The sequence below is a fragment of the Mirounga leonina genome, unplaced genomic scaffold (assembly GCF_011800145.1).
Source record: "Mirounga leonina isolate KUSES-001 unplaced genomic scaffold, KU_Mleo_1.0 Mir_151, whole genome shotgun sequence".
In the NCBI taxonomy this organism is placed as follows: Eukaryota; Metazoa; Chordata; class Mammalia; order Carnivora; family Phocidae; genus Mirounga; species Mirounga leonina.
The window spans coordinates 57,381,234-57,453,322 of record NW_023270377.1 but is presented as its reverse complement, the minus strand read 5'-3'; the positions used below and the strand labels follow the sequence as shown (position 1 = coordinate 57,453,322).

Below are 72,089 nucleotides of genomic sequence, written 5' to 3'. Positions count from 1 at the left end.
TAATTTGTAATAAAGGAGCCAAGCGGGGGGAAGAATCTGAAGTGCAAGAGGGGACATCTAGATAATGTGCTGAGACATTGGGGGTCCAGCTTGAAGGTCCCAGGTGGAGAGAAGAGGGAGGAGCAGAGAGAAAAGGAATAGGAAAGAGGAATGGTGCAGTGCCGGAAACAAACCTGCCCAGGATTCCTGTCGGCAGCCACATTCGCAGTACTAACATAAGCATTGTTTAAGGGGTATGTTAGATTACAGCCGCCAAGTACAGTTGTGCTGGTTGTTCCCAGACAAGGGCACAAGTAGGGACTGAAACCCAGCCCAAGCGGCTCTTGCCAAGCCATGAGTCCAGGAGGGGGCTGCATCTGCCAACAGGGACGCCTTGCTGCAATTGATACAAATATTTTGCAGGGGCAGCCTTGCATCAAAATAATTTTCAAGCCTTTTTAATGGAGGGACAAGAGCGTGTTGAGACTTTCTGGTGGCCCCATCTGCTTCCACTTTGGGGAATGGGACAAAAGATCTTCTTGCCTTCCACATCAACGGGGCTCCCAAGCCACTGTCACCCAGTTACCCTCCTAATGCTCAGGCTTGTTTGGGAGGTGACAGAAGGCAGAACAGGGGCTGTAGTACCGGAAAGAACGTTGCAGCAGTTATCAAATTATTTTCAGTGACAGAGCTGCTGGAGAAGTCTGTGCCGGAAACGTTTCGTATGCGATCTAGGCTTTGGGGCGCTTAGAGGAGAGGGACAATGGTGAAAAGCTTCCCTTCTACTAGTAGCCTCAACAAAAATCAAAAATTAAACAACTTTATCCTCTTTTTTTCTTTTCCTGCCACATTTTTTACTGCAAAAAAACACTAGTCAAAGTTAGGGAAAATGCCGTGCCCTGTGGGTTCCTTCTCCCTCTTGCTTTCAGGACAGTGTTAATTCGCAGGGCTGCTTCTAATATATTTTGACAGGGAGAAAGTGGCAAATTAGCTCATTATCTCTTTAGAGCTGAGCAGAGAGGCTCAGAGAAAACCCCACCTGGCCTTAGAATATCTTTTTTTTTTTTTTAAGATTTTTATTTATTAGAGAGAGAGTGGGGGGGGCAGAGCAGACAGGAATGGAGAGAGAGAGAGACAATCTCAAATAGACTCTGTGCTGAGCACAGAGCCCAACCCAGGGCTCGATCTCACGACCCTGATATCAGGACCTGAGCCAAAACCAAGAGTCAGATGCTTCAGCAACTGAGCCACCCAGGTGCCCCTGGTCTTAGAGTATCTTTTTTTTTTTTTTTTAAGATTTTATTTGTTTATTTGACAGAGAGAGACACAGCAAAAGAGAGAGCACAAGCAGGGGGGAGCGGGAGAGGGAGAAGCAGGCTTCCCGCTGAGCAGGGAGCCCGATGCGGGGCTCGATCCCAGGACCCTGGGATCATGACCTGAGCCAAAGGCAGACGCTTAACGACTGAGCCACCCAGGCGCCCCCCAAATTTTATTTATTTATTAGAGAGAGACATAGCGAGAGAGGGAACACAAGCAGGGGGAATGGGAGAGGGAGAAGCAGGCTTCCCGCCAAGCAGGGAGCCCGACGCGGGGCTCGATCCCAGGACCCTGGGACCATGACCTGAGCCAAAGGCAGACGCTTAATGACTGAGCCACCCAGGCGCCCCAGCCTTAGAGTAACTTAGCTCATGAGGATAACCAGCAAATGCTCATTTTTGTTTTGCCCAAACTCTGCTGCTTTTTCTCTGGCCAGTAGTTGAAGCCCAAGGGTGATCTGCTGTCCCGCCAGGATTGCGGTTGCTTCTGTAGCACGTCACTCCCCTTTGGTGAGCCCATATGAGAGCCCAAGTTCCAGTTGAGGCGATCACCATTGGCATTCTCTTCCACGGTTTTTCCTTTCCATATTCCTAATCAGGACATAATGCAGATGCTGAAGATAGAGGAGGCAACCACCAAAGAGCTTTTCATCTGAGGCACCATCTGCCCTGAAGCTCTTCCTCCCAAGAGTCTGCTGCTGCCCAAAATATTTGCATCGGGCTAAGTTCGCGCTAAATGCAAGCATGTTGCATGGAGGGACAGCATGTTAATAGCCTTTCCTCGATCACAGATCCATTTTTTTACTGACTGCCTTAATCAAGTCTTCTGCTGAGCCCTGAGGAAACAGTGATGACCAAGACAGACACAGGGAGTGTCCCGTCCTATTCGCCCTTCGTATCTATCCAGCCCCTTTTCACCTCCAGCTTTTGTCACTCCGCTGGGAAACCTTCCCTAAGCCCTGATCCTGGTTTCAATGACCCCCTCCTAGTCTCCCATAACATTCTGTGCACCGTATGGCACTAACACTCAAAGGGAACTCCCAGTTCCCAGGATTTCAAATAGGGGCAAAGGTCAGTTTACATCTCAAAATCTCCTTTCATTTTCATTTCAGTTGTAAAGGAACACATAAAATAACTCTTAAAACGTCATCCCTAAGTGCTCCTCAAAGGAGGGAAAAATTGATATTCATGACCCAAAATCTGGAAAAAATAAAGTCTATATTGCTCATAACGGCAAATGTGGTTGTGGGTCATGAATCTGGTCTAAATCACTAAAATCCATAAAAATAGTTACAACTTGTTCATAAAACACCTCTTGCGAGACTTTCCAGAAGAAACTTTAGAAGTAATGAAAGATCAGGTAATGGGGAGTGCTGATTAACTCCAGCAAAGCCCTGAGAGGCTCTGCTTTGTTATCTTCATTAGGTGCACCATGAACACCTGCTCCCATGGACAAGTGCCTTCTTCATCCAAGTTTCCAAGAATCAGTGGGCAAAGAGCCAGAGTTCTTCCTGCAGGAGACTTCTAGCCTAGATTTTATTTTTGAGTTGAGCAAGGTACCTTCTCATGTCTTCCTCCACATTCCTGGGACATCAGAATGATTTTGGTAAATAGATCCTATAGTTGAGAAGACTGTTAAGGTCCCAGGTCCCACATTCAAAATTTGAAATTGAAACCAGACCTATAATTCATAGTGAAAGATGGAAAACCAAAGGAAAACTAGAGAAGAGAAAAAAATCTCAGACAAGCTAAGAAAACCTTTTAATGTCTAGTTTCTCTCATAAAATTGGGAGTCTTGGGGAAATTCACAGAATCTTGGATTCAGAAAGCCTTTTTACTCTTTCTCCTCTTTGCATTTTTTTAAATCCATGATAGTCTTGGCCCATTTCTTCAGGTTTTCCAGACCCATCAGCCATTCTGTATTACCATGGTGTTTATTATAATCCTGAGCTCTTGACAAAAGTAGAGGCAATTTTCCATCACAGTGAAACATTTGCTAAGTACTGACAAATACAATTTGCACATCTCCAAATGGAGCTAATTTTGACATGATAAAATAAAATAAGATTACTGAGTATCTAGGCTTCATAATGACCCATTTGACTTCACAAAATAATTCAAAGGGAAGTAGAGAGAATCCACCAATTACTAACTGTCAAAAACATATTAAGAGGCATTATGGCAAGTGTAAAGTTATTAGGTTCATCTATGGAAACTTCTATTCTCCCCCCAACCAGTCTTCTGTTCAATATTGACTCTTGACAGTATCCTTTAATGCCTAAGAACTGCTTTAATAATCTTGAAACAGGAAAAAATAATTAGCATATATTTGTAACAAAAGGTGTATAGACATTGATGCTGTAATTATATATCATAATAGAGGATATAATTCAATGTACTAAAAGACAGCTTGCCTGAAAACACGTAGGAGATGATTTGGGGATGTGTGCAGGGAGAGCAATTTGGTAGTTGGAAAATAATTTAGGCAGCAAGCAATGTGGTCTGCTTACCCAAACCACAGAGCAGATGTAATTAAAAGGGGGAATGGAAAATATTGTGGGTTTGCCTAAAAAAATTGGGTAGGGACTTTTTCTGACTATAATCTTCTCTTGTTACAAATGTCAGCATAAGGAAGTATTGATGCAAAGAACATGAAACAATGGCAGATCTGTCCAGGCTCTTCCTCTTAACCACCTGGTATGCAGACAAGTAGCGAGAAAGAGGTAAGTCTAGATGGTAAGGCTGGTAAATGTAGATACTTCATCCCCTTTGATTAAAACCCTGTACTAGTCCCCTTTAGTCTTTAGCTGAATTAATATGCAAGAAAAAAGAAGCAAAAAGAAGGGAAATAAAGAAACATGAGGTTAACATAAAAAGAGAAAGCCATGTTCAAACGAAACATGGCTATCCTCTCTCTTGTGCTACCACCAGGCTCCTGCAAACGTACCAGAGGGGCTCTATGAGAGAGTACCAGGGAGATCACCGTGCGCTCTATTATACTTTATCTATTTATACTTTATTCTTCTTGGAATTTCTTTCTTCAGAAAGTTCACATTTTACCTGAGACTTTCCAATAGCCCAATGTCTTGAAAAAAATAATTGGGTTAGAATAACTTGGTGGTATGTTACTATCTTCCACCAGTGCCACAGTCAAGACTAGAGGCAGGAGTTATTTTTCTTTTGTTGAAGTCAGGCTCCCCAAGGGGAGGCAGTGAGCTGGGGTGAGAGCATGCGGACCAACAGGACCCTGGTGCCAGGAGCCAGGGAGATGGGATGGGCTCCAGCTGAGGGAACCGGAGGGTGAGTTGATTACACAGATGTGCAGAGCAGTTCTTCCCTTTGAGTGCAGAATGACTACTGCCATCAATTCACTTCTCCCTGGGATGAAAATTGAGATTAATCCACTCTCCATCTTACTCAGTGGGTCCCATCTCCTCTGCAAGGCACACCCGTTCTTCCCAATGGGCATTTGATACCCTCCCATGGTGCAGCAAAGATGCAAGAGAAGCATCTCAGATGGAAGGAATAGATGCAGGGTCCACTTAATCATCAGGCGCAGTAGGCACAGTGCCTAGGTTCACAATACATCTAGGGGTCCATGCAAATGTTTTTAATTCATTTTAAAATCAGGTGAATAATGAATCCATGATTATGCTAAGTATATACCCCCCAAAATTGAAACAGGCATTCGAGTAAGGACTCATACGTGACCCTTCATAGCAGTACTAGTCACAAAATGGTTAAACCACCGGATGCCCACCAGTGGACGAATGGATAAACAAGAGGTGATATATCCATACAATGCAATATTATGCAGTCGTGAAAAGGAATGAAGTCCTGATAATGTTCCCTGGTAAACTTCCAAGACATTGTGTTAAGTGAAAGAAGCCAGACACAAGAGGAGACATACTGTACGACTCCACTTATCTGAAATATCCAGAAGAGAGAAATCCATGGAGACAGAAAGCAGATTGGTGGTTCTCAAAGGACTAGGTGAAGGGGGTTATGAAGAGTAAGTGCTTACTAGGTACAGGGTTACTTTTTCAGATAGGGTTTTGGAACTAGACAGAGGTGGTGGTTGCACAACATTGTGATTATATTAAATGTCACTGAATTGTACATTTTTAAATGGTTAATTTAAGTTATGTGAATTTTATCTCGATAGAAAAAAGAAATGAATCCAACCGGGATTATATTTATCTTTATACCAATGTTATCATAAGACATAATTTTTCAGAAAGTTTATGAAGGGGCCCATAAGGCAAAAGCGCCTAGAGCGCACCAGAGCCATCATGCGGCCTTGACAGAATCCGCAAGGCCAGAGGCAAGCCGGAAGGAGCCTGAGATATCTGAGAAAGTGAGAGAAGGCACGGCGGCTGGAGCACAGCAAATGAGGGACAGACTCACTGAGGAGGCTGGTGAAGTTGGCAGGGGACCAACCATGGCAAAGACTCAGGATGCTATTTGAAGTGCCAATAAAGAGTTTTAAGGAGACTGGTATTTTTTTAAAAAATCACTCTGGGCTACTGTTTTGGAGAGTGGACTAGTGAGGGATGCATGGCTCTGAAACACTCGAAATATCAACAGGCTCGATATGGGGGATGAGAAGGAGAGGACGGTCAAGGCTAGCTTTCACTTTTCTGGCATGAGCATTTAGATGCATATGAGGATGTCTATTCATTAAGATAGATACTGACGGTCCATAGTTAGGGGCAGACGTTCTGAAATGGAGTTTTGAACATATAAATTTTGAGGTACCTGTGAAACTTTCAACAGAGAAGACAAATGAAACTTCCAACAAAGAGTTCAATATCTTGGCAGCAATTCAAGTGAGGAACAGAGTAGCGATAGAAGACTTGGGTGCTGTCCTGTCTGGAGTAAAAGGAGATCACCAGAATGAATGAGATCATCCAGTAAGAGTGCAAAATGAGGAGAGAATTCAGCTCAGATCAGGTCTTGAGAAAACCCAACATTTAAGTGTCAGGTAGAAGAAGAAAAGCTAGCAAAGGAGAAGAGAAGTGGAAAGAGGTAGAAGGAAACTCAGGAGGGCCATGGATGTCAGGGCAAGAGACGGCTTCACAAAGGGGAGAATCACCAGCTGACCTCAACACTCTGGAGGTCAAGCAGGATGTGAATGTTTCAGTGTTATATGGTTATGACGTGGAGGTCAATATCAAGCTTTTCCAAAGCTTGTCAGTGGAGTGATGGGGCAGAAAGCAGACGAGAGTAAACCGAGAAGAGGAGGTGGAGAAAATGTTGACAGCCCTTCCAAGAAGCTGACTGCGAAGGTGTGCAGCAGTGATCGTGAGACAAGCCACACCCCGACTTCACTCACCCTCGCTGGCCATCTGGCAAGAGGGAAATGAAGGCAGCAGAGACTTTGCCCAAAACAAGGGAGTTAGCAACATGGTGCTGCTAATGTTTAGAGACCAGGGAAGAGCAGGATGAGGTCCTTCTGCAGCTGGGGGCCTGACTGTCCAGCAACTTGACAGGAGCCCCACTGCGATCCTGCTAATTTTGTGACTTGTTTGCCAAGGGACAGTGTTCTCCGCCCTTGCAGAGCAAAACCAAAGAGAAACTTAAGTTTGCAGCTTGCTTCCCAGCAGCTCTCAAGCTGTGGGGGGAAAGCCTCAAGGACACAGAAGGTATGATCACAATGGGTCGGAATCCAAAATGCCATCTTAGAATAAGATTAAGACTCTCTACAAGCAGCAAGTCATTGGCTCCTGTGAATGAGAGCAGAGGACAGCCAGTGCCAACGCTGAAGGCTGAGCCTGCCCCGCTATTCCCCTGCACACTCGTCTTCACCGTTCACCTCCTTCTTCCAAGCCTCTCCTCCCTGTGTCCTCATTCAAATTCTGGGACTGAAGAAATACCAACAACTGTCCCTTTATCCTTCGCCAACCGAAGAAGGACCAGCCCAGCAGAGAGGAGCCCAGATATTACAAGCCCCCTGGTTCTGGGTGGTGTTTACACCTACTGCTCCTGCCAATGTATGTCATCAAATAATGATTTTATGCGTAGAATATTACTTTTTCTTTCCTTCAGAACTGTGATTAGAAAGTTGTTTGCATGCATATGTTGCTGCCTTGTAGTTTCTAGCTGTTCTGTTTCAGGGTTGACTCACTGTCTCCAGTATTAGGGTAGACTTGAGGAGACTTGAGCCAGAAAAACAGACCCCGTAAGCAACTTTTCTGTTTCTTTTCCCCACCCCGAATTTGGCCTATCAAGCAAGCCTTGAGCTTAACGCTAGAGCCTGAGCAAGTAAGCCCCTATGTTCTTTCTTTGAATGTCATAAAAGGTTTATTAGGTGCCCTCATGCATATAACCCTGTGCCAAACAGACACAGGGCCTACACTCAGGCTCTTGCATACTTGGGGTACGATGTTCCAGATGTCACATCTGTGGACACTTAGCAGGGTTATGCTGGAGCTCTTGGAGGATAATGTTTGGCGGCGGAGGGGGGGCGGGGGGAAGCTAGTCCTCCACTAACTTTGAAATAAAGGGAATGTGTTGTTATAATGGAAAAAGTACAGGAAACTAGATTAATGAGAGAGAATTTTTTTAAAAGTCAGAAAGGCCACTGTAGTCAGAATGTCATCAGCCTAGTATCCTTTAGGACAGAAACTATGAATTGATCATCTTTTTTTATCCCAAGTGCCAAGCACATAGCACACGGATCAAATAAGGTTACATGTGGGAAAGAAAAGTAAATGATAGAAACAGAGCAGAGATGTCTGTTACCACCACTTCTAGTTAACAGTAAGCTATCAATGTAATGCAATATTTTTAAAAAGTAGAGGTATCAGAATTGGAAATGGAGAGACAAACCTTTTCTTATTTGAGGACAATATGACTATCTCCATAAAAAAATCTTACAGAATCCAGAGGCAAATTATTAGAACTAGCAAGAGAATTATGTAGGATTGTTAGAATCAGTTTATAAAATTCAACAGCATGTACATAGACCAGTATTGACCAATTCACATATTTAACTTAAAAAGAAAAAACCTATCCCCATAGCAACAACTAAAAAAAAAAAAAAAAGCTACAGAGAAAAAAATGTAGAAAGATGTTTAAGACCTTTCAAAGAGAAAATAGGTTATAAAAGGAGCATTAAAGTGAAGATACAGACCATCCACAGATAGGAACATAACATTCTTCCTCCAAATTAATATATACACTCAACATAATCCCAATAAAAATTCTAACATGATTTTTCAACAGTACTTGACAATTTAATCCTAAGCTCACAGGAAAAGCTAGGGCTCAAGAATAGTCAAAACTATTTTGAAGGACAGGTTAGGGGTGAGCAGAGACTTGCCCTACCAGATATGGAGATGTGAAAGGCATGGTACTGATTGTATGATCCTAGCACAGGGAAGACAGAAAGGACTGAAGGAATAGATCCACACGCAAATGGAAACTTGATAAATGACAGAAGTAGCATTACAATCAATGGGGGGAAAGTTGGGCTATTCAATAATGTGCCAAGACATTCGTAGGAAAATATTAGAGACTTCACACCATAATGAGAAATACTTTTAAATAGGATTAATAAGCTAAACTGAAACACAAAATCCTAAAACTTTTAGAGGAAAATATTTTTATGACACCAGAGAATTTCTTCAGAAACAAAAGCTGCAACCAAGAGATTACATAAAACTCTTACAAAACAACAACTTATACACAAAACACCATAAAGCTAAAAGACAAGCCCCATATTGGGAAAAGATATTATTAGCCTATGTATCTCTAAAATAATACATATCTGGAATTTATTAAAAATGTTTAAAAATCGATGCAAAAATGCAAATACCAAAAAGGCAAAAGGGTAAAGGATTCAAGTAGGTAATTCCCTTCAGAGGGAACATGGATTGTAAACTTAGTGAAAATATGCTCAACCTCACCAGAATACAGGGAAATGAGAATCAAAATCATGTTATTTCACATCCATCATGTGGGAATATACGGCAATACTGGGGGTCTGCAAGAAAGGGTTTCCCCAATTTGAAGTTGGCTTATGCACCTGACAGGCTGATCAATTAGGGGGTACTTGGGTTTGGAGTGGGGGTAGGGATGCAGGGGAAGAACTGGAGAGAACAGGGCAGACACGAGGCCTGGGGGCAGTAATAGCCTATACTCCCAGCCCCTGGACGAAGTGAACACCATGGAAGACAGCTAGTTGGGCTGGAGACTCCTTTACAGTATTCGATTCAAGAGGGTGGTCTACTGTGTAGAGGCCTCTACAGTGAGAGGCTGTGGGGAGTAGCGTACCAGGGCAGGGGCTGAATGAGAGTTGAAAAGGTGGAACCTGTAAAAAAACCACACATTGTTTCTGCTACACTTGACAAATGTCTGCTTATACCTACTGGTATCAATTTCTTTATATATATGTGGCTTAGGTTTTCCGATTCCTTTTTAACTTTACACTTACTTTTCTCCCAAAAATCATTTTGTCAAATTTCAAAATAAAATTGCATTGTTTTTCATTGGAAAAAATATCTGCCAAGGCCAATGGTTAGAGAGGGTATGGGAAAATGTGAACTCCTATACACTGCCGGTAGGACTTAATTTGGTATGTACACTGTACAGATCAACTTGGCGATACTGATAAACTTGAAGATAAGAATATTCAATTGGCCAGTAATTGAAGTTCATGATACAGACCTCAGACACACAAGTGCACAAGGAAATGTGCCAAGTATTTCATTGCATTGTTTATAATGAAAAATCTTAAATAACCGAAACGTGCATCAGCAAGAAAATGGAGAAACTGTGATACACTTATTCAATGAACTTATTCAATGAATTTTAAATGAATACTTTAGAGAAACAGGTGTTCACATGGATACATCTCAACATGAGTGAAAAAACAAGTCTCATAAGGTTAATCTACAGTATGATACCATTTATTTAAAGTTTCAAAAACATGAAGATAACCCTATATATGCATATATATAAGCATATAAAACCATTCATGGTATCATTCTGATTAACATAAAAACTGAGAGCAGCAGTTACCTCTGTGGGTAAAGGGAAGGAAATAGAATGAGAAAGGGCTGTATGGATTTCACTGTAGCTATAACTTTTTTAAAAGAAACAAGCAAATGTGTGTAAAATATTAAGACTGTAAAAGCTGGATGGTGGATACACGGGTATTCATTTATATGGTTTTCCATATTTTTTTCTCTCTGAAATGCTTCATAATAAAAAGGCACAATACAAATAATAGCAATCTTGTTAATGTTTGCTGACAGACAACTAACTAGATCAAAGTGGATAAACACATTAATACAAGACGCGGATAATTATTTCTAAGTGTAAGAAGAGTATTCATTGATTCCTCCAAGGCTTACATTTACTTAATACTTAGCTATGTGTCAGGCACTGTGAACAGTGGTTTACATGCATTAACTTACTTCATCTCCTCCATCACCCTGTGACGATAATGCTACTATTATTTTACAGATTAGAAAGCTGAGGCTGGGCGTGGAATGGTAAGAGTCCGAGGTCACGCAGCTAGGCCACAGAGCCAGGACATAAACCCAGGAATGTCTAAGTCCAAAATCTGTGCACTGTGTTACAATGTGAAAAGTTTCACCTTTATTAAATGATTCAAGATGAAAAAGCCACAGAAATTTACCAAGAGTAAAAATGGGAAAGAGGCAACTAACTCAAGATTTTTAAGGGATCAGGGTGTAAGGAAGACTCGTAACTGGGTATACACAATTAAAAGTGAGGCCTAAACCGAACCTGAATTTGTATAATGAAAATATAAAGGGAAGAACATATGGTGTGAGACATTAACAATAAAGCTGGCGTTGGCAAGAAAACCAGAATTCCTTAACCCCAGATACACAGCCCTTTCATAAGAGTCCTCAGACTGCAGGTAGACTTTCAGGCCTTTTAATCAGTTCCCTTGGGTACATTTGACTGGCCCTTCAAGGCTCACCCTTTCTGACTCACTCAGGCTCTATATTGTTCTCCCGCATCGAAACCTGACTCATCTGGCACTACGATGACTTTTTGTGGTATTTTTACAGGATCAAGTCATCAACTATTTCAGACCACTGTATTTTATGCAAGAAGGAATTTTATCGCAGATGTTTTAGTTGGGCATTTGGTAGCGAGTAACAGTCTCCCAACCTTGAGAACTAAAGGTGGAAGGGGGGGGGGGGGAGTCTCTCTGTAAGGTTTTAAGGGTATCTTATGGAACCCAGGAGCAGCAATGCAGACAGGCACAAAACATTGGGGAAAAAAGTGCAGTTATCAGCAATCAAGGCAGCTGTTTTCATCATCTTTTTCTTCTAAAGTTGTACGGTCTCTCATTTTTGCTTGATCCTCTTTTGCTTCACATCCATGTTCCAAATGCAGCTTCCCAGGACATTGGTTTTCCAATTCCAAATTCTTAGAAGAAATCACCTATTTGGCTCAAACGTCCACCCCTTGTCCAATCCTCTGAATAGCTCCTCTCTGAAAGTGGCATAAGTAATCCTCAGAAATGACACAAAAGTTGGGCAGACATCCTAAAAGTTATCTACTGTAACATTTCCTGTATTTCTGTTGTCTATTGGAGGCTTAGACTTTTCTTGGGGAGAAATAAGCTGCATTTCTCAAGGTTGGAACCACTGAATGCTAAATTCAATCAAAATGAACCAAAGATTCTTTGGCTAGCTCTTAGGAATGTTAAAACAGGGACAGAATTCTACATTAGGGTGTAATTTCCTTAAGACGACACTTTTCTGTGCTTCATTCTTTGCTTATTTCCACCCTTTCTGATGGGGCAGTCACTTGACATACTGTGCACCAACAATTTAGATTCTATAGTTTTCACTTTTTTTTTTCATTTAAAAAATGCCCTCTTTCTGAAGGAGGAAATCAATGCACGAACCATAGTCAAACAATGGAAACCCCCAAACACTGGCCCCCTTACTATAGAAAAATGAAGTCTTCAGAGTTAGTAACAGATGTGGAGGGAGAAAAAAATGAGTTGCTGCTATAAGCTAGAGACACTATGTTAAATGCTTACATTTTAATCCTCACAACAATCCTATGAAGGATACCACCGTTAGTTATCTCTTTTTTATGGATGATAAAAATTGGGTTTTAAGAACATCAAGTATGTTTTCACACATCAAGTATGCAGCTTAATATGGATTCAGAAGAGAAGCAAGGGACTTAAAAACTGGGGAGTGGGGGGGCGCCTGGGTGGCTCAGTTGGTTAAGCGACTGCCTTCGGCTCAGGTCATGATCCTGGAGTCCCGGGATCGAGTCACACATCGGCCTCCCTGCTTCTCCCTCTGACCCTCCTCCCTCTCATGCTCTCTGTCTCTCATTCTCTCTGTCTCAAATAAATAAATAAAATCTTAAAAAAAAAAACAAAAAAAACAAACTGGGGAGTGGGGAAAGGCTGAAGGAAACAGAGACCTCCCATTCAGCATTTTTAACACCAAAAAACTGCATTTAAATATACCAAAAAACTGCATTTAAAACTGCATTTAACATCAAAAAACTGCATTTAAATTTAAAAACTGACGAAATGGTAAGAATACATGACAGCATATGCAGCTCTTTAAAAATTTCAATTCCAGCTAGGGGTCACTTAAATTTTTACTCTTATTTTAATATTTATCAGTATAAAAATGTACCACTATTATGAGAAACTTGAACAATTTTCTTTCCTGACTCAGCATCTGCCCTTCTGCTCTTTTACCACCAAATTGAATATGCTATACTTGTTGTCCCCAAAGCCTCTTCTTTCTCCTATGCTCTCAACCAGTCTTTCACCCAAATACTCTCATCAACTGCTTACAAAGATCAGCAGGCAACTCCTTATTGCCAAAACCAAGAGCCTTTTCTTGCCTTTCATCCAACTTAACCTCTCCACTGTTTAATGTTCATCACCATCGTGACACTTTCTATGGTTTCTGACAGCCTCCTTGATGACTCCTCTTTCTCCCCCAGTTCCCTAAGTATTCCAAGGTTCAGACTTTAGCTCAAACATCCCCATGCAGTGTTTCAACAACCTGGATTTGAATGAGAGCTAATGTGCATTTTTCTAAGAACTACGATTCCGAAAAGTTTAGGAATCACTGGTAAAGATTAAATTCTGAACTCCTCTGCAATTTGACCACCCTCCTCCAACTCTCACAACTTCCCCTATCATGCGTAACAAACCACACTGTACCTTTGCTGATGCCATTTCCTCTGCCTGACTTTCCCAGATTTCTCCATGCAGTATTTTCCCTCCTCTATATTTCTACAGCACTTTGCATCTGCCGCTAGTATATATTTACCACAATGTATTTGATTATATACAAATCTGTCCAAAGGACCAAATCAGTATCTTTGTGTCTCCAACATGAGGAGGTATTTCACTAAAATACCAAATCTTGTTCCCAAGATATCAACCAATTTGTTTTGTGCTCATTATCAGACAACAAAGACTTCCTACTCATTTATGACAAAAAGTTTTAAACATACTATTTAGTGAAACAAGTAGTTTTTACATTGAAAGCAATTCTTACCAACTTAATTAAAACTAAAACCCAAATTGTCTGATAGGGTAGCACAACCAACACATCAACTTACATATCTTAAAACCAAATGTTATTAGTAGTAATAATCACGAAGTTCAAACAATATTGAATACAAGATTTTTAATAAAACAGGAACTTTGGGGTCATGAGAGTAGTATTAGGATTTGAACTATTAAGATACTAAGATGCTTGCTCTTTTTAAGTGATTCTAATCCAGGAGTGTTTATCAGAGCCACTTAAGGAGTGATGACAAAACACATATATTCTCCATTCCCAGAAATGTCGAGTTAGTAGGCCAAGAATGCACCAAGACCTGTGGATGTTTTTAAATGTTCCCAGCATTTTCTGATGAACAGTAATGGCTAAGCACTATTTTCTATGATGTATGTTTGACATGCCTTCAACTTACACATACATGTATTATTACTATTTAAGCATTTTCACTACTTTGAAATATCTTAAGCATTTTCACTATTTTGCCCAGTCACTTACAGGGCACCCAACTTTTTGCAATAGGTGTATTCCTTTAAAGCTTTATGTGCTTTTTGGTTAATTGAATTACCTCTCAAAGTCATTAAGTCTCAAGATAAAGAAAATTTTCTTAAGTGATATTTTCTTTAAATTAAGGTATACAGAGTACAGACATCTAGCTCATTAGATGAGTATGTTCTGATAAACAGGAATTATTTGCATGTAAATACACTGAATATACACTCTAGCCTTCATGAAAATTAAGCAACTGACGAAACACCTATTAAAGAGTATACTTGCATTAATATACTCAATACTAAGATTCTGTAACTAGAAAAAAATCAATATATTCAGCATTTTTAAATACTTCCTCGGGAAGCCTGCTTCTCCCTCTCCCACTCCCCCTGCTTGTGTCCCCTCTCACGCTCCGACTCTGTCAAATAAAATATTAAAAAAAAACAACACTCTATAAACTTACTGTAGAATTTCAATATTATTTTAAAACATCTCTACTATCACACTCTAAAAAGATTTTTAATCTCCTGACTTAATGGGTATTTTGCTCAAGTGAGCAACCCTCTCACATAATCCTCTTCACACATCCTCAATAGTGAAAAAAATTCTAAAAATTATCTGAAGGAGTTTGAAGATTCAAATTCTAATCCTTGTTAACTTCAAAATAATTGTACATTCCATTAATTTCTATAATTCAAGTAATACTTCCTATTGCACATCACAAGCTTAAGTCTCGTATTTAGGAAAACTCTGCCTGTGTTTTTATGTGTATCTAGAGTTGTCCTATGCATTCAAAGATATTACTGACAGTGTCAGATTGGGCCTGGAAAAGAGACAATGGAAATCTTAATCTTTACCCCCACTGTACACATGTGGAAAGTAATTGGACTTTTAGTTTTAAAATATCTAAAATAAAGTCACTGTTAACTTCTCCCTTCCTCTTATTCTGTTTTTATTAAACGTTAGACATACATAAACCCGAACATAACTTTCAAATAATTCTTGCCATGGTTTACCAAAACATGTTACCATTTTCAAGAATCTTCATGTAAATTCAAGTTTTTAATAAATCAAAATATTCTGCACTGCTTTAACAAGGGAAACCAGGTTTGCAAAATGACATTATTACAATTAACATGAATCAATGTGGACTTAAGAGTTAAAAGATTTTTTCAAGTTTTATTTAATAATTAGTTCATTCTCAGGTGAAAAATTAGTAATCTGTTAGTGCCCCTACTCTTCCAAGTAAATATATCTGCTCACAATAATTTTAGTGTCTGAAATCAAGAATCTATGAACAAAAGGCTAAGATGAAGAAAATAAACCACAGATTTTTCTTACCCCATACCACTGCAAATATTTTAAATGCATAGGAATACAACAAACTCAAAAGAAAAAAAATAGTGTTTTATTAACTACCACACTGTTATAATACACTTTAAACGTACAATAAGGTAGCCTTTAAATTTGAGGTGGTCTTAAGAATAACAAATGAACAGAATTCCAAATTTTTGAAATAGGTGAACTGCTGCAGTTATAGGTATACATTTAGGAAAATTGTATAGCTCTTACAAGACCAGCAATGAAACTTTATTTTGTACATTTTTTTAATAATTGAAAATATAAACAATAATTAAAAAATAAAAAGAAAATACAGCATAATAAAAAAACATACATTTCTCAATTAAATGTACTGGATACATATAAATTTAAAGGGAAGAAGCAAAAAAAGGAAAATGGTTGATATTTAAGTGCAGACTGACTACCTAGACAAAAAAAAAAAAAAAGACTTAAAAAAATATCATAAACCTCTAGTTTTCTATGACTAATATCCGTATGGTTGGAGTATCGTCACTATGGAAGTGATTTTGTTATGTTTGCATATGTTATACTTTACTGGCAATTTACATGATGGCTTTTAAGGCCCTGGCAGACATATGGTTTTTGGAAACAAGACTGGATAAAAAAATCACTGCTAAGACGCAATACACCTTATTTTTTTGGTCCTCCAATATTCAAGAAAAGGGATAATTCACTGTAACATTTTCTTACCACCCAAATGCCTCAACCTATACATTTTAAACTTTTTTTTTTTTAAACATTGGTTATATTGCCCAACTTCGTTATTGAAAGAATATTAACAAGACATTATTTTGGCAAATTAAATCTTAAACATGGCTTTTCAACAGGATTTAAAAGGTGACTATCCCTAGAGTTCCATGTTAAAATGTAGTTTTCAAAATCTTACAAGAGTAATGCTTAAAATATTGTACATAGTTAACCTAATTAAAATAATTAGCTTCAAAATGACAAATTGATAAGCTAAGTAAAGCCTACACTATGTAACATTTGCTTGGAAACTTGATTTGTCAGTTATGCATAATAAAAATTCCAGTCATCAAGAAAATTACAAAAATTTTTTTTATCATAACATGATTTCTTTCACCCACCAACTTTTTTTTATCTTACAATAGATAAATACCAACATGTTCTCATTTTTACACTAAACCACACAGGATTGATGCATTTGGTTAGACTACCATTCGCATTGTTAAATTCAATTTTCTCTTTATATAACTTGGTAAAATTTCATTTCTTCTAGATTCCAAAAGTACCTACAAAACCCATGCAATTTTACCATTTTTAATATACTATGGAATATCATACAAAGTAAGGCATTTCAGTGTCATGTATAACCAAGTTACTGTCAATCCAAAAATTTTTGCACATCAATAAAAAGATATCTAAGAACTTAGGAACAATATTCTTCTCACTACTGTATAAAAATAACCACAATGAATAAGTATTTGTGTAATATTTACTCCATTGTCTCATTTCCAGAAACTGTGACAAGCTGTAAAGGTATTTCAGTGTTGGTAAGGATATCTTGATTGCTGGTGGTGGAAGTATTAACAGTTCCTATCCCTGAAACAGAACCTTGTTGAATATTTGCAAGGATAAGTGTTGTTCCTCCTGCAGTAATCAAAGTATCATCTCGTGCAGCTTCCACAGATGCCAGCACTGTACTGCTAGAGTGAATACCTTTTTTATTCTGATGTGTTTTAATATGTTTGGCAAGGTGGTCACTTCTCATAAAGCGTTTTGAACATTCTGGACAAACAAATTTCTTCTCACCTGTTAAAAAAAAAATTGTTACTCAATTTTTTAAATTCAACATTAATAGACTGATCATTTGCTGAGAAAGAAAGCCAACCTAACTGACAGGGACAGGAAGCAGAGTTCAATTAAAACTGTATTAGTACCATGAGCTGCCCTTGCAAGATCTCTCTCTTAAGAGTATTTTCCCTCAAAATAAATCTGTCATCTTTACTTTTCGATGAGAAGCGATCTTCAAATATTACAGACTGATACTCAGATGAGACTTTAATCTTTCAACTATGCCAATAGTTTTGAAACATGTTACAAGAAAGATACCATACAGCTAAAAAATGACTTCTTTAAAGAGTGTACTGTTATTTAAGATACTATTAACATGTCATATCCATGATAACTAAACCTTCAACTCTTAAATGTGAATTCAAGTAACTATGCAGAGTACTTTGAGATTAAAGCAAAAACACAAGCTTGAGGTCCATTAAGACTGAGTAATCCCAGGAATAATGGAGATGGCTAGATGACTTGATTTTAGCTGGAACAGTCAAGAGCAAGCCTGATATATCATGATATTAAAGTTAATTTAAGACCCTGATGCCTAAATTTATTTCCCAGCATGAACGAAATACGTTTTTTAATACAAAAGACAGGCTGAAAGTCTATTTAATGTTAGAGACCTACTATGTAAGAGAGTTACTGGAAGGTCAAGCAAAAGGCCAATCTAAAGGGAATCCAGAGAGAAATCAATCAATAAACAAATCTTGTATTTTCTTAATTTCCTTCAAAATTCTTACCATCTCGTTCCAGCACCTCCACCCTAAGTAGGTCTTCACCAGGCTTCATGCCTGATCTATGCTCTGATGACACCTTAAGTCGACTTATTCCCTCTCCAATCCAATAAATCAATGCCAGACAAATCTTCTTGAAATACCAAATTGTATTACAGTGTAAAATTCCATCATTATACTAAGTGGTATGGGAATACAAGCGTAACTTGCGGATAACTAACTAGTTTAAATTCTCTACTGCCTAACTTAATAGGACCTCTTTGTGGCTCAATCCTACTTATTAACAGAAATGTGCTATATAGAATCTCATCTTCACTCATGGCAAATGGTCTCTCACCTCTTCTATTCACATACTGTTCTATTCTTCTGGGAAAGTATTTCCCAGCGTTTCTCTTGGAATTAATCCTGAAAGATGCTCCATGGAAAATGGCACATCAGAGGAAGTTGGGAAATGCTACGCATACTGCATCTCCCCACTCAGACATACAGTCTTGCTAACGTTCAATTAAAAGTCCTAAGAGGTGCTACCCTGAAGGTACTTGTGGTGACCCTGTTTAACCAAGTGTTTCCCACATTCATTTGATCAGATTTTTTTTTCCTTTCACATTATTCCTTTTTATACCCTGCTGATCAAATTCCACAGACAAAACTTCTGTCATCAGGCCATCTTAAAGTCTACTATCCCAGCCCACTGCCCAATAATCCCTTACTATCCCAAGCAGTAATGATCTCTGCCTGTGAGCATACTTTATCTACTCTCCTACACTGCTGCAGTTTCAAACAGTTTAATAATAAGCTCATCTACCTACCGAACAAGTGAGACAGAAAATAAAACAAGTAGAACATGTAATATATATACTACTACATACTTCACAGGTTATTTTGTATATTTAAAGAGAACGTAGGAGGTGTGAAAGCAGAGTCAGAGACAGCTTATTTGCCTAATCTAACAGAGAACCTGGATTTGAATCCAGATCTAGGAGACTTCAAAAACCAACACAGTCTTTCATTTCACCACGCTTCTTCCTTCCAAGCTCTCTAGTGACTGTAAATATAGATTTTTCAATTCTTCAGTGTTGAGCATAGACTGATGAATACCTTGACCATTATATGGTAGCAAGAGAAAACTATCTCTAAGATATATTAAGTTAGGATTTAATTTGTGTCATTCCTAGGCTCTTTTCACATAACCACACAATACGGTGTATAAACAATTAAGTCTTTCCATCAATAACATCTTGGTTAATCCTCAATGCAATGTTTTTTGCTTACCTCATAGATATTAAAACGAGAAAAGGTGAAATGCTTAGAATTACTCTTTATTGTAGTATTGAGGAAGAAGAGTAAGAAAGGTCAAGAGTAAAAGCAGACAACTAATTTAAAATGTTAACATAGGGGGTGCCTGGGTGGTGCAGCCAGTTAAGTGGCCAACTCTTGGGTTCAGCTCAGGTCATGATTTCAGGGTCATGAGATCGCCTCTCATCTGGCTCCGTGCTCGGCGAAGAGTCTGCTTAAGATGCTCTCTCCATCTCCCTCTGCCCCTCCCCTCCATACTCTCTAAAATAAATAAATAAATAAAATGTTTATTATGTTAAAATGTTAACATAATAAACAAGAAAAGCATTAAATGTGGCTTAAGACATTCAATGATGTTAAAGCAAAACAAAAAAAGCTAACTAAAAAAGGGGGGGGAAAGCAGCCCAAATAAAATAAAATGTTATTTTACAAGGTAAGCCATATTGGCTTATTTGGAATTACTGTTTCTTTTACTTTTTCAAGATTTTATTTATTTGACAGAGACAGAGAGAGAGAGCACAAGCAGAGGAAGCGGCAGGCAGAGGAAGAAGGTGAAGGAGGATCCCCTCTGAGGAGGGAGCACAACATGGGGCTTGATCCCAGAACCCTGGGATCATGACCTGAGCCAAAGGCAGACGCTTAGTGACTGAGCCACCCAGAGGCCCGGAATTATTGTTTTTACATTGGTATTGCTGAAGATAAAAAATGGATTAACTGGTCATATTTTAAAAGATACAGATCAGTAAAGTATGCTTTAAAAAAAAAAAAAAACAAAAAACTTCAAGGTAATATGTTGCCCTGTAATTCATTTTTGTCTGGTAAAAGTAAATATTAGTAACCTGTATGTGTTCTTCTGTGCCTCTGTAATTCATCACTTCGAGTAAATCTTTTACCACAGAACATCCAGTTACAAACAAAAGGGCGTTCCCCAGAATGCCAACGCAGATGAGCTCTCAGATGTGAGGTCTTCCCATAGACTTTACCACATCCTGGTATATGACAAATGTGTTGCTTCTTTTTCCCAAGATTGGTACCTCTAAAAAACACACAAAGAATAATATATACTTATATGAAAATATTCAAATAAACATTACCACTTATATCATATATTCCCGTGTTGAATTTCAAATAGAAGACATTATTACCATGAGGTCAATCAGAAACCAAGACCATTTAAAATCAATTTAAATAAAAATTTGTATGTCTCAAACATATAAGTATTACATATTAATTTTACTTCAGAATTAATATGATTGCTGTCCAAATGTAAATATGCTCAAGAATTACATAATTTAAAAGGACATTTCATAAAGAATGTATAAAAAGCTTTTTATTATTCTGTCAGAACCATTCACAAATTTGATGCATAGGCCCAATCCACCTTGTTAGTTGTATAAGAAACTAAATGGTCTATTCAAAGTCATGATGTCGGCTAATTTAAAAATTAAATTAAAACCAAGAAATGACTGCAAAACTAATCACACGTACAATTAAAAAAAAGATAGGCACCTTAAGCAGACTTTAACATGACTTAAGCGTATTTATTCATATATTTGTATAGCCACACCCTGAGTATACACTGACTTGGAGAAAAATCAAAGGAAAAAATCTAGACAAAGCTATTGTCTCAGCTTCCCTTGAAATAAATATAAATCAAAATTATCTTTACAATTAAAATTCCCTTCATATTAACCATGCAAAGATATCCCAAATTATATACATCAGTGATATAATAAAAATACAGTTCTCCACAGCGCAAAATTTGACGTTTGTTACATTTTAGTATTTGATATCAAGAACAAGGTTTGGGGGATATGTGCTTATTAGATGAATGAACGCAAGTATTTTGGCCTAAGCAAGAAGAAAACTTTTTTGATTCCAGAACTGATATTCAAATAAATATTAAACACTATAGCAAATGTTATTACTCAAGCTCAAAAAAAAAAAAAAATATAGGCTAGTTACTGAATAAAAATAAATGAGTTCACAAAAAACATGACATTTTAGACTGTCAAAATCATATAAACTTTGCAATGTTTCTGAGATTTTAAAAAAGGTACATTTAAGAACCCCGACTTCCCCTCCTCCCACAATCTCACAGTCTAGGTATAGCCTGTGAACTTTCCATAAGCCTGCAAATCCTCCTTTATATATTATACCTCTCGTTTTTCAAATTTTACTGGAAAAATGCATATTTCCCCACATTTATATTTTAATGTACTCACACTCAGTAGCATGTGAAATTGCCATAGGACAAACAGTGCTAAACGGTGCAGTGCTGGCTGTTAGATGCCATAGGTGTTCTGAACAGGGAGACATCAATGTGGGCTCCAGTAGTTAGAGAAGGCTTCGTGGAAGAGGTGGGTAGGATTTAGATAGAAAGGAGGGAAGGCATTCCAGGCAGAGGAATAGCATAAGTAAAGACAAGGAGGAGTCATGCTGTTGTCTTAAGGGCAAGGACGTCATAATCTAACACAATTCTCATTTCTGCTCCAGTCCACCCCCAATTTCTACAACTCTTTTCCAAGAGCTGAGTTGAGTGAAACAGGTTTTTCTGGCTCACCTGCAATGCCAAAGTATTAACCAAAGCCAATATTTCCATTTAATTTAGCTTTTAAAATTTATTTTATTCTTAAACAGCCCTAAGAAAAAGAGCAATGTTTGTGATTATTGGTGTACAAACCAATTTTACATATTGTGTTCACCATAGCAATTTCACAGAGAACCCAATTCAGTTCACTCTTGTACTCATGACTTCTTGCCTCTATGCTAAGCATACCACTCGAGTGAATTGATGTGCTTTTATAAACTCAAAAGTGCTATTTTACTAACTTAGCAAAATTTAGCTTGAGAGCACTAACAAAGCACAAGATTGTAATAAATTACAGTAATGAATCTGGGTTCTCAAAGAACCAAAACGCCCGGGAAAGATTATTTTCAACTGAATTTAAGAAAACAAGAAATACTCTTTGAAAATGGGATAGGCATCTAAGAAAAAAAAAAATGGGGACAGGGATGCACACAAATATATGTAATGTAAGGGAAAAGCCAAATACCCGGGTCCAAGTTTCTATTTAAAAAGGAAATTTTATTCAAGATAATATCTATATATGCTAGATATGGATTTATGGCATGTGATATGAAGGAAGAGAACTGACTTTCTCAACAACTAAAAAGATAGTAACAGATTTGGCCATAAGTTTTCTTCTTGATTTACATAATCAGACCACTAATACCTATCATACAACCTAGAAAAAACAAACAATTTTAAGTTTCTATTCCTGATTGCCTAAACTTGTTCTCAATAACAACAATGCCAAGACAGAGTGACACAGAATAAATAAAGCTAATTTCAGTATGGGAATTAAAAGTTAAGTATATCAAGTGCTTTCTTTTGCTTGGGATGGGAGAAATGAGACACCAAGTGAAATGCTGACAGAGAAGAAAATTTTTAAAATATGGATCAATGTTTAATCCACACAAAACCCACATAACAATAATGCCTTTAGAATTTACTTTACTTTATTAAAATTATTTGTCTCTCCCACTAGAGTAAAAAGTTTCTGAAGGCTAGTTCTGCTTAATAAATATTGGTTAAATGACCAGATGAATACAATTTTAAATATTTAATTATATTTTATATTTTTTATAAATATAAAATAATTTTACACCTTGCTCAAGAAGGTAAACAAAATTTTATTCTCTAAAGTTGTCACTTTATACACACATATACATGTACACGTGTGTGTATGTGTGTGTGTCAAGAATATGGCTAAGGAAAAAAGGCCAATATTCTAAAATTTTTAAAGTACTCCCTATTTCACCTTTGCAGAATACTTTGGAATGTTCTGGATTTACTATATGCTATGCTTCTATTAATTAGATGCAACAACTGTCAATGACACAATTGTGCCTATCATGTATGTTAGTTGAAGTTTGTTCAAATTAGCTCTAAAACAATAGTTTTTTCTTAAGAACTTCAATTTTGATTGCTTATAATAAGTTTAAAAAAAAATTCACAAAAGTTCTAGAAAAAATTTAAAGTTAAGTCTCCTTATAAGGTATTTCATAAAGACCGACCAACTAAAAATTTTGTGCTAAATAAATTAAGTGATACAACTCTTCTTTTACTTGTGTTAACAATGCATTATGCAAACCACTGACAAAGTTGAAAGACGATGTAAAATGAGGAAAAAAACATCTGCATATATGACAGTTAAACACACAAACTGTTAAAAGATTCACAAAAGACAATTTACAAAAGAAATCTTAAAATGGTAAAATAACATACCAAAAAATGAATCTCACAACGTAACAAAAAATATACTAAATGAAACAATAATGAGGAATTATTTTTTATCTGTCAGATTTTAAAAGGTATTAAAAAATGTGAAATCCATTGTTGGCAAGGGTGTGGGAAAGCAGATACTCTCATACAACACTGGTAGGAGTATAACTTGATACAGATAGAAAAGCAGACAATTCCCTTTGATCCAACAATTTCATTTCTGCCAACTTACACTGATGAAGTAATCAGGCAAATGTGTAAAAATGTATGTGTAAGGATTGGAATGACAATAATAAACTCTCAAAAAAGATATTCTTATGCATCCATACAATAACAGAACAGCCATTAAAAAATTGATGTAGACTCTATACAGACTTGGAAATATGGTCACAAAATTTTTCAAAATAAGAGCACAGACAGGCAAAACAGTAAGAATAAGATGATTCCACTTTAAAAGTATGTAAAATGTGGAAGGATATATAAAAAAATGTTATAATGGTTATCTTGATAGGGGATAAGTGTGGTATTCTTTTAACATTATTCTGTGTTTCTGAATTTTTATGTGCATATTTTAGTTTAATGAAAACAAATCTAAAGGATTTTCAAGAAAATGACAAGTAAAACATAAGCCAGTCTTGACCCTCAATTAGATTTTTTTTTTTTTTTTGAGCCTCAATTAGATTTGACTTTCATGAACAATGTATCTGAAAGTTATTCTAAAAATGAGAGTAAGTTTCAGGAAAGTTATTGCCTAACCAAAATTCCACATTTACTTATTTAAATTGACCAAAACATTTCAAAGAATAAATATTTCAAACAATTAGAATAATTACCAGTAAATACAAATACCTAAGGATCAGATGCAGAAGCAAATCCACTTGTGAGGCAGTAAGTACAGTATAGTGGTTAAGGCTCTGGAGTCAGACACTGAGTCCAAATCTCACTTGCGTGTTGCTCTTAAAAGTCATTCAACCTCTCTGTGCCTCACTTTTGAGACGGTCTAAAACGGTCTAAAACTCTCAATGTTAGCAGTTATTAGTCATTATTACCATCATTGCAAATGGACTGGCCAATGTGCAAATCAACTAATAGCACCAACTCAAAGGCAGCTAGAAAGGCTATTTCTAATAGATGAAGTTCATTAACTGAATTAATAGTATGTTTCATCTAAATTTAAACAGTGTTTCTGGGAGAGATGTGCTAAGGCTTTTCACTAGGACTGGGGATTTGATCTCTATGTCTTTACAGTGTTCTATCAGTTTTTGCTCTATGTATTTCAAAGTTATGGTGAAAACTTCGCATTATTAAGAAACCTACCCCTATTTATCCATTTGATGATATTCACCCTAATCCTTCATCGCTTAACAGTAACATTGCTATCCAAGTTTTCTTGTTAACATTTCCCTAATATATCTATTTCCATCCCTTTATCTTCAACACTCCTGTGCCAGTTTGAGATGTTCCTTATAAATCAACATAAGGCTGGATTTCGTTTTTTAAATATGATCTGAGTTTCAAGTTCTTAATCATCCACATTTAATATAATCAGTAATCTGTTTTTAGTTTTTCCTGTCATGTTATTCTGTCTTAACATTTATTTTTTTTAAAGCACTAAATTGAAATACTACAGTTCCACTTTTTTAAAAAATTCCATCATTAGGCTTATTATTCATTTCTGTTGAAAATAGAAAATGTTTAGAAAATGTTTATGCTTATCAACTATTTCTGAACTTATTTTTATATAACTGCTATTCTCAAGCTAAAAATCAACTTTATCTTATTTAGGCAAATCTCATTGCTGGTTTGCAAATAGGCTAATTTCTGGTATGGGCCTATTAAATGGCATCTGCTACATTTTTTTTTTTTAAGGCAAATTAAGTAACTTTAATTTTAAAAAAGGCGTTTAGATCTAAAAATTCTATCTTATATATTTTGTTCTCTAACTTTTTCTGCCACACTCATACAGACATACACACAAAATGATGTAATGAATAAGTTCCCATAATTAAGTGATACAACATGCAGTATTTCAAAAATTAGGGTGATGATATTAGCAGCCTAAAAAAAAAAAAAAAGAGTATGTTTCATGTGTGCATACCTCCCACCACCTTCTTTACAGTTGGGACAGGTGCAAGCTACCCTCCGAAGTCTTTTTCCTTCTTGATGTTGTTGGTCCCCTTCTTCATCTACCACCTGTACTCTTAAATGTGTTAGATCATTGGTATTCAATGTAGAATCGCCACTGAGCTGCCACTCTTCAGGATCAGGTTCTTCTTCCTTGATCCTAATATCTAAAGAAAAAAGCAAATACAGATGAGAAGCAGCCCACTGGCCCAAAAAGCATGAGATCTGAGCCTCTCTAAGGTAAAGTGAATACTATGTAAAAGTCAAAGCTCATGTTCGTGGAACATAACCATTGGTCCTTATTGTGACTTATTCTTTTAAAACTATTTCTATTTTATTCTAAATATCAAAGAATTCAGCCAAAAAAGGGAATAAAGCCAGCATGAGAGCTTGCTTTTTTTAAGAAAAACAATTTTTTTGAGCAAGCTGAATCATCAATTCTGAAACTTCAATTATATATTGTTCAACTAGTCAATAAATCCAACAATCAATTCAGATTAGAACAAATTCTAATGCCTTAAACCTCTTTTTCATAACCTGTATCAATTAATCATCCCTATCTATAGGTACTATGTGAATGCAAAAGAAGGGGTCATTCACTTGAATCTGTTACTCACAAATTTAAGCTTTAAATTAAGTCAATCATTACTAAAATATCTACAATAGCCATAACATCATGGTGGAAAAGGGTACAGAACTATGAGACAGTTTCTTTTTTCAAGGAGTTTTATTACAAACCAGACTGGGAAACAGAATGAGGATGCAATGGTAAGGAAGAGTGGACATGGCAGCAAGTTATGCCATTTTCTCAGCAGAGCCAATCACCTTTATTTATACTGATAATGATATGATATCATTTTCTATGTGAAACTAAGATGTTTTTTCATCTCAGAAAACTTTTTTAAAGAAACAATATAGGGGGCGCCTGGGTGGCTCAGACGGTTAAGCGTCTGCCTTCGGCTCAGGTCATGATCCCAGGGTCCTGGGATGGAGTCCCGCATCGGGCTCCCTGCTCCTTGGGAGCCTGCTTCTCCCTCTGCTTCTCTCTCTCTCTCTCTCTCTGTCTCTCATGAATAAATAAATAAAATCTTAAAAAATAATAATAATAAAATAAAAAAATAAAGAAACAATACAGGATTTAGAACAAATACTGAATATAACCATTTTTGGTAAAACAAATTCTTGTAGATTTTTACTTCGACTTATGTAAACTAAAAATCTTTTTTTTTTTTTTTAGATCTAGATCAGTCACTAATTACTGGGGCAAAAATAGCCTTAAAAAATCAAATGTGCCTAGTAACTCCTGAATTTAAACTAATAAAAACTAGAATATATAGCCAACAATAAAGAAAAATGCCTCAAACAGTTTAAAACTAGTTTATTTTATCAGACTAACCACAACTAAGATTCAGGCAGGAAAGAAGGAAGAAAGGGGAGTCTGGCCTGGGCAACAGGGTAGATAGTTGTACCATTCACTAAAACAGGAATACTGGAGAAGGTCCAAATAGAGGTAAAGAAGGACAATTAATGAGTTCAAGGTTCAAGACCATGGAGTCTGAACTGTTCATGAGACATACAAGTAAAGAAGTTGGACCTACAGCTCTGGAGCTTAAAAAAAAAGAGGCAAGTGCTACAGATACAGAAATTATCAGTATAGGGATGTTGAGTGGCTCAGTCGGTTGAGCATCTAACTCTTGGTTTTGGCTCAGGTCATGATCTCAGAGTTGTGAGACTGAGTCCTGCATCAGGCTCCATGCTCAGCGGGGAGTCTGCTTGAGATTCTCTCTCCCCCTCTTCTTCTGCTCCTCCCCCGACTTGTGCACACTTGCTCTCTTAAAATAAATATATAAATCTTAAAAAAAAAAAAAAAGAAAAGAAAAAGAAATTCTCAGCATATATACAGTGATGAAGTCCATCCAAAGAAGTAGGTGAGATCACTCCACAACTATAAATAGAATGAGAAAAAAAGTAGCCTATGAGGAATACAAACATTTAAGGAACCAGCAGAAGAGGAGGAACCTGCAAAGGAAATTAGTATCCAGAAAAATGTGCTACATCAAAGAAAGCAAAGAATGTTATTTCAAGAAAGAAAGGAAGTAGTCAACATCAAATCTTGCAGATAAATGAAGAAACTAAACTAAGAACATGGGTAAGAAGTGAGAAAGTGTTTAACATAAAGTACAGGTAAGTTTTTCAAGAAGTCTGGTTTGAGAGACAAAAACATGGCAGTAGCTTAATGGGACCAAAGAGGAGAGTTAAGGGGAGGAGTGTTTTGTTTTTAAAGACAGGAAAAACCTGAACATGTTTAAATGCTTATGAGAAAGATCCATTATAGACAGGATGAAAATACAGGATTGAAATCCCTAAAATGTGAGGAAGGGATGATAAGCCACAGCACTTACAGGTTTAGCTAATGGTTTAGCCACAATTGCCTCTATTACATGAAGTAAGAAAAAATACAAGCATATTCATTCGTCCAGTAAATAATTAGCTACTATGTGCCATGAACTGTGCTAGACTCCAGACCCAGAGAGAATTCGATGACTGGAAATTAAGGGAAAACTGGTTTCTCTTTCCTCAGTGAAAGGATGAAGAATTAAACTATGTATAAAATTCCTCCAAATACACAACATAAATGAGTACTGACCTCTGTTCCTTTATAATCGGATGTCCATCTGCATCACTATGACAAAATACCTAAGTAACTTGCAAAAACATTGCACAGTACTAGCTTTATCAGTTAAATAAAAGACATAATATATGGATAACATATATCCAAAGTTGGGTAAGTTTGAAGTCCACAAAATGAGGAATTTTATCAGATGTTTTTAAAGGTGCTTGTCTTACATTATTGTGACAAGACAGCAAGTAAAAAGGACAAAATACTAATATCAAGAATGGATAAAGGAGTCTAGAGAGAAGAAAAGTTTTACAGACATAAAGAGAACAAAAAAAGCAACTGATAAGAGAGGGCAACTTGACCGAGGGGATGAGGGTATTATAGCACATTCCTGCTCCTATTGCTAATTCTCTTACTGGAACCTACAAAATACGTTTAAATAATGTGTCATGGACATGAATATTCACAACACAGGACATAAAACCTAACATATAAATTGAACACATCTGGTCCACCTACCAAACTTTCTCCTTGCATCCCTCTTAGTTTTACAGCATCATAAGCCACCTAATTGCTCAAACTATCAACTCTAGGTGACTCCTGTCAGTCCATTCCCAGCCTCTCATCTCCCTCTTTTGTCAATCCATCTTCTCCACAGCTTCCAGAATTTTCTTCCTAAATAAGAATCTAATGGCATCACTTTCCTGATAACCATACTTACACTAATTCTCTATTTTCTACAGTATAAAGACCAAACTCATTAACTTGATATTCAAGAATGTTCTCAATCTGGCCCCAACCTGCTCTTCCAACTTCAGTATTAAAACACTAAAATTCTCATCATTTTCAAAATATATGCCCTTTGTCAATGACACTCTTTGTGTGTGTGTTTTGCCTAGACTGTTTCCTAGTCCTTTCCTTTTTCATCTAACCTCCATTTATTCTTCAAGGCTAGTTCAAATATCATCTCCTTTATATATACTTATGGTAGTTAGATTTATTGGCTCATACATCCCTTTAGATAATAAATGCTTCACTCCAGGGTGCTCAGAAAATACAATCTAACTAAATGAACAAACTTTCCCTAAGGAGGAACTTCCAATATAGGTAATAATCTACCTGGAAAGACTTTGCCCTCTACTTTTCTATGCTCCTTCTATCTGCAAATAATACATAAAGAGATTTTTTATAAGATTAAGAGTCATTTCATGGGGAGAGGACCACAAAGTGCTCACTAAAAATAATAGATTAATTGCCCAACAAGTGTTACGTCAAGTTTTAATCACTTCACTTGCTCATACACAATCCTGGGGTATTTTAGAATCTTAATGATAATAATAATCCAATAAATCTAAAACAATTCCCCTTTGCCAACTGCATACCATTTTAATTACAGACACCTTAAAAATAAGTCTCCAGTACTAGGTGGTCAAGGTTACATCTTCCTCAATATCTTAGTGTAGATGTTAGGAAAATATTTTTTACTGTGCTCTATTTATTAATGTCCTATATGTGGTGCCTACTTATTCTTAGAAATCTACGATTTATAAAGCTCAGAAAAAGGGGAAATAATAATCCATTAAAATGGCCCACACAAGTATGAAAGGGTACACATTATTATTAGGTATCAGGAAAATAAAAATTAACATCACAATGAGATATCCTACATACCACCTAGACGGGTAAAATTCAAAACAGACCAGGCCAACTGCTGGCAAAGTAGTGGAACTGAAACTCTCCCACACTACTGGTGGGTGTGTAAATTGGTATAACTTTGGAAAATCTTATAACCATATCTTCTAAAACTAATCCAATGTATACCCTATATCTCAAGCAATTTTATTCCAACAAAAATGCATACACATGACACCAAAAATAAAAAAATTCACCCTAAAATGAAACAATTCCAATATCCACTAGTATTGGAATGGAAAATAAATCATGATATATTCATTCATACAATGAAACATGTTATGAAAATTAACAACCTATATGCAACAGAAACGAATGTCACAAACATAATTTTAAACAAAAGGCTCACGCGCACGTGCTTTCACTCTCTCCAAATTCCATTTATATAAAGCTCAAAACAACAGGTAAAACTACTGTATGGTGACTGCCTACCTTTAAGAGGGGTAATGACTGGGTATAGGGAGATTGCTGGGTTGTTGGTAGTATCTTATTCTCTTGATCTGGGTGGTAACTTTTCCTAGGTGTTCATTTTATGGAAATTCATCAAATTATACACATATGATTTCACATATTTCTGAATGTATATTCAATATGCTTACACTCAATATACTTATATTCAATTATACTTCGATGTAAGTATTATTCTAAATAATTTTTTCCAGTAATCTATAGGAGATTACCTAGGAATTCTGTGTCGGTCAACTTCTTTTGTTGTGGTTTCATCTCTAGTTCCTATGTAATCAGTTCTAACACCTTCCCCCAACATAGGAATTTAAAACAAAACAAAACCCTTAGGATGAGTATGCTCCAAAGAGTAAGTCCATAAACTGATGTTTAGAATATAATGTTATTCACTCAGTAAGTATGTGAATGACAACAATGTGCCAGTCACTGTTGTAGGTTCTAAGGACAAAACAGTTAACAAGAATGAAGTTCACACCTTTATCAAGCTTCCTTTTTAGTTGGAAGAAGACAGAACAAATAAATACATCCACAGTATTTTAGGTGATAAAGGGTTATGGAAAAAATGGTGAAGAGAGGCAGGAAGTAAAAGGAGTGAGGTACTGGCTATTTTAGAGTGGTCAGAGAAAGCTGCCTAGAGGCAAAAGATCAAGTACGGTGGAGGAAAGTATTCCGGGCAGAAGGAAAGGCAAGTTGGATGTATGCTTGGTGTGTTCAGGGAAAAGCAAGGAGGCTTGTGTGGCTAGAATGAAATGACTATGAATAAAGTATAGTAAGTGATAAGATCACAAAGTAAAAATATGGGGGAGATAAGAATATATATGAGTTACACATTGTGTATTATCTCATAGGCCATTATAAGGACTTCACATTTCATTCAGAGTGAGGGAAGCCACCAAGGGATTAAGAGTGGAGGGGTGATATAATTTAAATTACATTTTTATTAAAATAAATTCAAGATCACTCTAGCTACTGCACTAAAGAGACTGCTGGGAGGCGAAGGCAGAAGTAGGGAGACTAATTAAATTAGGAAGCTACTATATAATTACCAAAGCAAAAAATGACAGTGGCCTAAAACTAAGGTGTTAATGAGGCAACAGTAAGAATTGGTCAGAGTCAGTAAGTATTTTGTAGGGGTAGAGTCAAAGACATTGCTAACAGGCTTAATAACAGGGTTTTTTGTGAGGTGTGAGAACAAGAAAGGAGTTAAAGACAATTCTAAGAGTTTTTTCTTGTGCCATTAACTGAGATAGGGTAGACCAGAAGTAGAAAAGATTGTGGGAGAGGGGTGCCAATCAAGGACCCATCACTGGATATGAAAGTTTTGAGGTGCCGAAGAAAAAACCAAGTGATGATGCTACTCAGGCAGTTGGTGGGTCTGGAGTTCAGGCAAAAGTATGGCCTGCAGTTACAAATCTGGACATCATCAACATATACAGTTGGCTATTGAGAGTGACCTGGAATAGAGTACAGATAGGAGGAAACTCTGGGGCACTTCAAAGTTAACAAGTAGAAGAGATTAAAAAGAACCAGCCAGTGAGACAGAAGGAAACTAGTACTCAGAAAGCAAGTGAAGCAATCATTTCAAGAAGAACAGAATCAGAGATGTCAATGCTTGATAAGTAAAATGAAGACTAAGAAATGACGTTTGGATGTAAAAATGTGGTAATCACAGGTGATCTTGACAAATGCTGTTGCAGTAAAGAAGTTAGGATGCAGCCCTGCCTAGAGTAGATTCAAAAGAATGGAAGATGAATTGGAAACAAGTATATACAACACTTCCCAAGAGTTATGCTGGGAAAGCAAGCATTATAAAAATGTCACTGAAATTCCTAAGCTAGCCAACAAAGGCAGATTTAACATGTCTAGTAGCAATACATGTATAATATACACTAGCAATATAAAAAATGAATATACTTATTTAAACATGATTTTGGGTACATAAGGAAAAACAAGTTTAAATGCCAAAAATTTAAGCAATGCAAATAGATTTGCATACACACTTAAGAACTTTATAAACAGTACTATTTTTTTTAAATTGTATTTACTCTCTACCTCAAAATGTTTAAATTTCCTTTTTATCTGGCCTGGTATATGACAGTACTATCTCATGATTATGGTTGTTTTCAAGGCCTACCCTAATAAAACAAAGGGATACAGAAATGAAAAAAATTACCTATGTATCTCGGCAAGACTTGAAGGAAAAGAGAGAAAACAGGGACTTTAAATGATGAAATACACACGACATAGACACACACATGCGATATGGTTACACAGACTAATTTTCTTGTGTAGCCTATGGACAAACACAAAACTGAGAGAATGATACAGCTGAACATGTTATTAATACACTTTAAGTGCAGAAATACCAAAAAAGGGAGAAAGAATGTGACAGAAGCAAAATCTCCTGGGGTACAGGAGTGTGGTGAGGGTTTAGATGAAACTAACTTCCCATAGCCACCACTATATAGCACTGTTGACTTTAAAGAGTTTGGCTGCTTTTGTGTATTAGGAAGATAAAGCCAGCCAGCGGTCTCCAAATCTTTCTGACTGTACGGCACTATTAGTAAAGCTGTGAATAGGGAACCCATAAATATTAATTAAGCATATACACTCTAACTGATTATAAAATATCGTAAAACACAAATACACATAAAAGATAAACAACTTTAATTTTATTGTTAATTACGATAGCTCAACATTAGGTAATATGTCACAACAAAATATTTAGGGCAAGATTCAATGTTATCAATAGCAGAAAGGGACTACTCTGCCACTTTCTTGTTGTTCAGTGATACCTTCATTTTCTTTTCTAGTCAATCCATGGTTTCTTTACATGGATATTAAAGTCTGCTCTGAAGGTTATTCAGTTCAAACCAGAAAATATAAATCCATTTAATTCAAGCTTATATAAACAGCAATATGTAGCAGGCGTGCTAAAAGCATATAAAAAGTGAGACAGTGAGCAGGCTTAGCATATGTAACACAAACATAGCTGACATGGAATTAATGAAGGCACCAACGGTAATCTGTATAATCAATATTAGTTAAGCATTAATAACTCAGGGCATGCCTAGATTTCTATTAAAAATATTACCAGAAAATGCTAAATGCTTCCTCCTAAGACTATCTGGCTAATTATTTATCAATAGAGCTAAGAGAATATTTAAGATACATTCTTAACTGGTTTATCAAGTCTGGAATATGCATATTTAATTTAAATAACTAACACTAAATATGAATTACAGTACTGTTGATAAAATGAGATATTCTCCTTTATCAACAGCATATCATTAGGATTTTGTTGGTCTTATCAAAGGCTTTCATATTCTCTGCCTTCAATTTTTTAAGCCCCGATGAAATTACTTCATTTGATTCTAAAGTTTATTTTACATTTTCCCTTTAATCAGTTTCACCTGCCTTAAAAAAAAAATCACCTAAACAGAATTACAGGATAATCCCACAAGATCTCATGTATTATTTTTAATTAGATTTTCACATTCATAACAATTCACATTCCTAAGGACATATCAGAGCTACCAAGTCTTTCTTTTCCAATTTTTCTTTCAAGGAGAGAGTTTTCAACTACAGACATGGATTCTTATAAATACAACTTCGTTAACTTAATCAAAAGAAGTTAATACTTTAGGGGATAGTTATAAAAACAGAATTTTATTCCTTTACCTATTATAAACAAAATATATGTACATGAAGCAAATCTCTTTCCCACAAACCCTATCTCCCCAGATCTGGATTGTTACTCTTCTGTGACTGCTCCCTTCCCCCTATTTAAAATTAATCTTTAATTTCATCTCAACTATCTTTTTTTAAAGCCTCCCTTCTATTTTTTTATAGCAGTTTTCCAAATTATCTTCAAAGCTTTTCTACCTAATTAGGAGATTATACAATAGGATTATTCATCCTAATAAATCTAAATAATAACAACTTTTTACAGGATATACACACACAGATGTAAACAATTAGAAATAACTGATTTTCTAATATGCCTTATAGAAGACCTCAGTTATAGCCACACCACAAATATATAAGAAAAAGGCCATGCGACAATTAACACACTGTAAAACTTCACTTTATTTCATCTGAAGTACTAGGTAAGTCTCTGTTAAGGGAGCAGTGTTCTATCAGATGATGATGATAATAACTAGCACTTAAGATTTACTTGTCAGACACCATTGTAAGCACTTAATATATATTCCCCTACTTTCTACATAAGAAAACAAGGTTAGCAGTTTGAAGTAGTAAGAAAGCACATAATTGAAAATGGATAGAGCCAGGATATAAGACAAAGACTTATGCAAAACATACTGCAAGTACTGCTAAAAACCAGTTCTCTACCAGGGTTAGTTCCCAGGAACAGGAGCTTAAGTTAGCCCCCTAACATATGAATATGTAACTTTAACTGTAGTATGATCAAATCAAATTAATGTGACTTAAAATCTGGGGAGGATAAAGAAAATGTTGTGTATACATACAATGGGAATATTGTGCAGCCTTAAAAAAGAAGGAAATCCTGTTACATGCTATACAACATGATGAACCTTGAGAACATTAGATGCTAAGTGAAATAAGCCATTCACAAAAGAACTAATGTATGATTCTTCTAATATGAAGCATCTAAAGTAGTCAAAATCACAGAAACAAAGTAGAAAGGTGGTTGCTAAGGGCTAGGGAGTAGGAAGGGGAGAATGGATACAGAGTTTCAGTTTTGTAAGATGAAAAGTTCTAGACATCTGTTGCAGAACAGTTGTAAGTATACTTAACACTACAGAACTGTACACTTAAGTATGTCAAGATGGTAAATTTAATGTTATGTGCTTTTTACCACAATAAAAAAAAATCTGGAAAAATCTCCCTTGTTGCTTCCCACCATGGGGGACTTCATTTTAGGAACCTCACAGATAAAATCTTCAATGTCACATACAAGAAATTCAGAATAACTGTAAAGGAACACATCAATGTATTACCGCAGACAATGTTCCTTCCTAAGGCTCCTCCCTCCCCACCCCGTAAGTTTGAGAGACTAGTTTTTCTCTCTCCTTCAGATAAGAAAAGACTACTTTAAAGTTACCCTAAAGTTAAAAAAAAAAAGATAAAGTTGTTCTCCACCACTTCCCCAGGTTAAAATACTAAAAAGGATGACAGTTCCCAATAATCCTTGACTGGTAAGAAACAACAAAGTGATTTGTTACAAGCAGCTGTCACAACTCTCACTATTCAAATCTTAATAGTACCAAAACATTCATCCTAAAAGTAGATTCAATTTTTGGATACAACTAAAGATGAACTGAAATAACATATTATGAGTACCATTAATTAAACTGGGAGATATAACATTGTTCTTCATTCAAAACAGACCATAACATAAACCTCCTTACCACCTAATCATCTAAATATTCTATCCCTGGCATAAGCAAACACTTTCCTAGTCTAAGTAGTTGAGGACAAAATTACACTTAAAAAAAATCTTTTCCTGGGCACCCAGGTGACTCAATCGGTTAAGCATCCAACTTGTGATTTCAGCTTTGGTCATTATCTCTTGGGGGGTGAGATCAAGCCCCCCACTCCACGCCCAGTGCCCAGCGGGGACCCTGCTTGAGATTCTCTTCCTTTGCCCCTCCTCCACTTGTGTTCTCACTCTCAAATAAATAAATCTTCCAAAAAAAATCTTTTTTCTTCAGTCTAGTAAAAGGGGGGGGAGGGAATATACAAAAACAGCAAACAAGTTACATATGATTTTTTTTAACCTCACCTGGCAAATCCTATTCTTTTTCATGCCACCTACCCAATAAACATATCTTCTTCCATATTCACATATATATATATATATAACTTATCAAGAATACAAAAAAATAGGGGCACCTGGGTGGCTCAGATAGTTAAATGTCTGCCTTCGGCTCAGGTCATGATCCCAGGGTCCTGGGACTGAGCCCCATGTCGGACTCCCTGCTCAGCGGGGAGCCTGCTTCTCCCTCTCCCTGCTGCTCCCCCTGCTTGTGCTCATGCTCTCTGTCAAATAAATAAAATCTTTAAAAAAAAAAAAATGCAAAAAATAGCTCTATATTGATTTTATTACTAATCCAATCTCATTTCATGCTGCAAGAAAACTCTCTTCCAAATTACATGGTTTGCAATCTCTTAAAATATTCCTTAAAAAAAAAATAGCCATTACAGGGGTATCAGTCAGTTAGGCATTGGACTCTTGATTTCAGCTCAGGTCATGATCTCAGGGTTGTGACACTGAGCCCCAAGCCTGCTTAAGATTCTCTCTCTCCTCCCTCTGTCCCTACCTCTCAAACAAACAAAAAAGCCATCACAGAACAGCTTTCAGTTACGCTTTTTAAATATATTATACTATAACTTCTTGAAACACAATGGCCATGGCATATAGCATAATATAAATTCATTTTCTCAAATTAAAATACCCTGGGGCTCTTTTCATTAAGTTTTAATTATAAAACTTTAAAAAATTAAACACTGGAAAAGAGTATTATTACTACTTCAATGTTTAATTATTATTTTTTTTTTTTTAAGATTTTATTTATTTGAGAGAGAGAGAATGAGAGAGAGCACATGAGAGGGGGGAGGGTCAGAGGGAAAAGCAGACTCCCTGCCGAGCAGGGAGCCCGATGCGGGACTGGATCCAGGGACTCCAGGATCATGACCTGAGCCGAAGGCAGTCGCTCAACCAACTGAGCCACCCAGGCGCCCTCAATGTTTAATTATTTGTATACCACTTTAAAATACATCCAAAACTTCTAAAAATCAAAACCTTCAGGGCATGAGCTGTTTAGGATGGTAGTTTATGAGATTAACTACAGGTTACCCACCATATTTTGAATGGAAATCTCTCCAGAATTACACACTCATCTACTTTCTTTAGCAGGAACCTGAAAATGTTATTTAATCTTTGTTTAATGACTCCAATTCATTATTAAAAATAATTTATGGTATTAGACAAGTCCTGGAACACTGCACTAAAATAAGTCCAGAATTCCAATTTTTGTTTTTTTGCCTCCTTCCCAACTTCAGTGGTATCAACTCTCTCTCTCTCCCAAGCCACATACCCATCATTCTTTCTAATGTCTATCTTCTAAGCCAGTCTGAAACTTGGAAATTAGCCCCAGGATTGTTAAAAATTATATATGAATACTGGAAAAATTAAGCCTAAAGAATATGAGGCTTTTCCTAAGAAACCCAAACCCCCAAAAATAAACCACAGTGCCTATACCTGCTCCAGCTTAGGGGCTTTCAAACTGTCCTTAAAGGACACTATAAACTTTAAGTTCATCAGCAGAGAATATGAATATATAGGGTCCCAGGTTCTCATATAAATCAGAGCAGCCCCTTAAGGTCAGTTTTATATACTGGGGTTCTACTGAGACTTCATGTGGGAGGAAGGGGTTCTACTCACCATTGGACTATAACTAATGTGCCTATCACTTTATGGGTAGAAAAACTAATGGTTTGGGGTTTATTTTCCCCTACCCCCTCATTTAAAAAAAACACAACAACACCACCATTTAAACAAAAGATTCCCTTTCCTCAATTGTTTTAGAAATGCTTATTTTGGGGTGCCTGGGTGGCTCAGTTGGTTAAGCGTCCGATCTTGGTTTCAGCTTAGGTCATGATCTCATGGGTCATGGGATCGAGACCCATGACGAGCCAGTGGGCTCCATTCTCAGTGGGGAGTCTGCTTGAGGATTCTCTCCCACTGCCCCCCTCCCCATTCACTATCTCACTAAAAATAAATAAATCTTTTAGGATCAAAAAAAGAAATGCCTGTTTTTCCCCCTAAGGATTATTTACAATACTTTCTGTGTATTTTCAACAATCTTAGTTTGAGTTGCTATCATCAGAAATAGGAAACCATACCACATATGTATAACTTTGAACAGTTATTTTTAGTTGTATACTACAAGTTTCATTGTTTTCTGTTTTCCTTTGTCTTCTACCTACATAATCTCTTTGCCATATCACCTATATAAGAGGGCACTTAGTCACCTCACCGCGTGGACTTTGGCTATTACAAGAAATATAAACCAAAAAGCTGCATCTCAGCAGTTTTAGAATTTGTACATTTTCCTTTGCTCTCAAATTCCAGTGTCTTCAATTCAAACATTTAATGAGCACCTACTGTGACTAAAATTATAACCTACCACATCAAGCAGGACTAGTAAGGTTGTGCTGTAGTAACAAAGAATTCCAAAATCCGAATGGCTTGACACAACAAAATCATTTACTACTCACTAATTTTACATGTCTGATTCAGTTTGGCAGAGGGGGATCTGTTCATCAGTCCCTCAGGAACCTACCCTCTACTTGATACATGCTTCCAAGACTGCCTTGACAAGGAAGTGTAAAAGGGAATGTGGTAAATCACATCCTGCTTTTAAACTTCCATTCACATTTTACTTGCCATAATAAATCACACGGCCTGACTTCAAAATGACAGGAAAAGGCAAGAGAGCAGAATTGGACTATTTATGAAGAATCCTGACTCCCAAGATCCCTTGCTGGCCAAACATTCAATTTCTTCTCCTTCCTACAAGTGGAATACACCTGTACCCTGCAGAAGATAACCCGGAACTCCCATCTAGTTACAGCATCAAGCTCAAAGACCAGATCTGTGGATGATATGGACATAACCTCTCTATCATGTCCAGATATGGCCCCTCTTTACAGAAACCTATTACTACAACAAGTTATCTACCTCTGCCTACACACAAAATATACAATGATATATGTATAAACATATTAATGAGGTAAGTATAACCATAAAAAATGATGTAAGAACGAGATAAGTATAACTATTAAAAAACACTCCCGTTCAAAAGAAGAGGAACAGAAGACACAACAGTCAGTGGTTCATGGTAATTCATAAACCCTGCTGAACAGACAGAGGACCGGGTACGCTCTGACTGATCAATGGGAGGAGTTTCTCAGTACAGTGTTCTCTGTGCTTCTTACTTAGTTAGCTCTGCCCTCCAAGAGTTTTTCCTTGTCTGTTATCCTCCTCACCACAAGTAAAGTAGACACAGAATGTGCCTCTTCAGCTAAGCAGAATTCTCAGCCTGCTGGCAGAAGGCTAGGGGGCAGGAACCAAGAACATTAAATCTCAATTCGTTACAATTTTTTTTTCACACTTTTTTCATGCTTGTGGTTTCCTTGGCTACACAACTCCCTGAAAAACTTAGAAGGTTCTTATCTATTTGATTCTAGCCATTTCCAAGTGCCAATATATAGACCACAGCTTTTTTTCTAGATACATCTCTTAGACTAAATTTCTTTGCTTTCCTGTCACATGAGACTGTGTCTACTTCTACTTAATTGTGAGTACCTTGGGCTTACCTTTACCTGGCTTTAGTAGGGAATCCATACTTTTAGTCTCTTTACCCTAACCAAAATGAGTTAGTAAACCATCACTCTGAGTCACCTTAATCCATTCAAATGTTTTAACAATGAAATATGGTCATAACCTTGTTTGGGTCCTTGCCATTAGACAGTTCTGATTATCTGCTCAAAAGGCTTCTCAGTTCATCTCTTACTGATTGAAGGTGAAAAGCAGTTGCTTCTTCCAATCCTACAAAATCCCCAAATTTCCGGCCTCTGTATAGATTCTCATTCCTATTTACAAAACAGCCAATCATTTTCTAGCTCATTTCCTCCATATATCTCGTCAAATGGAGCTAACAGCAGTTAAAATACAGTTCATCCCCTAAAGCTAAAAATGCAAGTTATTGCAGGCAAGTTTTACCAGATGCTTCTCTGCATTGCATCTTCCCATTCTCTAATATCAGTTTCCTTGCTGCCTGATCCTCGAACCAAAGTAACCATATTTGCGGAATTTTTGTTAGGGCACCCTACTGCATCAATTTTGATTTTAGTCAGGATAGGTGCTACATAGGTGCTGCCCAAGAGAAACATAATACAAATCGCATATATAATTCTAAGTTTTCTAGAGGCCACATAAAAAACTTAAAAATAGTGGAATTAATTTTAATAATATTTCAATATACCCAAAATAATTACATTTCAACCTGTAAACAGTATAGAATTTAAGTGCTTACCTGCATCAGGGAGCTAGCAGCTACCATATTAGAAATGCAGGGCAAAATTAAATTGTAGTAGCAAGCAAGCCCTGAAATCTCAGTGGTTTATCTTTTTATTCATGTCCATGATAAGTCAGCTGAGGGTATATACTGCATGCTTTCCCACTTAAGAGTTTAAGTTTAAGGCTAGGGCGCCTGGGTGGCTCAGTTGGTTAAGCGACTGCCTTCGGCTCAGGTCATGATCCTGGAGTCCCGGGATCGAGTCCCGCGTCGGGCTCCCTGCTCGGCAGGGAGTCTGCTTCTCCCTCTGACCCTCCTCCCTCTCATGCTGTCTCTCATTCTCTCTCTCGCAAATAAATAAAAAATTAAAAAAAAAAAAAAAAAAAAAAGAGTTTAAGGCTAATAGAGTAGTCACTTTGGTATATTTCATTGGCCAAAGCAAGTCAAATCGCTACACCCTAACGTGGGTATACCCAGAAAGAAAACCAGAAATATTAGGTAGATAGCACTAATGACAACTATATCCATTTTTTAAATCACATTTTAACACTTTCAAAGTAAGTCTTTAAGGAATTAGAATTTTTTTTTGCTAGTATACACCTACTTCAAAATGCAAAACAATTAAGTAGTAAGCTAGTTAAAACTTGAACTCTAGACTACATATAGTTTCTTTACTATGGAACTTAATTTTTTCTTCAACAAGGTTTCTGAAGATCTGATAAGAGCAACTGAAAAGATAAGACTAGCGCTCAAATACTATTCCTTTTACTTCACTTTGGCAAACAAGTACTTCAAATCTTCTTTAACTTCTTGTACCAAGCCTAAGTGATTATGGCTGCTGAAACAAGTACGGGCTGAAAAAAATTAAATGGGAGAGGAAAAGCCAAATTCCTCAAAAGTGGGGTGAAAGAAAAATAAGGAGACAAATAATACTATTCATAACTAAGGATATTTTTACCATTTTTCAAAAAGAATTCCTTATCATCTTTATAAGTTAACTTACTGCCATTTAACACTGTAACATAAAAATCAACTGCCTATTTATTTAACCAAAATATAAGGTATTACTACTTCAAAGCCTAAGGCTTCATTTTCACAGGTTTAAGGCTGAAACCCTCCAATAGATAAATGCTTATTAAATTCTATTCTACCTTCACATAAGCAACCAAAGAAAGAATTTTGGCATATCTGAGGACCCATGATAATGGCTGGATTAGATGAAATGCTGGGAATTAAAGAGTATCACAGTGAGTTATCTGTAGTAGGCAATAAAAAAGCATCACAAGGAGGGGCTTGTGTAAATAAGAGCAAATTTTGCTTAGGGAATAATGCACTGGTATGTATGTGGACTGGTTTCATATAGCATTTAATTCCTTTACAAAATCTTTGTTTTGAAGTCTGGTGTTCTAACTTATTAAATAAGAGTCTAGAATAAAATAAGCTCTTTTAAATAAAGCAAAAGTGATAACAGAACTGATAAGCAATCCATGTGGATGCTTTGCTGAGAGAAAATAATCAGACAAAGCCAAATCCCAACCAACAAAACATCCGAAACCAAATCTATGGAGTCCAAACTAAATTTTCTGATGCCAGAAATGAGACAGACAAATGTCTTTCTGCTACCCAAAGAAATTATCACCCATTAAAACTTTAATTTTTTTATTTATTTGAGAGAGAGAGAGAGCACAAGCAGGGGGGAGTGGCAGAGGAAGAAGAGAAGCAGGATCCCCGCTGAGCAGACAACATGTCATGGGGCTGGATCCCAGGACCCCAGGGTCATGACCTGAGCCAAAGGCAGACGCTTAACCGACTGAGCCACCCAGGCGCCCCTCACCCACTAAAACTTTATAATCCTACAATAATGTCCTAGAGATGGTGGAAAATACGTTTTTTTGCATGTTTTATTGATGCTAACAAGCAGCTAATTTAGACTCCCCATTCCTAAAAATTTCCCGAAACACCTTCCTTTTTACCACTCTCTTGTTCAGTTTTATCTGTTCTCACGACTCCATGTCCATCACTGCTACAGAATTGCAGTCCTTCATCTCTACTACCAACAGTCATTTCAACCTAGAACTACAAATTCAATCCATTAAAACTGCTTTCCCGGTGCACCTGGGTGGCTCATTGGGTTTTAACAGCGTTTGCCTTTGGCTCAGGTCATGATCCTAGAGTCCTGGGACCCAGCCCCGCATCCCTGCTCAGCAGGGAGTCTACTTCTCCCTCTCCCTCTCCCCCTGACTTGTTCTCTCTCTCTCTTCTCTCTCTCAAATAAATAAAATCTTCAAAAAATAAAAACAAAAAACTGCTTTCCCTTTGCTTCCCCCAGATCAGTTTCCCTTCCCAAATCTCCCAATGATATGACCTTTTTTAAAACAAAGGACTAATCTCTTATTTCCAATAGCTAATCACCAAATCTTGTGGATTTGTTTTTTGAAATGTCTAACAGCATTTTTACTTCCTTACTTTATTCCTGTATAACTGAAATAGTGTGACACTTATGAAACAACTAAGTATTTCTCACACCCTGTCCAAGCTGTTATTATGAACAACCCAAATATCATGGGATTTTTGACACCAAAATTAAGTCCAATCTTATATATTAAATTTCTTTTTTAGAAACTCAGCAATCCAAAAACAAACCAACCAACCACCAAAAAACTTAGCCATCCAAAATGTCCCCTAATCAAAAACAAGAGAGAACAAGACCTACATTTCCAAAAGCTTTTTAGTAAAGAAACCTCAAATATATACAAAATTAGAACAATATAATAAACCCCAATGTACCCATCACCCAATTCAACAATCAACTCTGGGACAATTCTGTTTTTCTATATCTACACTGCTTCCATATTATTTTGAAACAAATCCCAGATGTAACATTTGTTCCACAAATACTTCAGTAAGTATTGCTCAAAGATACAGAATTTATATTTTTAAAATCTTTCATCATTTTATTCTTATAATACACAAAACGTATAGTGTTTAACAAAAAAAAAAAAAAAAAAAAAAAGACTTCAGGCAAAGTCATTTAATTCTTCTAAACTCCCTCACACTCAGGCACGACTACGTCTAAAATTCCTTTTGCTTCTCTTGGCTTTTCCCCCCACAGGTTTATAGGTTGGTTTCTGAAACATAATTCTAAATGTCGAGTCTTTGAAAAGCTACAAATTTAACAAAATTACACAACTCAGAGTGGTATGAAATAAACAGGTACTATGCATCCCAAACATCTGAACAAAGTTAATTAATTCAGAAGTAAACAGGTAAAATTTACCTTATGTATTACTACACAAATCTATGTTTATTTTGTATCTACTACTGATTATTTCTTCATGTATTCGTTCTCAATAAAAGCCGAGATAGAAATGAGTAAGAATTTAAAAAAAATAAAGGTGCATTCTACACTGGAAAAAAAAAAATGACTCAGAAATGACTGCTGAATTCCAAAAGAAGATAGACATGTTAACTATAATACAAAACAAAGGAAACAGATGCTATTAAAACAAGCAGTAATTTAAAGGAGGCAGGAGTCACAAAAGGCTATGGGACAAGGTAGTACCTAAGCTAAGCCTTCAAAGATGTCAACCAGGTTACTCCTCTCTGCTCCTAAAGTACTGTAGTTCAATGTTAGTATACCATTACCATGTCATATTACAATCTTATACATGTCTGCTAATCCAATGGTTCTCAAAGGGAAGAAGGTGGAGTTTTGCCCTCCTGGGGACCTTTGACAATGTCTGAAGCCATTTTTTATTGTCATGAATTATAAGGTAGGGAGTGCTAACTGACATCTAGTAGGTAGAATTAAGGGATGCTACTAAACATCCTAAAATGCACAGGAGAGGGATACCTAGGTGGCTCAGTCGGTTAAGCATCTGCCTTCAGCTCAGGTCATAACCCCAGGGTTTTTTGGGATGAGTTCTGCATGGGGCTCCTTGCTCAGTGAGGAGCCTGCTTCTCCCTCTGCCTGCCGCTCTCCCTGCTTGTGCTCTCTCTCTGACAAGTAAATAAATAAAATCTTTTTAAAATATTAAAACATTTTTAAATTTTAAAAATTAAAAAATAAAATGCACAGGAGACCCCCACCACAATCAATCATCAGACCCAATATATCAATGATGTGGATATTGAGAAACTGGTCTAACCTGTTAGATTATGAACAACTTTAGTGCATCTTTGTATCCCCAACATCTGGCACAGCAGGAACTCTCTAAGTATCTGTGAATTCAACAGACTTCAATTTAAAGGCAATGGAATACAATTTTACATATCAAATATACCTCAATACAGTTGAAATAAAAAAAAAAGGTAACAGAGAAGTCGGTGAAGATTTTAAGGAAAGCAACAGCATGACCTGTGTTTAGGAAAGAGAACTTCTGTAAATAAAGAATATACTGGAACAGTCTTCAGTATCTTCCAAAATTTAAAATCCATATACTGTAATCTCTAATCCAGGAATTTTGCTTCTAGATATTTATCTTTCATATATATATACTTTATCTAAGGGAAAAAAGAATACATGTATATAAGGATATTTATAGCAATATTAGCTGAAATATGACTGAAAAGAAATACCCATCAATAAGGATCTTATTAAATAAATGACAAGATATTTGTTCAATAGAATACTTTTGCTGCCATTGCTAAGTATGTGAGAACTTTATGCTTGTAGTATTGAGAGATCCAACATAAAAATTTCAAATGCAGCCGAATGGGTATAGCATGGTATAATTCCAAGAATAGCAGAGAATATATAGGTATGTTAATGTTTGTACATGTATCCTTCCACTAGAAATATCCCATACACTGAAAAAAAAAAAATGGTGTCAACTATACTTCAATAATAAACTTTAAAAAAAGAAAAAAACCTGGTAATGATGGCTACCTCTAGGGTAGGGAATTGGGGGGTTAAAATAAGGAGGGAAGGAAACGAACTTTTTTATAATTATCCTTTTATACTTTCTGAATTTGTGCCTTGTGCAGGTATTGCTTATTCAAGAAATAAACACATTTTTTTAAAAGAATTTTAAATGCACTGGGGAAAGATTGAGGCTTGGAGAAAGATTAAATGTTATAAACAATAGCCTAGAACAGTAAAAGCCGGACTAACAATATGAGAAGGGAGAACAGATCACAAAAATATGGCAGAGATAAAACCAAAAGGACTTAGAACTTTCTACAAAGAAACAGAGAAGAGTTAACCCTGCATCAGCATCCAAGCTGCTAAAAGTACTGGAGAAAAAAAACACAATTGTGCTAATAATTACTCAAGTGGGCACCCAGCAAACCCTGCAATTCTGTATTTCATCAGTAATTTTACTTTCTAATTCTCTCAGACGACCATTTCATATCTTCTTCCTTCTTAAATTTCTATCACCTGACCTCCTCACCCATCTCAGCTTATTACAAAAGAAAATTAGAAGCAATATAACAAGAATTACCTTATCTTCCTACCAACACACCTGCATCTGCAAAGCTCTATCTTATGCCCTTTGTGTTAAAAACAGGATTATCCCTATTTTTATCAGTGGCCAACCCCTATACTTGTGTCCTGTAGTTCATCCTGCTTGCCCTCTTAAAAATTTTCCTCTATTATACCTTCTTTCTGCATCATCAATTTCCCACTCTTTATTGAGATATTCACAAGAATGTCTCGACCTCAAGTCCACCTCCAGCTACCATCTCCTGTTTCAAAATTCCTCTTAACAGAAAAAAACCCTTAAAATATTAGTCTGTAATTACTATCGCTACTTCCTCTTCCCTTAATCTCCTTTTCAGTCATTCTATGCAGGCCTTCCTCACCAGCACTCCACTGAAACCCCTTGTCACCAACAACCCATTTCTCTAGCAATCTTTAATTTCCTCCACGATATCTGAAAAGTTAAGAACTATCTCCTCCATTCTTAAGCAGTTTATTCACTTGGCTTCCTGCATATCACTCTCTCCCATTTCCTTTGCTGGCACCTCCTCTAATTCTCGCCTCCTAAAAATGCTAAAATGTATGGGATTCAGCTCCAAGGATTTCCCTCAATTTTGGCTGTTCTAAGTTTCAGTCACTGAATTTCTATTTGGTTCTTCTACAGATCTGCTATGTCATTTTTGTTAGTGTCTCTAACTCTGTTAAAAAGTGCTCAAGATTGGCTTTTATCTCAGACCATAGTAAACAGTTTGTGTTGGGTCTATGTTTGAGAATTCTAGTATCTAGAGTTCCAACGTATCTTATTTCAGTTGTCTGCCGGTTCTCACTCATGCTGTTTCATCTCCTCATATGCCCTGTTACCTCTGATTCTGTGCTCAACATTACATTTGAAAACCTAGAAAAATAATTCGAAGCTCAGAATGACACTATCTTCCGATCTCTTCTCTAGCTATATTCTTTCTCTACTACATTATTTCCAAGCCAGCTGCACCTCAAAATCACTTGGGGACTTTTAAAATATATCTTTCCTAAACCTCATGAAGGGCAATTAAATCAGAATTGGGAGGAAAGTGAACACAAGTTGTTGGCATTTTTTTAAGTTGCCTGTCACAGCTTATTATGCAGCCAAATAAGATTTCATCCAGTCACAACTATCTACATTAATGACTCCCAAAATTTTATCTCTAGCCCAACAGTGTATCCACCTGTTTACCTAAACCATCCACATGAATATCTAATAAGCATTTTATATTTAACAAAGCCAAAACAGAAGTCCTAATTCTCCCTTAACTCCACCCTTCCCCAGACTTTCCTTATTACTAGCCTGGCCAAATTCAGTATCCTCTTTTGCCTAGATTATTGCACTAGCCTTGTGCTGACTTCTGCCATTCCAACTCCCACCCACCCCATCCCCATCTGCCACAAGGATCTGCCAGAGTGATCTTTTAAAAACACATAAAATGGTATCATTTCCATACTCAAAATCCTTCAGTGTTTTCCTATTAAAAAGATAAATAGGGGTGCCTGGCTGGCTCAGATGGTAGAGCATGGGACTCTTGATCTTGAGGTAGTGAGTTTGAGCCCCATGATGAGATTACTTAAAAATAAAATCTTTAAGGGGCGCCTGGGTGGCACAGTCGGTGAGCGTCTGACTCTTGGTTTCAGCTCAGGTCGTGATCTCAGGGTCGTGAGATCAAGCCCCACATCCGTGGGCTCCATGCTTAGCATGGAGTCCACTTGGGACGCTCTCTCCTTCCACCTCCCCACAGCGCTCTCTCTCTGGAATAAATAAATAATCTTAATAAATAAAATCTTAAAAAAAGATAAATAAAAATCCAAACAGCTTACCATGGCCTGTATCATCTGGCCCCTGCCTACTTCCAATCTCATCTTCCAACACCTCTCATTCACTAAGCTCCAACTATCTCAGTCCATTTCCTCTTCCAGGAATATTCTTTCCTCTAGATCTCAATAACAGGCTCTTTTCTTAATGTTCAGATCTGTACTTCAATTCCATTTCCTTATAAGGAGGTATTTCCTAAACATCCTACCTAAAATAACCACCATCCTCCAGCTTTTCCATGTTCCCTACTATTCCATAACCCTATTTTATTTTCTTCATAACACTAATTATCTAAAATTACTGTTGGCTATTTATCTTCATCCACTAAAACACAAAATTCATGAGAGTGAGGACTCTGTCTCTTTACTATTGCAAGAACCTAAAAAACATTACCTGGAATACTTTAGCATACCCTCAAACATCTGTTGACTGAATGAATGATATAGATTGCTCTCATCTAGGCTGCTGGGAGGATGATGTTACTACTTATCAGAGGAGAATTTATGAGATTTATGAAAAGCATCGCAACACGTCAAATACCCTCATAAAATAAAGTTGAATACAAAAACTATTCCAAGAACCACTAAAATGACCGAGTATTTTAGAGACTAGTTGTTTTTGTTTTTGTTTTTAAGATTTTATTCATTTATTTGACAGAGAGAGACACAGCGAGAGAGGGAACACAAGCAAGGGGAGTGGGAGAGGGAGAAGCAGGCTTCCCGCGGAGCAGGGAGCCCGATGCGAGGCTCGATCCCAGGACCCCGAGAGATCATGAACTGAGCCAAAGGCTGACGCTTAACAACTGAGCCACCCAGGCGCCCCTAGAGACTAGCTTTAATAAAGTTATTCTTAGATTAAAATACGACACTATAGATCAATGTATCAATGAAAGCATACTAATAAAAATCACACATTAGGTGATTTCCATTCTGTTGTGTCTATCCAGAATTCTAATTTGCATTATTATTACTGGCTATGCTATGGAATAAATTCAGTTAATGACAGATTGAATATACTATTTAAAAAAATATTTAAAAACAGACACGAGCAGCCATTTGTTAAAGATGCACCTAATGAGGAATGTCTGGGTGGCTCAGTCGGTTAAGCCTCTGACTCTTGATTTCAGCTCAGGTCATAATCTCAGGGTCATGAGATCAAGCCCAACATCCAGCTCCACCTGGAGGGTGAAACCTGCTTGAGATTCTCTCCCTCTCCTTCTGCCTCTGTCTCTGTGTGCATGAGCATGTGTGTGCTTGCTCTCAAAAAAAAAAAAAAAAAAAAAGGGCGCCTGGGTGGCTCAGTTGGTTAAGCGACTGCCTTCGGCTCAGGTCATGATCCTGGAGTCCCGGGATCGAGTCCCGCATCAGGCTCCCTGCTCGGCGGGGAGCCTGCTTCTCCCTCTGACCCTCCCCCCTCTCATGTGCTCTCTGTCTCTCTCATTCTCTCTGTCTCAAATAAATAAATAAAATCTTTAAAAAAAAAAAAAATGTATCTAATGAGTTCAATTAGTTGACCTCTAAAAGATTCCATGACTTAAATTGCATAATTACATCAGAAAAATAGTGCTATTATATTTACCAATGTTAGAGATATGAGACTGCTTTAAGTATCATCCTCAAAGAATTACTCATGGATGTGTGAGTGCTATATTTCCATAGGATACTAAGAAAATAACAAGTGTCACCAAAAACATACATTAAAGGTTGATTTTATTTTGAAAGGCATATAATATACTCTAGGTATTTTTCTAGATGTAAGAATTATAAATCGAAATACTCAATGTCTTGCAGAAACTCTTGAATTGTATCAGATGACCATAAATCAATACAAACTAAACTCAAAAACTATGCTTCAAGTTTCTAAATTACTTTGCTCAAAAAAAATCTAGTAAGGGGCACTGGGGTGGCTCAGTTAGTTAAGCATCTGGTTCTTGGTTTCAGCTCAGGTCATGATCTCAGGGTCATGAGATCAAGCCCTGTTTTGGGCTCCGCGATCAGCGGAAATCTGCTTGAGATTCTCTCTCTCCCTCTCCCTGTGTCCCTCCCTGACTCGAGCTCATTTGCTCTCTCTCAAATACAAATCTTAAAAAAAAAAAAAAAAAATTTTTTTAGTAAGAACTTACATGTACCCAAAACTCAGCATGACAAACTTGAAGGCAAACAAATGGAGAAAATATTTGTGGTAACAAAAGATTAACGTCCTTAACATATAAAGATGTCTTAAAAATTTTTTTTACAAATTAGTGGGGGTGAAACATACAAAAAAAAAACATGAAAGGCAACTGATGAAGCATAAACAGCCAATAAACAGGCAAAAATGTTAAAGTTCCCCAATAATAAATGAATGCATTAGACTCTACTTATACCCTCCAAAACTTTGCTCATTTGATAAAATGATATCCCAGTATGAAAGAAGTATGGAAAACCTGATACTCATACAATGCTGGTACAAGAGCACTTATGCAATATATAAAAAAAGCCTTAAATAGTTAACATTCTTTAACCTAACAACTCCACTTCTAGTACTTCCGCATAAGGAAGGAATTAGAAATGGGAGCAAAGATTTCTATGTAACAGGAAAAAAATGAGAACCTAAACACTTGACAATAGGGGATTAGTTAAATCATGGAACATCCATACAAAAATACTTAGTAATGAAACGAAATAATCATATAGAAAAAAACCACTGTAGGAAAATACACACAATACATTGTTTGAAAAAAGTTACAAAGCTGTCATGTATATAACCTCAATTTTATCAAGACACTTAATAGTATATAATATACACAGAAAAAAAGACTGGAAGATTATATAGCAGAATACTAGTAAATAACTTATCAACTTTACTCACGGTAGTATTACTAGTATTTTTTTTCCTGTTTCCTTTTCAGAGCTGTCCTGAATTTCTGTATCTATGATTCTTTTTCTTTACTATATTTCTTTTCTATTGGACTGATAATTTTCTATCTCCTGCCCCAATTTATAAGTTAAAAATTGCATTTTTATTCTCTTGATACTTATATCAAAATTTAAATTTCTGCAAAAAAAACTAAAACTATTCTCTCTAAAGATTATCCTAAAAATGACAAGGACCTTTACCCACACCTGGATTCCTTGGTTTTCATGTTTAACATTCCATTTATTCTCCAACAATATAAACATTAACTACCAAGAGTAATTGCTATATATTAAAACACAATTGATAAAATGAGTTCATAATGATATTCCAAAAAACTAAGGGGAATCTCTAATAGAAGCTAGGAGACAAACTCATTCCAAAAACAGATAAACAAAAGGAATGAATTTAATAGTTTATCCTGCCTTTCTTGTACAAACTGTACTTCTGGGTAACCAAATAGCTAATGAGGGAAAGTGTTTTCTGGAAGATTCAAAGCTGTAACACAAAAGGATTCAGAAAATTAGAAAAGTCACCACTTTACAAACCTTAATGAAATAACGAATCCAAATGACAATGAAAAGCTGGTAAAACATTAGTTGAGAAGCAGAGAGTTGGAGGCACATCAAGCAATAAAATACACAGTCCCTGTTTGAATCCTAATTTGAACAAATTCTAAAAAGGCCTTTAAAAAAGTTTTTTAAAATTTATTACTGAAGTATAATTGACATACAATGTCATATTAGTTTCAGGTGTACAACATACTGATTTGACAATTTCATACATTATTCAATGCTCATCACAATAAGCATAGCACCATGTGACACCATATGTTATTACAGTACTACTATTTTATACTCCCTATGCTGTACTTTCATCTCTGTGGTTTATTTATTTTATAACTGGTAATTTGTACCTCTTTATCCCCTTCAACTATTAAAAAGACTTTTTTTAATCAATTGGGGAAAACTAAACATTGCAAGGATATTAGGTAATATTAAAAGATTACCAGAAATTTAGGGTATAGTAAATAACGGTACTGTGCTTATATTTTTAAAAATCCTTATTCATCAGAGTAGGTCTCAAACATTTAACTCTTCTAAACTCATGATCACTTTAACTCTCAAAAATTGCTGAGGATGTCAAGGAACTTTTGTTCTGTGAAATATACCTATTTGCCAGAGGACAGGGTGAGGGAGAATGGCTATGAAGTAGCACATGGGAACTGATAGGAGTGATGAAATGATACTACATCTTGAGTATGGTGGAGATTACATAACTGCATGCAGTTGTCAAAATGCAGAATTATGCGTTAAAAAGGATGAATTTTACTGCATGTAAATTATGTCTTTATAAAAAATGGGAAAACTTGGTTAAATATTTGAGGACCTCAAAGGGCCTTTGTTTACATAAGCATATATATCCATATTACCATATCAGGCATCAAAATTGGGAAAATTTTAAAGCTGTATTTATTAATTTTAAAATAATAAACTCATTAAATGTTAACAAAAATAACATTTTAATGGAAAATAGATTTTCAAAAAAGTAAGCACAGTAGGAAGTTTTTGCAAATCTCATTAACATCTAGCTTATTAGGAAACAACTAGATCTTCGTATCAGCTTCTGTGTTCAATCTGTAGTGTTATCACATATTGTGTAGCCTCAGGAAAATTCCACTGTACACACTATATGTGCGGTGAGAGTAAAAAAGGCAAATAACATCTTAGTATTATTATGAAAATAGCTTTGACCTCACAAACCCCCATGAAAAGGGTACCAGGGGCTCCCAGACCACACAAGGAGCGTTCCATCAGTATTTTGGGGTAAAATTTTACAATTCTGAAATTCTATTTTAAAATACTCCAGCAAGAGGGACACCTGTATGGCTCAGTCAGTTGGTCTTGGAGTTGTGGGAAGAACCCCATGGAGGGCCATGCTTGACAAGGAGTCTGCTTGAGATTCTCCCCTTTTCCCTCTCCCTCCCCCCAACCCCGCCTCCCATTTCCCCACGTGCACACACCTTCTAATAAATACTATCTTAAAAATAAATAAATAAAATACTCCAGGAAGAATAAAATTTTAAATAGCAGAAATACAGGAAACAAGAATGACAGAATACTGACAAATGCTGAAGCTGGGAGGTGGTTACATTAAGGTTCATTATACATTTTTCTGCTTGTATGTATTTTTGAAATTTCCTATAATTTTTAAAGTTACAAGTATTTTATTGTGAGTTAAACTGTTAATTCTGAGTGCCTGGGTGGCTCAGTCAGTTAAGTGTCTTGCCTTTGGCTCAGGTCATGATCTCAGGGTCCTTCCGCATAAGGCTCCCTGCTCAGCAGGGAGTCTGTTTCTCCCTCTCCCTTCCCCCTGCTCGTGCCCTCTCTCTCAAAATCTTTTTTAAAAATTAAAAAAATAAACAATTTTTTAGCCACTTCTGTGATCACTATTATTTCCTCATTTCCCATTCATTTCCTCTGGAAACATTTTTCCACTTAATCCTTCAGTAGTTAAGTTTAGTAAGGGTCTTTGAATAGTAAACTCTCAGGTCTTGAATTAAAATGTCTTTCATTACATCCTAACTCTTGAGTAGAAGTTTAATGGCATACAGAATTCTTGGCCGCTGGTTATTTTCTGTTGGTACTATGAAGATATTACTAAACCATCCTCTGGGATCTGTGTGTGTGGCTGATGACAAATTTGTAGGTCTGTAATTTCTTTGTAAATAATTTGTCTTTTCTTTCTGCTAAATGTAAGATTACCTTTCTCCATAATTTTAGGGGTGAACTTATTTCTGTTTATCTTAATACTTGGAAGTAAGATTTTCATCTGCAAACTGTATTTCTTCAACACAAGAAAATTCTCATCCATTATCTCAACAAATACTGCTTCTCCTGCCATTCACTCTATTCTCTTTTTCTAAAATTCCTACGTTGGTAGCTCTCAATCTATTTTTCACGTCTCCTGACTACTCGTTCATTATCTCTATGCTATATTTTGGGCAAATTCCTTAGTATATTACTACTGACTCACTCTTTTTCTAGGTCTAGCCTAAAAGTTGTCCTGTTTCCTCCCTCCCCCGGCCCCTCCACAAATTTCTCTATTTCATCCAAGACAATGCTGACAAGACACACCACTACCAGTAAAAAAGAAAAAGCACTGTCAATTAAACATTGACATGGATTGTAAGATGTACTCCAATTTCAGAAATATCAAAATGTTCAACAATGTGTTTTAGAAGCAAATGTTTCTCATTTCTAATTGCTTCTTTTACATATCTACCCTCCTTTTACAACTTTTCTAAAAATGCTACAGCTTTATCTCATTGACAATTATAAACATACTAATTAAACTCTTCAATAGGTTGTTCTTTCTTTAATATGACATGAATTCATTTCCAAACTGTTGATTTTATTGGCTATCTTTCATAGATTTTATGTTTATCAGGTATTCTGGAATTTTGGTTTTCAGGCTTATCTTGAGTAAAATTTTTCTCTGTATTACAGCTCCATGTCTGGAATTTTTACAAGTGCTTCCACCAAGTCTCTCTGGCCCCAGTGCAGATCCATGTCTTATATTGGCTTTAGAGAAAATACTGGAGATATCACAAATTCAGACACTGAGCTAACAATTCAATGGTTCAGACCGGTTCAGATGCTGATCACAGATTCTGTTCCTGTCCTATTTCCTTGTGTCCTCTTCTCATTTCTGTAAGTATAAGTCTCATTTAAGCCATACCTTGGAGTAAGAGAGCAGCACCATTTTTTTTTTTTTTTAAGCTCCCCTCTAACACAAGGGAGCCCTATTCCAGCTTGGTTTTAAGCAGTGAATCTGATCCTTGGCTCTTCCTCATGTGGGGTTACTTTTATCTATATTAATAGATAATTAAATACGCTATAATTCCTGACCTAAATACTTAGCAGATATGTTCATCCTATTTTTTTTTTTTAAAAAGTTACTAAAAATTAAGCGGGATAAAAGAACTGTACAGGCAATATAATTATAATATTAAAAAAACGCCTATGACACCAAGTTTGATTCCTGAGAGATTAGAGATTTCCACTTTCTACATTAAAATTTCCATACCAAACATGTATCACTTTATAAGCAGATAAAGCAAACTTTAATAAAGTATAGGAAATACATAATTATGATAACACTAAAATCGAATGAACAAAAAAATATTGTTGGGGAAAAATCAGAATATGAGTGATTTTCCCAAGCTCTGAAATAAAAATTTAGTGAAAGACCATGGCATGCATGTACAGGGTACAGATTCCCAACTGAAGAACTCAGAACTAGAACAAAGCAGGGTATAATGTACAATACCTAACTAAAAGGTCCTCACGTTATACTGAATAATAAAACTTTAAGGTCTACATAAAACAATAGCTAGACTGGACCCCTATTTGTGTAAGAGGGCTAAAAGATCTACCAATCACTTTAAATCATCATGGGTCACAGACATGCACATTTTTTCCCATTCTTTCTTTAGCTCTAAAAAGACTGCATTTCCACCATACACCACTTTTCAAGCAGTAGGTTTGGCCTTTTAGCAGTATTTATACATTCCTATAATCAGGCAGTTCTGACATGTGATTCCTTAGACAAAACCAAAAACCATTACTTTTATTTTGTTAGAATTGCCAATGAAGTTGTTCCAGAAGACACTCGCCCCACTTACCATGAAAAAATAGGCTAGTATCTTTCTCCAAAAAATGAAAAAAAAAAAAAAAAAAAACCCATATTGATGCAAATTAAACAGCAGAACATCCAATCAGTGTAGTACAGAAAAACGACAACCAGAAAACCAAAAAACAAAACAAAAAACAACCAAAACCCTAAAGGCTGTTGTGAAAGCCTTGGGCCAGTTTCCTTCCCTACCCAAATGTTAGAATAGTAACAAGATTACTGCAAGAAAGAATTTCGTAACTAAAAACACCTAAACAGTAGCTGACATCTCTCTCTCTCCCTTTTGCCCGTTAATACTTAAATTAACCATAAAAGTTTTAAAAATCCAACTTTTTGTAATGTTTCCATTCACTATTAATTTTAAAAAGCACAGCTACCAATTAGTTCACAACTATGCAGTTTTTCAAGGGTAATGGGAAATTCCAAACATGAGGTTTTTTTGCTCTAAAGAAGTAATGATTTCCATAAACTTTTCTTCCTACCTCAAACACCTGACTGAATTTCAAATACACCCAGTCTTAAAGAATAAATTTGTATTCATATAGAACAAAATCTGGTAAAGAACTAAAATTTGAGAGACTGAATAAGTCTTGGTTTGAACTTTGGGGAAATTTTCTGACTAGAAAAAACTTTGGAAAGATATATAAATCCATACTTTGTCTCTTCCCACCCATTTTCAAATACACAGCAATGGTAGACAAAGTAAAACTTCAAAAACAGAAGTTCTCTAAATCAAATCAACATGCATTTTCTCAGTGAAAAAGAAACAAATATTAACAGTGAGTGGGGTTGGAGCTTGGGGCATGATGAGCTGCTCTACCTTCCAAGGAAAATGGGGATCTGGTTTCTAAGGGGTAAGAGGCACTAAACATACCCATCACGAGGAGGGGTCCAGAGTCAGACTCACTGCCTTGAACAGTTTAAAACTGCCTCTGAAGTAGAGGTCATTTTTGTTAAAGGGGAGCTTAAGAAAAACAAAAAGTCAAAGAAATTCCAGAGTCCCAGTAAAAGAATCTGTGTCTTCTCATTCATTGTGAAAATTATATTATTTCCATACTTATCAAATACAAAAATTCAAACCAAAGATGAAAAGTTTTAAGCATTTCCTCTGCGCATACTATGCTCTAACACAGACAAAAAAAACTTTATTCTTAGTTTCAGGTAAAACACATCCTAAAATAATTTATCTGGCTTCTTGCCAATTAAAAAGACAGTACACCAAGGGGCATTTTCCTCTTACCAAATCTTCCCAAAATTAAAATTTCCAGGTTCCATTACTAAATATGCCACTGTATACTATGCAGCATTTATTCTCATTCTTTTAACTTTTATTTTCTCAAATTTTTTCCCTATTTCTTTAAAACTGGGACAAAATTCGCATTTAATGGCGTTCTGGAGTACTTCCTTATTTTACCCTTCCTTGTCACCATTCAATAAACTAAATTACCACTTTAAAAAGTCCATTTTAGGGGCGCCTGGGTGGCTCAGTCGGTTAAGCATCAGATTCTTGATTTCAGCTCATTCTTGATTTCAGCTCAGGTCATGATCTCAGGGTCATGAGATCGAGCCCCGCCTTGGCTCTGCACTGGATGTGGAGCCTGCTTAAGATTCTCTCTCTCCCCCTCTGCCCCACCCCTGATCTCTTTCTAAAACATAAAACAAAACTAAGTTAAATTTGTAAAGTAAAATTTGAGAATAAAAAGTCCATCTTGTATCTAATTCATACAACGTTGCTATTCTGATAGTATTTTAGAAATAAACCACTGTACTGAAATATTTAGTGCTCTGTAACAATCTACTTCATAAATCCACAAAATCACAAATTAATCTCCTAGGATTTTTTTAACATGTATAGATCTCTACGACCTTTAATTTTGCTCAAACTTTAATTGGTTTCTAAAAACTACCAGCTGTATCTTTAGGAGTCTGTCATTCTATCAGTATTCTGAAACTTTTTGGTCTCAGAACTCCTTCTAAACTCTTAAATATTACTGAGGTCTCCAAACACTTTTGTTCATGTAGATTATATATTTTAATGGGTGGCTCAATCACTAAGCATCTGCCTTCAGCTCAGGTCATGATCCCAGGGTCCTGGGATCGAGCCCCACATCAGGCTCCCTGCTCCGGGGGAAGCCTGCTTCTCCTCCCACTCCCCCTGCTTGTGTTCCCTCTCTCGCTGTCTCTCTCTCTCTCTGTCAAATAAATCAATAAAATCTAAAAAAAAAAAAAAAAAAAAAAACATATGAGAAACTATGATTTTCTGTTTTAAGAATAATAAATCCATTACATGTTAACACAAATTAAACATTTTATGAAAAACTACTATTGTCCAAAAATATAAACAAAAGCTTAATGAGAAGACCATGTTTTACATTTTTGCAAAACTCTTAAAAAATGCCTAGGTTAAAAGAAAACAACTAGAGTCTCATATTTTGCCTCTGCATTCTGTTGGCAGCATGTAGTCTGGAGTGAAGCACAGACTGAATATCCAGTCTTACAAAGATACGTGGCTGGAAAAGGAGGAGTAATTTGATTGCCTTTCAGCATTCTTTGATACTATATACCAAACTTGACAAGTGGCAGTTTCTTATAGGTCAGTTGTACTGTAAAACCTGAAACCATATTGACAAACTTTCTACACACTTGTGATTGGTCTATCTCAAACTCTGAATGGATCTTTTTACCCCTGCATGATTTTGTAACATGAATTGATATCTGACAACTACTGGTTCATGGAGTTATCGTATAGGTCCTCCAAATGTTGGCACATTTCTTTATAATACAGTAACCCCAAAAAAATCCCATTTATTAATATCACTCTCCATCTCATCAGAAAAGTATTTTATTAGTAAAGCTATCAAATTCATAGTAGTAGTTTCGAGTTTTACAAAATTCTAATTTTCACTGGAAAACCCAAATTTTATCATTGGTAGCAAATACCGTCAGGCTTTTTTCCTTTAATTAACCAGCTCACTTAATTCTTTTTTTTTTTTTTTTAAGAAAATATTTGCTCTTAAATACATGAATCTCTCAATAACCATAGTTTGTCAGTTGTTCAAGAAAAAACAATCTTTTATGAAAATAGCATATAATTCACCTTGCAACTCCTACAACTGCACAATCAAAAAAAAAATTTTTTAAGACAATCACCTTATTTTGGTATACAGCAGAAATGCTTTGTTAAAGCATACTTCCCATTTTATCACAATGAATACTACAAAGACAAGCAGCAAGAAGAGCAAATTAAAAATAGAATGAGATACCACTTCACACCCATTAGGATATCAGGATGGCCATGATCAAAAATAAAGACCATTGTAAATGTTGGTAGGAATGTAGAGAAATTGGAACACTCAGTGGTGTAGTCCCTTTAGAAAAAGTTTGGCAGTCCCTCAAAACATGAACAGTTAGCATACAACCAAGCAATTCCACTCTTTTGTATATACTCAAAAGAAACAAAAACATGTCCACACAAAAACTGTCCACAAATGTTCATAGCAGCATTATTCATAATAGCCAGAAAGTAGAAACACTGTCCCTCAACTGGATATATACTGCAGTCTATTCATTTACCTTACTGTGGAATATTATTCAGCCACAAAAAAGGAATGAAATACTGACACAGGCTACAATACAGATGAACCTTGAAAATATACTAAATGAAAGAAGTAGATACAAAAATCCACAAAATGTGTTATTCCACTGATACGAAATAACAGGCAAATTCAGAATAGGCAAATCCAGAGAGACAGGAAGTAGATTAGTGGTTGCCAGGGGCTAAGGGGAGGGAGGAAATGAGGAGTTAACTGTTGATGGGCATGGGTTTTTTGGTGAAAACACTCTAAAATTAGATAGTGGTGATGGTTGTACAAGTCTGTGACTACATAAAAACCACTGAATTATATACTTCAAAGAGTGAATTTTACGGTATGTGAATTATATTTCAGTAAAGCTATCTTTTAAAAAAGGAAATACAGCACTCAAGGGTCGAGATTTAGTAAAAATAACTATTTTGACTGGTTCATCAAGATCATTCTTGAGTGAAAAGTGCATTTTTCTTTAACTGCAAGTACATGATCATGAAGAATACAACAACTAGTAGTACAGTTTGGTGCCACTAATTTCATTTTTGCTAAGACACAAGCCATTTTGTGAAAATGTAAACACAATGAGGGGCGCCTGGGTGGCTCAGTCATTAAGCGTCTGCCTTCAGCTCAGCTCATGATCCCAGAGTCCTGGGATCGAGCCCCACATCGGGCTCCCTGCTCAGTGGGAAGCCTGCTTCTCCCTCTCCCACCCCCCCTGCTGTGTTCCCTCTCTCACCGTGTCTCTCTCTGTGAAATAAATGAAATCTTAAAAAAAAAAAAACAAAAACGTAAACACAACGAAAAAGGCAAGTAACTATAGTATTAAGAAAAGTAATCTGACATCAAGGACCTCTGAGAGGGTCTCAGGGATCCCCCAGGGGTCCACAGACCATGCTTTGATAATGGGTGCTCTAAACCATTGCTTCAGAAGGCTCAAATACAATTAAAGGCTTGCCAAGTACAGATCTGAGGCTTTAGAACAATTCCAATTTTCTAAGTATAGACGACAAATTTCTCCAAAGAAAAAAGGTAATCTCTATTGTGATAGGAATTATTTCAATAAATCAAATTCAAGTGTCCTAATGTAAGAGTTTGGAATCTGACTCAAGTGGAAGGTTGTAATAGTAGTAGTCACCACAAGAACCCAAATACAAAGGAGAAGTGTAAAACTAAGGATTTAGTGCACAACAAAACATTCAATAACATGTCATCTAAATGAACATTAAGGTAATGACGATACCATCTCTTTTAAACTGTATTTTTAATTTCTGCCAACACTGGAAGAGTAGACTTCTGAAATTTCTACCCATACTATCAATAACAATATATCTAGCACAGTTAAATTTAATGCTCACTACACACTTGAAAGAATAAACTATCACAGATTCAAAGAATTTTCAGTCTGGAAGGTACCCTAGGATTTAGTTACCTAGTCCAATAACCCCATTTTATATAATGAGACAACCGAGTTTGCAAGAGAAAACAATCTAGCCACAATCACACAGTTAGCTAGTGGGTGAGACAACATAAATGGTCTTGGCTCCCAGTGCCACGTTTTCACCATGACAACCTGATTCCCCAGACAAATATAATGCAAAAATATTTAATTTACATCACAAGAAGCACAACCAAGACACCTCACCTGCCAAAAAAAATTTTGTAATGCTTGACAATACCAATCAGATGTGAAAACAGATATAAAATTAAAGGAAAACTACAAACGTAATTTATGGCATAATGAAGAAATGAATCCTTGACTTCAAAACTTTCAAGAACAATCTGGAAGACACCTTGATGTCTACTTTTCATACAAACAAAGGGAAATGTATCATCACCTTTAAAGATAGACAGATATAGAAAACACCTTAAAGCAAAAAATATCCCTGCATGTCAACAAATCACTTATCTATGGCATGACAAGACTTAAGACTCACCTGCAGGACTGTCAGCATTCTCTCCTGGGTGTAGCTGTATACCAGTAGAATCTATAGAGTTCACTGTAACTGTCTGTAGATTTGGCAACTGACCAGTGCTTAGACTAACTGGAGTTGAAGTCAAGGCTCCACCTGCTGCAACTTGACCAAGCGTGAGTGTCTGAACAGGCGTCAAAGTTATTTGTTGGGCAGCAGTATTCTGTATTTGCAAATTCTGCAAGTTCTGGACCCCTTGTACTTGAAATGTTTGCCAAGTTATCTGTCCAGAAGGGGTCACTGTCTGTGCCTGAATTAAAAAGGTTCCAGGATTCAGCTGCAACTGAAGATTTTGCAAAGCCTGTTGTGATATATTCTGACCACTGGCTTGCACACCATGGATTGTCTGTGGTGTAATGCCTTGCACAATTTGGGCTTGACTGGTTGGCTGCTGAGACTCTGGAAGTTGTAGATGTTGTACAACAGGCTGTGCTGTAGAAACCTGAATATTCTGAGCCTGTGTCTCTTCAGAAACAGGCGACTGGATATAATTTCCCTGAAGATCTGAAGAATGGACTTGCCCACTAGAAGCAGTCAAGCTATTTGTGTTTTGTTGTAATATACCTGTACTATCTATAGTAACAGGCAACTGTGATGAAGATGATGTTGGCACAAATAAATCTGTATCAGTATTAGTTTCATTAATATCAGGAGAAACCCGCTCACCAGTCCTTTCTGAATTGTCTGAACTATCCATAGCTTGTCCTGTGTTTATCAAATGTCCATCGGCATTAATGCCTGCAGTCATTGTCTGAGAACTGCCCGAGAGTCCCAAAGAATCTAGATCGACACTATTGATTGGTACAAAGGTAATATTTCCTGGCAGACCAAGAGGCACATTAGCAACTACTTGGGTTTGGCCAGGAAAAGATGAACCACCAATTGCAACTCCCTGAACCTGGACTTGACCAGTCTGTGGTATGAGATTCTGGATATTAGCAGGAGGTGTTCCAGAGGCAAGCAAGGTTTGATTAGAGCCAGGAATGATCTGAATTTGGCCACTTTCTTGATTTATACCCCCATTATCTGAAGAGCCTGTGAAACCAATCTGAACCTGCTGACCATCTGTTGACTGAATCTGTGGTATTACTTGATACTGAACATTGGACACTGTACCATTTGACGAATCTGATCCTGGTGCAACTGAAAATATTTGTTGATTCTGCAAATTCTGAAGGGGAAGGACATACTGCCCACTCGAAGTAGCCGCACTTGGAATCTGTACTAGATTACCAGCTTCATCTTTTATAGTTGTAGGTGTGGCTGACAAAACCTCCCATCGGTTTGGTGCTCCTCCTAACTGTGCAGAAGCCAAATCACCTGTCTGGATAAAGAAAACAAAAAATGTTATGTGATATATATTTGTGGCATATTTAAACCAGTCCTCAAAAAAATCTAAGAACTGACAGAATTCTACTACCTGAAATTAAAAGTTCTCTTAATAACACAGCAGACTTCAAATACTGAAGCAGTACTATATAAACCACAATAATTATTATTTCCAATTTTGTTAGTTACTGCAAAGATAACCCATGCTATTTAAACAGGAAAAAAACTTCAGAGTAATCTTTGTTTTACGAACTGGTCTTCTAATTCCTCACCTATGATCTCTAATCCATACAGTTAAATCAATAGAAGTTAAGTGGCTAGGAAAGATGATGGACAGCTCAAACCAAAGATCTCAAACACTGAAGAGTTAAAAAAAATACATATAACCTACTAAAAATATATATCACTAATTAGGTACATTATATTTGTATACAAAAAACAAACATAACCAGTACAGTGTTATCAAGTCATCTGAGTTAGAGAAGTTAAGATTTGTATATTGTTGCTGTAAACCTTAAGTCAAACTATTAAGGCTACTCTTTTATGGCATACATTAATGTCCTCCAGAGTAAACTTCTTGGCTAAGGCTATTCCATTAGCAAGCCATCAAATTCTTTACTTTTCCCACGAACTACCAAGAAAAAAAAAAGAGACCTTAAAATTTTTTAATGAGTTAAGATTATTGCCCTGTGACCACATGGCAAAGTCACTCCATCTGAAAGGTTTTCCTAGACTCTAAAAGCTGGAGGATATAGACGATGGTTTTACCTACTACTCTATTTATGTTTGCAGTAAGACATATCCGTTGTGCATTCTGTGATGTGATAGAATTCTCAGTTATCATCCTCATATTTTATGGATTAGGCAACACTGGAAAAATACCAACAAAGGAAAGCAGAAAGCAATAAAATCTTATACATCAATGTCAAAGAATAACATTTTTTGAGGGAATAAAGTAATGTCTCACACTGGAGCCATTCTCTTAATGCCAAGTACTATGATAATGATTTATAAGATTATATCATCTACTCCTTACAACAATCCTGTAAGGTAGGTGTTATCACTATCCTCATTTCACAAATGCAATAAGTGAGAAACAAAAATCACACAGGTCTCAAATGGCCAAGACAGGATTTTTAAAACTAGGCCAAGTCTAACTGCAGAAGCCAGGCCTTTAATTCTATACTAAGTTTGTCTCCCACTAAGACCAAGGGTAAAGATAATGGGGAATGAGATCCTATATGAATTACTCACCCTCAAAATAAAGCCATTCCTATGCCACTTCCCTCTAGATCTATATGCAATTTCCTGTGACTCTGTGTATCACCAGACAATGAAAACGTATAAGTGTATCTAGCCCAGCATTCTCAACGCAGGACCCACACCTGGGCTTCAAGGGATCTATGAATCCTCTAAATGAACATAGCAACTTTTTGAGAAAGTGCAATTGGGAGACAAAGGGATAATCTAGGGTTTCATCATATTCTCAAAGGAGGTATATGACCACACAAAAAGGTGAAGACATACACTGTTCTCTCAGTATGAACCATTCCACAAAATTTAATACAACCATTATAGAACCAGAAGATTTTAAGAGTTTCTTAAAAAACTACCTAATTTTCACACAGATGCGTAGTTGAAAAGCATTACTTCAATGGATGAACCACAGTTTAATGATTCAAGAGATTTGAGCATATCAGCCAAGTTGAAATAAGCATATGAGTAAGCTCATGAAATAAACAATCTCTGTTTCAAATGGTTCCCAATTTATCCAAGCAGACATACACATACATGCTACTACTATGTGAATAGTGGTGTGCACCAGCCATATGATCAAAACGCTTTTTGGGAACATAGAAGATGGGGGAAAAAAAAAAGATCTCACACAAGAGATATTTTAAGTAATCTTAGAATAAAATTTATGACTTCACCATAGGCAGCTACAAAAGAGAGACAGAGGTATTCATAAAGGTATAAAACAACAGCCACAGACAAAAGGAAACTCTAAAGAATGTGTAGTTTGGAGTTCAAGAGAGGATCCAGAAAAGGCTCATATTCACAGAGAAAAGTAATGGGGAACAAGACTAGACATTTTTATCAAGGCCTGTAGTTAATGGCTTTGTAGATCCTGCTAAGGAGTTTGGACTTCATCCTACAGATAGTAAATGAAAGCTATAAAAGGTTTTTAAGCAAGTGAGTGGTGCAATCAGGTCTGTGTTTTATAAAGATAACTAAGAGCCAATGAAGGAGACTGAAAGAAAGCCGGAAGAGACTAAAGACAGATAAAATGTGGAACCCAGGACAAATGTATAGTCTTGAACTAAAATAATCATCTTTTAAATACAAACATTTAAATTTATCAAACTTAAATTACTAAAATAAAGACCAGTCATTAAAGTTCCATGTCATTCTTCAACTTCTATCTGGTACAGGAATTACAAGCCTAAGTCATCTTTCCCAATATCAGAGCAATAATTCATGTTTCATTTCAGTCTCTTGGCATTTTAAATAAAGATATTTACATCTATACTTCATACTGAAATCTACACTAAAATATAATGTCTAAAATCCAATCTTTATTTTTCTAAGGTTGTTGTTTACCTCTGGAGAATTGACTGTTGAATTTTTTTTTTTGACCAGCATTAAATTTACAATTATTCAACTTATACCAAAGAATACAGTATCTCAGGTACAGATTATTTTACAATACTGGCATTTTGTCCTTTTTCATCCTTAAAAAAATGTCAAATTTGTGGCATCTTAAGTATTACTTTTTACAAAATTGTAGTAAGGACAGATTTTCAACCATCAGTGAACAGCTTTTTAGTCAAGAAATTCTGTGAAAATAAATACAGCTACTCAAATGACAAATCTGAGTAAGTACTACCCAAGGACCCCTCTCCAGAAGTTAAATAAAAATAAACCGTGGTACCACTTTTCCCAACAATGCAGGCCATTAATTGAAGGGAAATCCCCAAACCTAAGACAGCATGATGTATTTGAACTTTTCTGAATAAACCTAAGGTGAAATGGATATACAAGAAATATTTATGAAGCACAAACCCAGAGGGAGGAAAACCAGCAACAAATAATTTAAGAAAAAAGGCAACAAAAAGGATCTTTTAAATGAAATAAATTTATGCTTTAAAAAATTTACTAAGTATTAAATGTTTTAATGGAATTGGAGAGAAAACACGGAGTCAGAAAACTATTAGACCTTCATGATTTTTAAGCTACCATTATGCTTGGGGGAGGGGAGTACATTACACTAGAAAGGAAAGAACTCAGAACTGACTTCTAGTCCTAAGCTAGAATTGTGGAATTGTGTGTGATTTAGAACAGGACTCAATTTTATGTTAAAAATGGGAAAATTATTACCTTGTGGGGTCATAAGAACCAAAAGAAAGTGTTATGTTTTACAAACTATAAAGCACTATACAATCCTAAGGTAACATTATGATTAGTAAGATTATGAGGACTGAGGATGATCTGAATGTCTAGTACAATTCCTAGCATAAAGATCAGTAAATATTTATTGAATAGTTAAAAGTATTTACTTTAAAATCATTGCAAAGAAAATGATTGAACTGATCAATAAAACTGACCTTGAGATAATTAGTCTTCTATGAAAAACTACACCAATTTTAAACCTATTTATTTCCATAATTCCACAATAAGCCCCCCAAATTTCCAAACTACAGAACCTTTACGAAGCCCATTCATTTGTAAGAGAAATTTTATCAGCAGTACACCACGAAAAAATATGAATTAGAAAATCATCTGAGACCAAAGAACAGTTGTAAAAATGTTTGATGTTAGGCTATTGGAAACACTATAGAAACAAAAGAAGAGAGACATAAAAACACGTAACCCAGGCAAGAACTAGTATTTGGTTCAGATAACCCTCAAGAAAAATCTACCAGTGTTCTCTCAGTAATTCTAATATTCTTTTTAGACAACTAACAAGACACCATCTGACATGGAAGTTGGCATTATTGTAAAAAGTTGTAACTGAAGGTACTCTTAAGTCTCCCTCTGTACATAAACACAAAATCACAAGGTAAAAAGGACCAAAACCAAGAGTAGCCCTGGGACGTTGCTATAGCAATTCATTACAAGGGCATTCTCCAGTGCAACCAGGCATGGAGGGGGGGAGGGGCAGTTGAATGGGAAAAAAAAAAGAGGCTATCTTCTCAGATAATACCTGTGGAAAGGAAAAAAGAAAAATTCATACCACTTATTGCATAGCAATCGGAAAGGATTATTAACTTCTCAGTTCCCACAAATGGCTTTTTGAAAGCCAGAAACAGGCAAGGGCAGAGTGTTACTGGAAACAAAAACAAGTATGAAGCTAAGGTGGAAACAAACTAAGAACCACTCTTAGGCAAATACTCAAGTTTCTTAAAATCTTCAAGGAACACTGAAGAACTCAAAACCAATTTCAAATAAAAACAATTACCCAATTAACTGATTACAATTTAAACTAAAGTACAAATGGACTAAGCAAATTAATAACCCAGAAACTCAAATCAATACAGATTGGGCAAACTTATATTGCATGAAGATCTACATCTTGTATTTCCTGGTTTATTACTAAAATTAACTATACAACTTCTAATAATAAAGTACAAAAAAGAGACCTGCCATCAAACCAACTTTGGGAGTCCATGCTGTGGGACATTATAGGTGAGAATGGTTTATGATTAGACCTATTCAGCACTGCACTGGGGATAACCATTCTTGGCCAGGATCCAGAAAGAACCCATATCATAATATAACAAATTCTAAATTCAAAACTCTTAAAACAAATCTCCAGTGCAGCTGACTGGCTTTTCAATGCCCTTTTAATCTTAAAATACTAAACTAAACCAGCACAAAGTTGAATTTTATGTGTATATTTCTATTTGATTTTAAACACAAAAATACTATATGCAATGTGGTACCCTAGATTAGATCCTGGACAGAAAATTGGGCATTAGTGGGGGAAAAAAGTGAAATGAGAATAAAGTCTGTATTTTAGTTAATACTGTATTACTGTTAGTTTCCTAGTTTTGACAAATGCACTATGGTTATACTAACATTAGGGGAAGCTGGGTGAAGGGCATAAGGTAACTCTCAGTTCTATCTCTGCAACTTTTCTATAAATATAAAACTACTCCAAAATAAAATTTAAAAAAAATCACAGCTACAAAAAAGCTCCCTACGACCTCTGATGAGTCCCAGTAATTGAATGATTACAGTAAGATTATCTAAGCACATTTTTAAATAGAAAAAAATGCCCATAAAAATCACTTAAATTCTCTTCCATTTTCTGAGATGTACATGTCTGAAATTCACTTTTAAACTAGAAAACTAATTTTGCCACTTGCTAAGGCAAACATATTCAAGCCAATCTTACTAATTCTACTCAGTGAAAAATTTTATGCATGCGTACCAAACATACAAAGAAAAGTGCTCCTACTGATTCTAGTTCATGTTCATCTGGCGGGAAATGTGATGTCAGTAGAGATTTGGTAGCTGAGAGGAGGAGCTGAAGAGGCATGGAAACAACCTCCCTACAACTATATGAGCACAGCAGGATAAGACCAGAGACAGTGTTCTATTGCCAGGGCTGAGATTCACGTACACAAGTACATATACGTATTTTTCACCCATAACTTCCTCCTTCACTTCTCCCCTCCCCCATCAGTGAGCTACATAAACTAGGTAAGTTGCAGCTACAAGAAGTTTTTCCTTGTAATTGAAAATACTGTAAAAGACAAGAAGCAGCAATCTGCTTTGCAATTTTACTTGTGCAGTGGTATTTTAAGATAAACAGTCAATTTGTTTTGGCACTGTGGGGCTAGAGAGATAATTCATAAAAAGGCTTACCAATCCATAGTTTGTTTAGAAGTAACCATGCCTCTCACAAACATAATTTTATGCTTTTACATTTTAATCAGCTTACAAAAGCACAAAACCCAGAATATTTTTAAGAAATTAAAGCTATTCACATCCCTCCCTCTAGTGTCATTTGAAGCACTAAAATTACAAATACAGTATTTAACAATACAGCTTAACATTAGCTTCACTTTTAGTGTCTAGACATACTAAGAATTTCTTGCAGACTATGCCAAATATCATACTTTTTTGTCTGTAGTGACCAATCAAAATACCACTACACAAATCAATTCCCATAATCCACCTCAAAAGAAACCAAAAACGACTGGGAGAGCTTTTTAGTATTTTAGTAAGTGAATCCATCTACATGTTTAACACAACAGCGACGATTCAAACAGATAAAAATCACAATTAACAGTCTTAAAAATTGTGCCTAGCTGATTTTATTAAGCCCTCATACAACACACTGACCAGCTCCTCCCCCCGCCCCCGAACTAAAGACACTACAAACAGAACCCCACACCTTATCAGACCAATAATCGTAATAAAATGAAAATACAGCTTTGCCAACCAAATTCAACTGTAAGTACAGTATACGTTAGCATGCATATAAATACAATTCCTTACATGTACTTTTGTTTCTAACACTGGTATTTCATATTCAATTTCAAAAGCCAAAGTAGTATCTAAGTAACTTCGCCAATTTCAACGGCCGCTAATTGAATGTTTCACCTACTCTACTTATGAAAAATTCCTGCAAATTTAAGTCTGCAAAAACTAAAATTCAACAATTTAGAATGGCCATTAAAAAAGCACTCACAAAGTGTTCACTGCTGCATACAAAAGGGTAATTCAAAGAATAAACCTTCATTCCTTTTTTGGTTTCTTTTTAGCAATTTGCGATTTAAATCAGTAAGCTCTAGTAAGTTCCAGCAGAAAAAGCTCCAGGTTCAAAAAATACTAGAAACTAAAGACTTAAAGACACTGCCTCTGTAGTTGATACTATCTATGGCCGATAGGCTGTGCTTGAAAATTTTGTAGTGTTCAGCGAAGGAGTTTTCAGCACTGATATGAATTGCTCAAACATCCATTTTGGAGTCCTCTACCCCCGCCCTCTCTGACTTCATTTTGTAGTCAATTTGGATCGAGGCGCCGCAGTGACAATTTAGAGAAAGCCTGGGCTGGCCTGCGAGCCACACGGGCATGCGAAAGAGCCCGAAAGGGCGCCCCGGCTGCGCGATCCGTCCGTATCGCGGAAGGCGCGGCGCGGGGAGGCCTTTCGGCTGGCGGGCGCGCCGCAGGCCCGGGATGGCGGGCGCAGGGCCTTGGCGGGGGCGGGCCGCGCGCGCGAGACTTACCGCTCCGGCGGCGGCGGCGGCGGGGGCCCCGGCTGCGGCGGCCGCCTCCTCCTCGTCGTCACCCGGCGATGGCGGCCCTATCTTGCTGCAGGTAGCGGCCAGCAGGGCGAGCGGTGACGGCTGAGTGTCCTACCCCCGATGGGCGGGTTCAGAGAGGGAGACAGGGGGAGGGGGTGGCGGTTAGGGCCGGGCCGCCGCTCGCACAGGAAGTGCGCCTCGGTCCTCGCAGGCTGAGCCCGGGCGAGCGCCAGCCCGCGCGCTCTCCTCCTCCTCCTCCTCCTCCTCGACTCCGGCTCGCGTCCTCCCGCTCGCACGCACACCGACTCCGCCGTCCGCGGGAAGGCGGGCGGCGGGCGGCGCGCCGGGCCTCCACCTTCCGCCCGGAACCCACCCCCGGGAGGGTGCACACGCTCGCACGCTCACACTCACACACACACACTCACACACACACTCACAAAAAGGCGGCGGGAGGGGGAGCGCGGGCGGGGTCGGAGCGTTGGCGCCTCGGGCGGGCAGCTCCCGGGGCGGGGGGAGGGGAGGAGAGAGCCGCGGAGGGAGGGGAGAGGCGAGGGGAGGAGAAAGCGGCGCTAGGGGGGAGCCGGGCCGGGGCTCAGCCGCTCCTCACCTGGGCCGCCGCCGCCGCCACCGCGCCGTTTCCGTGCTGCTGCTGCTGCAGATACTCGCCGTGGCCGCCGCCGCTGCCGCCGCCGCCACTGTCCACGTCCAAGGCAGCCATTTCCTCTTGTTTCACGGGCTTTTCGGGAGCTGCAGGCACAGCGCGGGGGGGTGGGGGTGGGGAGGAAGGCGGGTGGAGGAGAGGGAGGGGGCCCGCGGGCCGAGGCGAAATTACTCCGAAAGCCCGGACCGAGTCCCCTTCCCCTCCCCCACCCGCCCCCCGGCGGCGGCGGCGGCGGATCCCTCCTCCCCTCCTGCTGCTGCCCCCGCCCGCCGCTGCCTGTAACCCTCCTCCTCCTCCTCTTTCCCTCCTCCTCCTCCTCCCCGCGCTGCCCCTGCCCCCTCTCCTCTCCTCCCCTTTCCCTTCGCGCCGCTCGCTCTCACTCGCGCTCGCTCCTCTCGCACCGTCAGTCACTCACACACGCCCGCCCGCCGCCCGCGCCCGCACACGGGGGGATGCGCTCCCGGCGGACCGGGCCGCCCGCCCCAGGGCCCGGCAGGGACACGGCGTTGCTGGGGCTTAAGGGGTGAACGGTGGCTGGCCGGGAGGGGAGGGAGGCGGAGGGGAGTGCGGCTTTCTGCCTCTCACAGACACTCGGTCGCACACAGGGGGCCGGGAGCCGGCGGCGGCGGCCCCGGGCTGGCTGTGGTCGGCGGCGGCGGCAGCGGCGGCGGCAGCAAGGGTTGCTCTCTCTCGGCTTTACGTACCGGTCATAGTGTGTTTAGGGCACCTCAGGCGGGGCTCCCCGCCGCCTTACACATGGTGAGGAGCGAAGGCGGCGGCGGCGGGAGAGGATGCGGGAAGCGGCGGCGGACACGGCCGGAGCGGTCCGGGGATTTTTTTTTTCCTATTTTGATTGACTGTGCGGGAAACACAAAAGGTGGAGCCTCCAGCCCAAAAGGGGGGAAGAGGGTGACAGCCCGCCCGGAAGTCCCGCCTCTCTTCTCCGCGCTCATTCGCCACCACGCTCTCCGTCGCCAATGCTCATTGGCCCGAATACCCGTCCGTCGCTCGGCCAGCCGGCGCGCTTCCTGTTTGCCCCCGGGTGGAAGGGGAGAGACAATAAGCGGCCGTGGCGGCGTAGGTTCCCGAGAGCGGCTACGGCTCAACTGTTACCCCGCTGTGCCCGCCTCGTTCGCCGGCTGCAGCTGTCAGGCCCTAGACGCAGGCCTCTTCCACCTCGCAGGTGCTTGGAGCAGGCCCAGCCAAGCTGTAGGGAGCTGGGCTGGGGAGGAAATCCATCCCCGGCGGCTCCGGTTCCACTCGACGCTTTCTCCATCCCGACGGCAGCCTCCGCCGGATCTCCCCAGGGCCTCACGCTCTCGGAGCCGCCGCTTCCCTGCGCTGCCAGGAGGCCGCCGCCGCTCAGCCCCGGGGCTGCTGCTACGGCCGCTGCAGCTTCTAAGCAAACCAGACCCGCCCCACGAGCCCGGGGGGGAGGGAGCTGGTATTGGGGGAGACACCCCCTCCGAGGCTGGAGGAGGATTTTCTGTCTCACACATTCAGCTCTTAGATTCACAGTCAGAGCCATCTCGTTCCCATCCCCCTTAGCCCCAGGTTTCCAACCCGTCTCCCACTTGTACGTACCCTGGAGGCAGGCATTTAAAACAAAAATCTCAGTTCACCTCGCTTACTGGAGGAGAGCTTTCATTCTGGC

The 72,089-nt window shown here is 37.5% G+C and overlaps 1 protein-coding gene across 2 annotated transcripts; it reads right to left on the bottom strand.

The window, feature by feature from the left end:
- Positions 1–15,709: 15,709 nt before the first annotated feature.
- Positions 15,710–71,497, bottom strand: SP3 (Sp3 transcription factor). 2 transcript variants are annotated; one of them, XM_035007738.1, is made up of 7 exons: positions 71,140–71,497; positions 70,382–70,521; positions 69,757–69,885; positions 61,154–62,513; positions 25,908–26,100; positions 20,361–20,557; positions 15,710–17,458 (listed from the first exon to the last, which is right to left on the bottom strand). In XM_035007738.1, exons 1-7 carry the CDS (start codon positions 71,144–71,146, stop codon positions 17,142–17,144), a joined length of 2,343 nt encoding a protein of 780 aa, XP_034863629.1. In that variant the 5' UTR covers positions 71,147–71,497; the 3' UTR covers positions 15,710–17,141. The 2 variants fall into 2 exon arrangements, with proteins under 2 accessions (XP_034863629.1, XP_034863630.1); XM_035007739.1 differs by having other exon boundaries at positions 70,382–70,510; positions 71,140–71,496.
- Between the last annotated feature and the right edge of the window lie 592 nt (positions 71,498–72,089).

Bases quoted from the DNA above. Each gene is read 5' to 3' on its own strand.
- SP3 (XM_035007738.1), bottom strand. The intron at 20,558-25,907 runs GTATGCACACAT...TGTGTTTTTTAG, and splicing joins TGTAAAGAAGGTGGTGGGAG to AGGTACCAATCTTGGGAAAA. The intron at 17,459-20,360 runs GTTACTAATATT...TTTTTTTAACAG, and splicing joins GCACAGAAGAACACATACAG to GTGAGAAGAAATTTGTTTGT.